The 60,868-nt window shown below is 49.9% G+C and overlaps 1 protein-coding gene across 2 annotated transcripts; it reads right to left on the bottom strand.

The window, feature by feature from the left end:
• Positions 1-13,031: 13,031 nt before the first annotated feature.
• Positions 13,032-59,885, bottom strand: CREB3L1 (cAMP responsive element binding protein 3 like 1). Of its 2 annotated transcripts, none has more exons than XM_054067836.1 (12): positions 59,601-59,885; positions 33,991-34,219; positions 29,172-29,332; positions 27,628-27,706; positions 26,519-26,679; positions 25,767-25,916; positions 24,905-24,963; positions 22,978-23,046; positions 20,419-20,518; positions 16,287-16,407; positions 15,584-15,830; positions 13,032-15,214 (listed from the first exon to the last, which is right to left on the bottom strand). In XM_054067836.1, exons 1-12 carry the CDS (start codon positions 59,706-59,708, stop codon positions 15,178-15,180), a joined length of 1,521 nt encoding a protein of 506 aa, XP_053923811.1. In that variant the 5' UTR covers positions 59,709-59,885; the 3' UTR covers positions 13,032-15,177. The 2 variants fall into 2 exon arrangements, with proteins under 2 accessions (XP_053923811.1, XP_053923812.1); XM_054067837.1 differs by having other exon boundaries at positions 26,519-26,676.
• Positions 59,886-60,868: the final 983 nt, after the last annotated feature.

The following is a 60,868-nucleotide window of genomic DNA, read 5'->3' as shown; positions in this document are numbered from 1 at the left end:
AAACGCGCCTGGCAGGAGCGATGGACAAACTTCTTTTGCATGGAAAATGAGCCGACACGGATGGCTGCTTTGCCCTGCTCCCCCAAGGGTGACAAGCCACCCTGAAACCAGGGCTGCAGAGGCCTCCCGGGCAGGGTCCCCGTCGCCAGCCCGGCAGGGTCCCCGTCGCCAGCCCGGCAGGGTCCCCGTCGCCAGCCCGGCAGGGTCCCAGTTGCCAAGCCCAGAAGGGTCCCCGTTACCAAGTCCAGCAGGGTCCCAGTCACCAGCCTGGTAGGGTCCCAGTGGCCGTCGTGGCCATTCGTGCTGACCCACAGCCCCTTCGAGGCAGTCCCACTTGTTACTCTGAGCACCAGCTGTTCCCAGGAGGGCTGGTGGGGATAGGGACACGCCTTCCAGCTCCCACCAGCTGCACAAGGAACCTGAGAGCCCAGACCAAACCCCGCCGACCCCGTGTGCTCACAGCCTCAGCGTCAAGAGCAGCCACAAGGCCCTCTGACATCCCCGCTGCAGAGGTTGTGCTGCGCAAGCCTGGCACTGGCACTGGGAGAAGAGGAAGGAATTGCTGGCAAGGCACTGGGAACGCACGGGAAGCCTTTCCCCCACCCCTTGAAGCATGGGGTGTCAGTGCCAGCCACAGCACCTTGGCCCCTAAGAGCAAGAGGAAGGCAGCTGAGCCTGGCTCGGGAAGTACCTCGTATCTATGTCCCCCGGAGGGCTCTGGGGAACATCCCAGGAGCGGTGTCGCCACATCTGCCCCAGCACGAGTATGTGCTCAGCCGGCCTGGGGTTCACTCTCACTCTTCCTCCCACAGTAGCTGCTTTCCGGAGTCATCCCGAGGGCAGGTCCCTGGCAGCGCTCCTCGGCTCGGCCGCCCACCCGGGGCCTCGGCTTTGTTTGCACCCTCCACCTGGTTCCTCTCTCTGCACTTCCTGGAAGTGTGAGGGCGGCTGTCATCACAGCCAGCCTTGCTGCACTCTTCCCCCAGCAGCCCACAGCACAGGGCCACCTCCTCTGCTCGGCCCTCAATGGAGAAGCCTCATGTGCGCCTTTGGCAGGCAAGAACATGTTCTGGCGCGCCAGGCTGCATGTTGAGAAGCATCACCTCCCTTACCAGGCAGCTCTTCAAAAGGCCCTGGGCTCGAGACAGCCCTCTCTGGCAAAGCTGTCCCACTATCACCATGCAAACAGGGCCATGGCAATCAGCTTGTCCTCCTGCAGACCACTCAGTGCATTCTCATCCGCATGGTACTGCAGCACTCGCAGTCCCCCAGCTGTATGCACCCCTCCGGTGCCGTGGGTCTCCAAACAGCCTCCAGTTATCAGCAGCTGCTCACCCTGCACCAGGATTTGCATGAAACCTACTTGGGTAAGACAGATACAGGGACTGTGGGAAGCCTAAGCATCTGGGAGGCTCCAGGCCAGCCTCTAAAGAGCAGAGAGGCAGATGCTGTTTGTCCCCTGGTTTGGGTCTGTGGGACACACCATGACCCTGCAGGCTCAGCCTGTCCCCAGTTCCAAAACCCTGAGCTCCAGAACCAGACACTGCTCGGTCTGTTCTGGCTCCAGCAGACCTTCAGATCAGTGAGGGGAGCTGTGGCTGGCTTCTGTGAAGCCAGAGAAAAGCAAGCGACCAGAACCAGCCACCACAGCCTGCATGGATGGCAGTTCTAAAGGGACACATGATTCTGCTTTAGACACCATCATCAAAAGGGAAAAAAAAAATTGGTGGACCTTGATCTCACCAGGCAAGCTCTGAAACTGAACAGAACCCACTGCAGTAATTACCATGCAGGGGGAGGAAAAGGCAGGGCCTGGATGCCTGCCTCCGTCTCAGAGATGGGAAGGGGAGAGGTTTTGTTATCACCGAAAGAGTTCATCATCCCCACCACTGGAGAGGTTTTGTTATCACCAAGAGTTAGTCATCCCTGACACTTTGCATGTCATGATGAATTGGATTGGTCACATTTGCTCCCTGCGTGTAGACATTTCCCTTTCATGTTTCTGTGCTGGCTGACTGTTGATATCCAGTCCTCTTACCTGGGAGCACTAAGACTTGGTGAGTCTGTTGGAGAAGAAATATGCCCCGCCCTGGGATCTTCGGCCTCCTCTCTGTGCTGCATCTGTGTGTCCTGTCCTTCAGGTTTGGTGCAAAACCATAGGGGATCCCACAGAAAGCCCAGTTCTGTCTGTTCTTGGTCAGGAGACCAGAGAGGGTGACCCTTCTGGCACTGGCTTCTCTGCAGGCAGCACCGAAAAGGCAGGGGAGTCACTGTGCTGGGTAGTTTTGCAATTCAGCGCTGTGCAAGTATCTGCAGTCCTCTGGTAAGGAAAGGGTTAATCTGCCCTCTTAGACCAAACCTGGCAGGTTACCTGTCTGTGGGATTCATTGTGAGCTGGGATCAGATAAGTGAGGGCATGGCCAAGGGAGGGGATGGCCACTACAGCAGTTTTGGTTCAGGGCTCCCTCTCTCCCCACCCAGGACTGCATCTGTGCTAATAGTTATCTTCTGCTGCCTCAGGGAACTGGTCTGGCCCACCTCACATGTAAAATTCAGCAGAAGGTAGGACAGGAGCAATCCTTTCTGGCAGCAGTATGATCATAAATCAGTTTAAACCAGGGAGTATGTCTGGTTTAGTGTGGGGGCTTGGGAGTGTGTTATGCCGCTCTGCCCTGGCACTGCTGCAGGTGTGCTCCTGCACAGCCAGGCTGTATCCACAGCCTCCCAGTCTCTCCAAAATTGCTTCTCGAGATGTTTCCATATCTTGTTACACATGGCCTGATCCCCAGTTTACCTTGCACCTAGGAGAACCCAGGTTGAGAGCCACGGAGCCAGCAATATACACCATCACTTCTCACTGAGCACTGCGTGATACTGACTCCAAACCCACCCCACACTTGTGTCCACCAGAGCTCATGCCTGGTGGCAGGGACGACCACCAGCAGTGGGACTGCCATGGAATCTGGGAGCTCTCACCCAGCTCTGTGCTATACCCAGCAAGCAGAGCTTGTCTCTAGCTCCGGAGAGGGTCAGGGCAGGGGATGGTGCAGCACCTGCTTGTCACCCCCTGACCAAGGTCTGTGAGGAGCCACCCACTCAGGACATAGCACTGTGAGCTTCCTTCCATCTGTGCCAGGGGGTGCCAGCCATCTCCTTTCCCAGCTGCACAGAGGGACACAGAGACAGATGTCTGTGTCAGAGCAGAGCAGTCTTGCCTTGCTGGGAATGAATAGGAATTTGATTAGGCTGCTCTGCACAGCCAGGCTAACACGATTAAAAGGCTAGCAGGCAGGGCTCAGAGGAAGGAGGCCCCTCTCTGCTCCTCTCTCCCTGCAGCTGGAGGCTCCCCTTTCCTTCCTACCCAGCCTCTGCCCTCCCTGCTGGGATGGAGAGGCTGCCCACTCTCTGCCCTAGTACTTCACAAAAGCCCAGAGCTCAAACAGATCTGAAGGAAGAGAAGATGTCAGAGAGCTGAAACCAACTCCTCTGACCTCCAGGGCTTCCACCTCTCTCTTCCCAGCAGACCCCTCTGCCTTGCCTGTGCCTATGATCAAGCTCATGTGCTATTTACATTGCAAAGCAGCCCCCTCTGATCCACTCTTCGGGTTATATTTAGCTCCCCAGCACAGAACAGCCTGTGAGATGCATTAGCTGTGTCCTATCTGCCAGCTGGGGACCACACTCAGCAGCCGAGGTGACCCACATCCTAACAGGTATGAAGGCTGGCAAGAGGGCATCCCAATTTGCTCCACAGAGCCTGATGCCAGGCTGGGAGCACAGAAAGCCACAGGGATTCCTCTTCCCACTGCCATGAGATGCCTGTGAGGAGACCTATAGTGCATGGGCTGTGCTGGGCACTGCCTCCAGAGGTGGCTGAGAGCGGAAGGGGACTGGTCTGGCGCCCTGCATGTCCCTCATCCCATAGACATAGCCTGTGGGGAGCCTGTGCAGCAAGCTTCTGTGTGCTTGTGGTTTCCTTTCTGGGTGAACACCCCTGTGGCCTGGGTTACTGGGAGCAGTGGCACTGGTAAATGCCGTTGCTGCAAGTGTCACCTTGAAAGCAACAGTGAAGGTATTGAAAATGAGAACACGCTTTGAACTGCAGAGGTCCACAGCCCTGTCAGAGATGCTGTAGGGTGTTGTTGTGGCCAGCCAAAGTGGTTAATGGAGTTTTTCCTAGAGCAAATTCCTCATTCCTCTAACTTGCCTTATTGCCACTGGAGTTGCCCCACTCAGGAAGCTAGAAATGCTCCTAGCTCAGCACAAAACCTGAGGGGAGACACCTGAAGTGAACAGGAACTGACTTTGCACTCCCCTTGGCTGAAGTGAGAGTGAGGCACAAAGCCCTGGCACTTGTTTAGGGTTTGCTGTAGTGACAGAGAGCACTGAGTCCTTCTGGCATTGTAGAGGCACCTCCCTACTGGGAAAATTGTCCCAGAATGTGCAAATCTGGTGCAGAAGCTGGCATCATTAATAAGCTTGGCATGAAACTGCTACTCAAAGCCCTAAATATAACCTGAGCAGTGAGCTCTCTTCCACCCGCCCAAGGCGCTTCCATACACTGTGGCAGCTATTTATGGAAGGAACGTTATTTCCATGGGCTTAATATCATTTCTGCTCATTTCAAAACCTTTATATAGTAGCTCGTGCTGCCTGCCCTTGGTGATGACTAAGGGGTCCCAGCAGGAACAGGCAGGTTGGCAGCAGAACTGAGACCTCCAACCTTTGCTTGACATTGAGGACACCTGTGATGCCCATAGCCCATGAAGGAGGTCCTCCAATCTCTGTACCAGGGTTCAGTAGGTGCCTCCAGAGCCAGGCAGCACAGCAAAGGGACTTCTGTCAGCTCCTTGAGGTCTCATCGTGCTGCAGGAATGGTGCCTTGTGAAAGGTTAGCCCAGCTCCAGGCAACGGCTCCATCACCACCCACCCTTCGCCTGGCAAACTCGTCCCCCAGGAGTAGCCAGACGGACCCTGCCTGGGCGTCGCAGGATGGCACAAGCAGATTTCCACCCCCAGACATTTCCTCTCCCATTTCCCCTTCCCTTTGCTCTGCTGCCCAAAACAGAATTTGGAGGAAGCAGCTCATCTCAAACATCGCCTCCTCCCTTGCTGCTGGCCCGCAGGTAGCTGTGGCATCCCCTCCAGCCCCTCCAGACTACTCTCTTCTGCAAAGCCCACCCAGGGTGGAGCAAAGCCTCTTGCAAAGAAACCCCTTGTGAGGGTTTAAGTGGATGGACATGCTTTGTGGAAGCCGGGTATGGGCTGCAGCATGCCAGCAGAGCGACCTGCCTGGGGCAGCTGAGGAAGAGCAGGACATAAACAATCTGCAGCAACCTTAGACAGTTCTGGAGCAGATTCAGGCTGATCAAATTATGTTGCAATATGGTCCTTTCCTCCCATAGGGAGGCTGGATAATTGCAGCTGGCTAATCTGTTCACAAAATGTGCCATGCACATCTGGAGAAAGACAGCTAGAAGGAGAAAATCCTGCTTTGCCCCCTCCACTAAGCATGGTAATCCCTCACCCTCAGTGGCTTCAGGGCAGACACCATCCCAGCTCTGCCTGCCTCAGTGAGCCACCCTAAGTACCATATGAGGACCAGGAGGGCTGTGTGTTGCCCCAGCTCACCAGGAGGCTCAGGGACATAAGGCTGCCTTGGGGAGGACTCTGCCACTCTGGCTCCTGCTCGCGACCCACTGCAGGAATAATAAGTGCTGGAGATGAGTCAGCTCCAGGCCCCTTCCTGCTCCGCAGGCACTAATGCAGTTTCCTATGAGTTCCCATTACTGCATTATTGGAAAGCAATTTACTCGCAGTTTGCACCACAGCCCTTGCAAGGGGGGATGAGGGCTGCTTGTAAGCACAGGAGCACAGCCAGGGGCTGATAGGCTCCTGTCTGAAATCTGCCCCCCAGCAGAGGACTGCAGTCTGGAGTGTCAGGTCAGTGGCAGAAGACCCCATCCACCATCTGTCTGCTACAGCAACAGGCATAGCACCAAGATCCTCTGACAGTTTTCCACCTACTTGTAAACTACCTGTCACTTGCTTAGCATGGCATGACATGGTGACACTGAGCCCAGGAAGACACAGACACATCCCTGGGCCAAGCCAGCTCAGGAGAAGAGTAAGGAGGTAGCTCCTGCCTTCTTCCCTTTGCTTGGTTCCAGATCCTCACAGCAGACCAGGGTCAGTCCTGCATGTGCTCAGGCAGGTGCAGTGTTGAAGAACTTCTCACCTGCACCTGAGAGCCACTCTGCAAACTCTGGGGTACTAAATGGTAGAAGGTCTTAAAAAGTGAAAGAAAGGGGAGAGTGAGACATCAGACTTTATTCGCTGCGAGAGAAAGACAGGAGGTACTGACTCAAGCACGGTTTCGGACAGTGTGGCTGGAGCCGGTAATAGAAGATCACCTAAGCTTCACCAGGAAATGGGTCCCATAAAAGCCCCGTGGGAGCTATGAAAATCACTCTATGCCTCCACTGGTTTTGCTTGGTTATCGTAGGGGTAGGTGAGTCCTAAGAAGAGCGGTACCAGAAAGAGTCACACCAGGGGCTGGGACAAGTACTCCTTTTGCCGCAAGGTGCCCCCAAAGGGCACATTTCCAGCTTAAGCCTCGGTCTCAGTCCCTTCATCTTTGGATCACTTTTCATTCTCCCCATATGGGAGCAAGGTTTCTGGGCCTAGGACTCAAGCAAAGGGATATTTGCTCTGGGGCAGAGGAGGAAGAGGAGAATTGATGTTATAAGAAGTTCCTTGTATTCAGTGCACCAAACAACAATAAGCAGATGCTGCAGAGAGAGGGAAAAGCCTAGCACCACGGCTTATGAGAGGCTGCTGGGCACAGACCACCTGGAGATGGGCCTGGGAGGCATCGTGGCTCCAGGACAGGAAAGGGGAATTGGGTAGAAGGAAAAATAAGGGGGCCTGTAGGGGTGACAAGTGGACTACTACTGCAGAGTGGGGTGTTGTATGGGTGGGGAGGAGAAGGGCTAAACAGTCCATTTGTCCCTGTGCTCAGATGGTTTCTGGTGGAAGGCACCAGTGACCACCAGGAAGAACCAGCCCTTTTTCACTGGAGGGAGATGGCCCTGGGACAGGGCACTCCACCACCCCAGCCCAGCCCCAGTGCTATGGGACCCAGGAGCTCCTACCTGTAGGAGACCTGCTTTCTGATGGCCAAGTGCAGGAACTGCTGCTCCACCTCTGCCACCACCACTGCCCCTCTCATCTCATCCCAAGGTGGATCCATGCTGTGGCGACCCGAATGATGCTCTTGCCCAGCAGTCTCTGCATCCGCTGCTCCCAGGAGGCTTGCAGAGGCTCCCCTGGCCTCCTCACTGTCACATCTGGCCAGAGTGAAGTCTCTCCAGTTCACGGGACCTTCAGCCATGCTGAGGTGAGGTCCCTCTTCAGGCGGGGATTGCTGCTCTGTGCCCACAAAGCTCTTGGGTGGCTCAGTCGACCCCTCAGTGTCCCACAGTGCTCCTCTGCTTCACCTCCCCAGGGCCGTGGGACAATCTGAGAGAGGTTTAACTACTTGGAGGAGCACAAGCACGGATAAAAAGCAGTGTCCAACTTCTTGCAGTGGTATTTATTGTCCTCTTGATAGCAGTTTAAGCAGCTCAGGCACTGCAGCTCAGCCTCCCTCTGTTTCCACTGCCCTGTCACAGCAAAGAGGATGAACAGCTGACAGGAACCCAGAGATGCTGGTGCTGCTCCTTAGAGGTGCTGGCACTGAGGGCAGCGGGGAGGGAGCAGAAAGGAGATTGGGATGGTGATGCTCCCAGCAGACGAAGGAGAGCCCAGGGTGCCTTCTCTGAGGTCTCTTAAGTGTCTGCAGCAGCAGCAGCTGGGTGGGAAAGGCAGGCAGAGGTAGGCAGCAAAGAAGGTGCCTGCGCTCCGATGCTGCAGCAGCCCTCAAAAAGACAAAGCAGAAAGACAGCGTGAGTGTGTGCGTGGGGAGGGGTGCTGCAGGGAGCTGCACCAGCGAGGCAGCCTGGTGTCACCTTAGAGACACTCCGAAACTGGCAAGTAACTCTTTGGCAGCTGGGGAGGCAGAGAACGACTCGGCTGCCCCTTGCTGCTCACAGCCCAGCTAGTGTCTGCCTGCCTGCCTGTAAGGGCTGTGAGGGGAGCTGGGTCTCAAGCACTCGTCTTAACCAGGAGCAGAGTCAGGTAAGTCAGGCTGAAAAACTGCATGACAGCAGCCTCAACAGAGCAAAGTACCTACTGCTCTGGCTGATGGTCCAACAGGGATGAAATTTGTCTGGGGATGGCATCCCCAGCTTTGGGCAGTGGTATCCAAGGAGAGCTAGAGGTAGGTGGCTGTAGCCGAGATTTCCTCCTCCCACTTATCTCCTTGCCACTTGGGGAGCCCTGCTTTTTAGAAATCCAAGGCAATTTTTTCCTAGCATCCAAAGGTAGAAAGGTCCTTCTGTCCTCTGCCCACATCTGTCAGGAACATTGCATCACCTGTTTGTCCTGGGCTGGAACTGGACTTCATGGCTGCAGTCTCAGCTCTTGCCTGCCTCAGCCTTGCCTGCCTTGGTGCTGCAGGTGCCAGCAGGGACAACAGATTCCCTGCAAAGCTCCCATATGTGCCTGTCTGCTTGTTTTAGATTTGTTCTGCCCCAGATTCACGCACTGATGCTTTACCTGCTGGGCACTGGGATATTTGAGCTTCAGATCTATGACAGCTGTCCTCTGCATCAATTGCCCATGGCAAGGTCCTACAGTCATTTATTACATGCAGAAGAAATTGCCATCACACCTGATTCCAGTGTCTTCCCATGAAAGGCTGGCACAGTGAAAGCTGGAATTTGTCCTCAGCCTGCTCTGACTGTTTAATTACCTTGGGAGTCATCAGGAGTAGCTCATCCCTCTTGCCAGTGGTCCTCATCACCTCTATGTAGCCCTGTGGCACCTCTGCTGAAGGGTAGTGTGGCAGGGCATATTCCCATGCCACTTCTGATCCCAAACTGGGAAGCAGCAAGGGCAGAATAAGGGGTATACCTTTCCCTGGGAATCACAGCCCACCGGCACCTACACTTCAAGTTACCGAACCTTTGTCTGGCCCCATGTCATGATGACATCTCCCTCCTTCCTGTGTCTGCTAGGGGAAGTGTGCCTCCCAGGGGCACAGCAGCCCCCGAGCCCACTCCTCCACACAGTCGTGACTTGCAAGGAGCTCTGCACCCTTCTTTGTGCGTGACTCATCCCCTCCGCCCCCCACAGGGTTTTTGTTCCCCTTTAAAGCAGGTATGCTGCTGGGCAAGCCCTCCTCATGGGCAGAGTTGGTTCCAGGGAAGTGCCTTCACCCTCACTTGCTGAGAATGAGACTTGCCCGGGAACTTGCCAGCCCTCCCCGCACTGATACACAGCCCTGCTCCATGTCCTTCTGCCACTCATGGGCATGGCAGAGGTTGGCAGCAAGCTATGGGAAGGGAGAAGCAGTGGGTGCCCAGCTGGTGCAGAGGGACATGTGTCACCTCATTGCTTCTCACTGCCCACTGGAAGAGGTCCCCATAGGACGCATGCTATAAGCTTATGAGTACCACCTTCCACAGTGCTGGCTGGGCTGCCAGGGCAGGGCAGAGCTGGGCTGCCCAGAGGAGCTGTGGAGGATACAGGATGCCGGCCTACTTGTGCTCATGGGAGATTTTGGCAAACATCTGTCTTGTCCCTCACGGTTGAAGGAGTCAGTGGCTGCCATGCTGGCCAGGCTGGGGCAGATATGAGTTGGAGGCTAGGGGAGCACCAGGTCTGGGCACAGGAAGGAGGGGAGAGCCCCTGAGGGGTGTCTCACTGATGGACACATTAGTGCCATAGGAAAGGAGCTTCAGAGAGGAAAGCGGAGATCCTTATTGCTAGAAAATTCCCAGGAGTCAGGCACAGCAGAGCCCCAGGGTAGCCATGCCTCTGGTTGAGGCAGACAGAAGGACAAGACAGTGGGTGCCTCCTGCCTTCCCATGGAGGCTGATGCTCCACTGCAGAAGGCCTCTCTGGAGCAGCCAGCAGAGGATTTTGCCCCTTTCTAGCCGTGTGCCAACTGTACAGCTGTTACACAGACAGTGCATCCAGATTTTGTGTGTCTGGAGAAGAGGAGACATCATGGGATATTCCTGTGTGAAGGGAGGTAAAGGATTGCTTAGGCTTTTGCATCTCTCTCTGCCTAACTGTCTGTGTTTCATGTATTTGTCACTAATGGAGTCACTCTCCCATTGGAGGATGCTGTCAGAGCTCCCTGAGGACCTGGGAAGAGCAGGTGGCTGGGGACAGGATGACTGGGCGGTGGGCTTGGGTCAGTCCTGTCTTCCTGGCACGCAAGGCACCCTTCAGCTGAGCCAGATCACCTCCTTACCTGAGGCACAGGCAGGAGAGGACCTCTCCTGTGTCTTACATAAGGATTTCTTTCTGTATGGGCATGCAGGATGGTGCGAGGGCAGCTTGGTGTTGCCATACACATCCTGTCCTCGCTTTTGCAGTCACAGACAGGGCAAGGGACTTCTAGGAAGCAGCATTTCTAGCAAGTAAAGCTCTGGGAGGATACAGTCTCCTTTCCGGGGCATGAGTAGAGGAACTTCCACCCTGCTCACCCGTAAGCCCTGTTTCAGCCACCAGGTTGGAAAATCAACATTTATTTGTTGAGGCTGAGGTGGGCTGGATCAGGGTCCAGCCAGGTGCCATCACTATTAACAAGCCTTCATCACCTAGGGAGTGTCAGGAGGTGTGACCACCCCATCATCCCCAAAAGGTGTCCAAAAGCCTGGGCTACTTACCAGATAGCAGGACCACAGCCTGCCAATTCAGTGATGGATCCATGTGAGAACTGCCAGCAAAGTCCCAAACAGTGTCAGTAAGAGGGACCACAATTGACTTGGAGAGTGGAGGTGCTCTCCTGAGAGCTCTAATAGCACATATCCTTCTGTAACAAACCCAATGTACCCACCAAGCTGCTGCCACACACCTCCAGTGGCCCAGGTGGCAGCAGCAAGCTCCAAAAGCAAATTACTTTCTTTTTTTTTTTTTTTTTTTTTTCCCCAAGTTGGCCTGGTAACAGAGAACAGTTGGGAATAATTTGTCTAAAAAACCAAGCCCGTGTTCTGTCAGTGTTCTTTTGTTCAGAGCTTGTTCATGCCAGCTGTGCACAGCCTTGTTAGAAACGTGACCCTAGATGGGGAAAAGCCCGGCTCGGTATGGCAGAGCTTGGCTGGGGACATTTGGAGCAGTCTCTGTAACTGAGCGAGGCTGAAGGTGACTTGTAAAGAAGGTGCCCTCTTGATTTGCTAATTTTCTTGTTCTGCTCTAATTAGTCAGTGTAGTCAAATTGGTAGGTGACATTGGCTGGCTGTGTATGTGTTGGGGGCATAGTGGGGATCAAAAGATCCTAATGTGCATGTTTGGAGCAGCTCAGAGTTATCCAGTAGACTGCAGAATCAGGAGAGTTTGTCAAGATGAAAGAAAATTTATTCCTAGCAGATGGGGTTTCTGGTTGCTCCAGTCATGTTGAGGCTAAAGGAGCCACAGCCTGAGAAATCATCCTTCTAGGAATTCCCCTCTTTCACCAATTTCCCTTCATGTTTTGGAACATGGATGAAGGGTACATACCAGAATCTCCTGGGAAGGCAATGTCTGAGGAGCTGGATGATGTTGCACAGGGGCAAGCAAAGCACGAGACTTTCCCTCAGGTGAAATCTGGTGGGAGTAGAGAGAAGCCTCGTTGCAGTGGGGGAAGGTGTGATCACACTGATGCAGGGGTAGGAGACTGCTTTTGGACAAAGTGCCACAGAGAAAATGTCAGACTGTTGACTTAAAACTAGTTCTGGTCCAGAACAGACACTGCAGGGCAAGGTTAGGCATTGCCTTGTATTTGTAGGGGTGTGCAGAGGAAGGACCTCTGCCGGGGTCTGTGAAACCTACGTCAGACTAACCGACCACGGATCCCACCTCAAACCCCCTTTTGAAAGTACAGACCCAGCCAAGAAAAGAGTTCTTCTCTCCCAGTCACTGTTCAAAGACCAACTCTGGCACAATAGGGTGGTAACATCTCAGTGCTTCACACCTCTCCACAAGAAATTGTAATCCACAGAAAGAGACATTTGCAAGGCCTGAGCCTCATATCCTCCTCCTCCTGTGGCAAAGACAGAGACCTGCCGCACCAGCCCAGCCAGAGGCAGGAGACAGAGCCACCTTTCAGCACATCTTAGAGAGGCTCCTCCTTGGGCTGCCTTCCAGCAGGGCCTGATTGCAAGAAGTCATTGTTTCAATGGCCAAATTCTAATTACCTGAGTTGAAGGTTTCTAGCAAATGAAGATTTGTTTCCTAGAACCCCTGTTGCCTTGTGTTTCATGGAAAATCAGGACAAAACCTATCTTTTCACAGATGTAAATGGCCTGTCAGAGGTAAAGGCTGACAGCCAGCCAGGTCCTAAGTCACTACTGATGTACGTGGAGCTGCTCTGCTTTTACAGTTAAACAAATGATTTAAGTATGTTTCCAGATGGGATGGGACCAGAGCCACAGTTCTACTAGCAATGTCTTTGTTGTACAGACCCCCCATGCAGCCCCTTCATCAGAGGAGTTCATTGCACCCAAAACTTTCTTCTATAGTCTTCCTCTTTCCAAGAGAATGATGTTAGTGGTACTTCAGAAGGAGAGAAGAAACTGAGCACATCAGATGTGCTCAGAACTGCAGAAGAAATCACCGTGCTGCAGAAAATAGAACATGCAAGTTTGCTTTTAGCCTCCAACACTGAGCATGAGGTCCAGCACCAAAACAGTTCTGCACGCGGCCAGGGAACGGGACAGTCAGGGAGCAGGAGGTAAGAATCTGTACTTGTGGGTTGGTGTGACAACCATGTCTCAATTAAAGGACCTGTCAACCCAGGGCTGATGCTGCATCTTTTTATTTTATTTTTATTTTGCTTCTAAGCAAATGCAGAGCAAGTGATAGGAGAAGGAGAAAAAGGGGCTGGGGAAAAAAAAAAAAAACAACCAAAAAAAAAACCTAAAAAAAAAACCAAACAGGAGGGAAGAGGCAGCTTCTGGAGTATAAGGGGAAAGTGAGCTGCTAACAAGAAAGAAGTCATAGATGCCAAGCCCGCACTAATTCTTAGTAAAATACAATACTGAAAATAGGATCTGAGAGTTTCCAAAATACAATATCTTAAGGGATCAGCAATAATACAAAATAAGGATCATTATGTACAAACGAGTTCTGCTTTTGGTCTCTGTACAACGGTGGAGTGGGAGGCATGGGGACATGCTCAGTGGAAGTGTTGGGGTGGAGGAAGGTGTGCTTGGACCCGGCAGTGGTTCTTTGTATTGAGGTGGAGGCAGAGAATGGGGAATGCAGTGGTTTCTGGTTACCAGCAGGTCCTATGTGAAGCTCAAGAAGAGCAGAGCTATGCTGGAGGCCTTCCTCTTCTTCACTCCATTGGCCATGCACGTATGGTGGCAGCTAGCTGTGTTCAAATTTGTCCTAAATGCATTCAGGAAGCAAAATCAGTTTCTGAAAGGGAGAAATGAGGGAGTGAGGGACCTTCCCTCATTTATTCCAGTCCTTGAGCAAGAGCCATTCCATCCTTCCTCTCCAGAGCGCCCTCTCCACTCCCAGCCTGGGAGGAGAGGAGAGGCTGGGGCAGTGTAAAGTGAGTCCAGGGTGCTTGAGGAGAAACAAGTCAAAGAGGAGCCTGCTATGAGATCTGGCAGAGAGCACAGGAACTCCCATGTACAAACACGGGGCAACATGCAACATCCCAGATCCCCGACACTCATGTCCCACATTGTCCTTCTGTCAAATGGCAGCTGAGGGAACAGAGCAAGGAGACACTTGAGCCTTTCAGCAGGGCTGGGAGGAAGAAGAGTCAGAAATGGGTGTCTGAGTGCTAAAGAGGATGGCATAGTCTTGAGATGAGGTCATTTCAGCACCAAACTTGGCAACTCTGACCTGAAGGGTCAGCTTGTAGCAACAGTTTGCTACCTTTGGTGCCAGCACTTAAAAGGAAGAGGTCTAAAACTGTCTTTGGTGACCCTGGCTGATTCCAACTTGCCACTTCTTTTCTGACAGACTTACTTGTCACCAGAGACGCCAGCATGTCCTCAGTGGCTTTCACAACACTGCTGTGCACACGGAGGATGTGAGGGGAATGATGGCTATCCAACAGCCTTCCAATGGGCTGCAGAGCTCTCCTTGTTGGTTCCTAGAAAGACTCCATTTGGCATGAAGCAGGATTGGGGATTGAGAGCTGGGCTGGGGATCAGATTATGGGAATAGGTTTCTCCCACCCAGTCTCAAACGGGGAGGCCTGCACAATGAAAAGTGAGAAGACCACTGACCTGGTTAGCACTGCACTCTAGGGGCCAAGCAGGGAACAGAAAGGGAAATACCATCCTTGGCAAAGTAAGGGTGCTGAGGGTGGGGAGAAGTGGGTTGTGGGGAAAATTGCTCACTATGTCAGAGCTCTGGTTGCCCAGAATCTGCTGGTTAATTGTTATGGTGGTTTATCTGTCTGGGATCTGTCTCCCCAACTCCCTTTGTGTGCAGATCTTTGCAGATAGTTGGTGTGGAAGTTTTGTAGGCATGTCCATCAAGAGAAAACCAGAGCAAGGAAGAACTAGGTCTTCTCTCAACGGAAGCAGAAGTATACTAACAGATGGAGGGGAAGGAACAAGCTCAAACTCTCCAGAGCCATCTCTACAGCACCAGTATCACCCACTTCTAACCCTGCCGGGCAGGACAGTAAATCCAGCACTCTCTCTCTCTCCTTCAGGTGCATCTGATGTAGCCAAGGGGTACATGCCTGGGGACAGCCCCCTTGGTCTAGAGGCTTTGAGGAGTGAGCTGAATAGTTTGGGGGCTTCCCCTGATCTCCCTCCACTCCAAGGTGAGCCCATACCCATAGGGTAGTGCTCATTTAAGCAGGAGGTAAGGCCAGAAGAAGAGGAGTCTCAGGGCTTCACCAGGCATTGATTGCTGGTTTTGGCACTCCTATGACTCCTCTCAGAGAGATCAGTACTACCGAGGTGAGGGGGGTATAGGGAAGGGGAGGAGCTGAACCCAAGGCCAGTTTAGGAGTGTCTAAATGCAGTGTCCTCTCCTGCCAAGTCCCCTCAGTTGCTCAGTGAGGAGGGAATCCTGCAGTCAGACAGATGAGGCCTTGAGGTCCAGCAGCTGCTACAAGTATTCAGCTGTCTCACTGGAGCTTGTCTCCCTAAAGAAAAGAAAAGATAAGGCATCAGGCAAGTTCATTATAGTCTCCTACGCAAATTCACCTCTCTGTGTGCCCAGCTGGTTTGCTCTGACCAGGATGGAGCCCCTCCCCACGGCAGTGAATGGCTAGCAAGCCTGGGACCTGACTCACTCAGTCCTCCTCAGCTCAATGCCAGTGGGACACTGCTTTGTGGAGTCAAAATTTTGCTTTAGAAAATAAACTTGGTCTTACACTCCCTGACCTCCTCCAGCCACTGCTCTTTAGCTAGCTCAGCTGTCGTTAGCTTGCAACAGAGGGGACATAACTGCTGCTCCCTCCCAGACACCATGCTGTGTTTTGGGGCTCAGAGGATGGCCACCACCAGCTTACCTCTCGTGGAATTGCTCTCTGAGGTGGGTAAGAGTTGGGTCAGTTTGGTTCTGGTCAGGATCCTCCAGCTGGGATTTGCTCAGATATTTGGCTGTCTCATGCGTCCTGGCCAGATGAGGCCTCCCCTCCTCAGACTGCCCTTTTTCAGCCTCCCATCCCTCAGGATGGTCCACGGTTAGGAAGGAACTATAGGTCTCTTCTAAGGAGCCAGCACCCTCATCATAGAAAAGGAGGCTCCGTGACTGAACTGGAAAAAAAGAGACAATTGGTTAGTAATGAGGAAAAAGTCTCTTGCAATGGGTGGGTCATGGTGGTGATTTCAGCACACGTTCACCCAGCTATGCCCTTGTCCATGTCCAACTGCGCAGGAAGCCTGCTCTGCAGGGTACCTGCTTCCCCCCAGCTTCAGGAGGCAAATGCCCCCTGGACACACAGCCTCTTCAGAAGACAATCAGTCCACCCTGGGACTTTTCCCTCACGTCCCTTCCTTTGACATTTGTCCTATTTTGGGACAATGGCCAGCAGAGAACAACAACAGGCACAAACAAGGTGCTGTCATCAGTTTGTACTGGAATCTCACCTTGCCAGAGCCCCAGCATGGGGTAGGCATTGAGGGGAGGATGATGCCCTTGAATGAGGAACATCTAGGGAAATGCTGCAAATAGTTTGACAGGGCAAAATGGAGGAACCACATTACACTTACTTTTACTAGTTGTGTACAAGTCTGGTGCTGGTGTTGCTTTCACTGTCTGCGATGCTGAAGAGAACTCAGGGAGACAGGGCATCAAGGATCCCAGGATAAGAACAAAGCAAAGTGCCAGCACCTAGAAAGGAGATCAGCACAGAGTTAGTGCCTCTAGCCATGCGGAAACACTGCCCCCACAGCACACAAACATGAGGCTGTGTGAGAACATGTGGTCAGGCTGGCAACTGGGTCACTGTGGTCCCTCAGGGAGGGAAAGGGTTTGCTCTGCTAATCTCTGCTGCAAATCTAAGAAGGGAAGTCAGAAGCTTCCTCGTGTTGCTTTATTTGAAGTATTTCTGGTTCAATGGTGACAACTTGTCCATCCGGTTGATGAGAGATGGTGGGAGACATAGCTAGGGAACAATTTGAGAAAGAGGCAGACTTAACAGAAAGGATGAACTCTGCCTTGACGAAAGGGAACGTGACCATTGGCTCAGTTGCAGCTGTAGTGGGCCATAAGAAAACAAGCTCACTGGTAGAAATTTGTGAGGTCGCATAGCACATAGCAAAGTGAGGCTACTGACCATGCAAGGTCAGAAATAATAGCAGAACTGCAGCTGCCTAATACTTGATAGCCAGGATGGAGAATCCAAGGAAAGGGTTAAATTTATGCTTGACATGCATATATGCAGGACCATATGTCTGTGCCTTCTGCTATCAGGCAGACCAAGTCAGAGCTACTGGGCAGGGATAAAAGGAGAGAGGCAGATGAAAGCTCCCTAGAAATCCCTCTCTGGTAGGTCTGCACCTCTGTAAATTCTGCCGTAATAGTAAACCTTCAGTGAGATGCCAGCGCTGACAGTAAATGACTGTAGAGTTTAGGGAACTAACTGTACAGAGCAAGAGGGGACATATGGGAAGTGATACAGAGCCAAATCCTTATTACTTGACTACTCATGCCATGGGTGGTATATAACTAGCTGCCACCAGCTCAGACGGAGCACATCAAAGAAGCAATGCATCTGTTAGCAATTTTTACTATCTATGAATAAACTAGCTAAGTTTGACCTGTGGGGACACCTGTGAGGTCAGCCAGCAATTGCTTGACCACTTTTCAGAATAGCCACCTATTTTGAAATAGTCACGCCTAAGTAATGCACAGAAGCTGGTACATCAAGGTAATTTTGATCACTACTGGGTTCCAAGAGATGTGGAATAATAATAGCATGGGGATACTATTATATGTAAAGAGGGAGTTTAATTGTCCAGGCTTTTTATGGCTGGTTTTAAGGTAAGAAAATTAAATGTGGACAGCATAGGTGCTGTCTAAGCACACCACATCAGGCACATAAGGCATTTAGAAACCTTATTGCACAAAAACAGGGGAAAAATATTTTCTGAATAGACGTTGCTTGGAATTATCTCAGCCAACCACAACTTCCACAAAGGGGAGCCAGCCCTGTGAAGCCTGTTCTTCTCTTCTGAAACAGAGCAGGCTTTATGGGCTGGGAAAGAGCAGCAGTATACTTAACATCTTGCTTTAACACAGCTTTCAACTGAGGCTTTGCAAACCAGCATTTTTTTCACTCTATTTTCTTACAGGTTAACTCCGAGTGATGCTGATTTGGTTCCAGTTCAAACTCTAGAACATTTCCTAACAGTAACTCTTGTTTTGACTCTGAATTAATCTTACAGCTTTTGACTATCTCAACATTTTGAGCACTTAAAAAGCAAGGGAAACTAAGCTAGAGGAAACTACTGCAAAACCAGCTAAAAAGGTGGATGCAAAATGAATCAAAAAAGACATCCTGCAAGTGCAGTTTTCAAATGGTTCACTGTCAAACTGGGAAAAAGTAGCAGATGGAGTAGCAGAGAGATCCATTATGGCTCTGGCAAGATTCAACATTTTTAAGCTTGACTTGGATGATGGACTGTATCAAATCTGCAGATGGAAGAGACTACAAGCAGACTAGCTTTTGGTCAGCATTCAAATTCAGAATAATCTTGACCATGGGGAGTAGCAGTGTGAGAGAACAGTGGGCAGATCCGTACAGACAAATGCTGAGACCCACTGAGACCTGCAAGGTGGCTGAACTGATTAACAGAGGAAACACATCAGCCAAGCAGCTGTTCTACAGAAAAGAATTTGGTAGGTAAAATGGAGCACAAGGTAGGCACAATTCAGTGTCACTTTGCAAAGGGCGAATCTCAGCCCAGGCAGTATGAACAGGCTTTCTGGCTGGCTGGCTCTGTACTGGTCTTCAGGTGGAACACTGTGTCAAGCTTTGGGCCCCATACTTCCAAAACAATGCAGGACAATCGAAGAAAGACTGAAAGAGAGCTCTGGGAACAAGCAGCGATTCAGTAACTTAGACTGAAGAAATCATGGTGATTTAGCAGAGCAAACTGAAGGGACTTGCTTAAAAACAATAGTTTTCCAATATGTAAAATGCAGCTGCATAAAGGGAGGCTAAGTTGATCTTGCTTACAGTAGGCAGAGGAAGTTGCAATAGGCTTAAGCTTGTTGGAAAGAAGATTGAGATGAGATAGAAAGAAAGCTTTATCTGGGAAAGATAACAAAGCACTGGAATTGGGTTGCCTGAGGAGGCTGAGGACAGCTCATCACTGGAGGCCTTCGAGCACTGGCTGGGTAAATATCCAGCAGCAATGACATGGGGCTTAAGAAAGGTACTCTGCTCCACTCCCATCCTGCAAGGCATGATGATTCTGCATATCTGTAGTGGCAAGGAGAGCTGTATTTGAAAATGGAAAATGGGAACTTGGAGGCCTATGAGAGGAACTGGCCAAAGACAGAAAAGCAAATTAAGAATTCCTGAAATGCTTCAAAGCTTGGAAGCCTGAAAGAGTTGGTGTGTCAGCTGGGATGCCATGGAACAAAGGAAGCAGCAAGGAGAGATAAGACATTGATGGGAAGCTAAATTAGGTATTTCATCAGCTGACAGCAGAGGGGATGTCTGGAAAGCACCTCTCCTGAACTTGCTCATTCCAGGTAGTAACGATGAAGAATTGCTAGAGTCAGGGGTGCTCTGATGAGCTGCTGCATTAAGGAGCAATGAGTCATTGGGCCCAGCTGGGTCACACCCAAAAATGTGGAAAGAACTTGCGAATTAAGCCACAGAGCAGCCAACAGAAAAGACAGTCAGTCAGTAAAATCGGGTCTGACATGGGGACAGCAAAGAGTAGCAAAAAGAGATCTTGAAATGAGAAATTGTTGGGAATTACAGAGCAAGGGCTCTGGAACAAACCACAAACAAAAACCAACACCTTAGGACACTGAGGGTGCTGAGAAAGTGGGGCAAGCACCACACCATCTGTTTATATTTCATGACTCTTACCAGTCAGAAGTGATAACTAGATAGAGATAACTAACTTTGACAAATTTGTCACAAGCAGCTACTATGACAATCCTGCAAAGACATCATGGGGCTGAAGATTATATTTTTATCATGGATCATAAATTTTCCCCCTCCTGAAAAATGAGATGAAGAATAAGCAATTGACTCTATTTACGGCCACACACGGACTGGCATGCCCCAAAGCTCCACAGCAAAACCAATATTGCTTAACGATGATCCTCCACTAAGAGAAATGAGAGGCAAACAGGGATTACCAAGACCGAAAACCAGCCCTGAAGCATTTTGGTTCATCAAACGGGCAAATGAAGAGAATTCCAGCTGGATTTTACAAAGCCTTATGTGCAGGCATAGCAAGAGTGAAAGCCATTTCTTGCAGATAAACACAAGGTAATGCCCACTGGAAGGAATATTGGAACAGCCCATCTGCCTTTCTGAGTTAAATATTAAGCATTACCAAATCAGCAAAAGAAAACTCTACTCATTACAATGGAAGCTCATTGAAGATTTTTGCTGAATGGCTGATAGGTAATGAGAAGCACACAAAGCACTGTTTTGCCCAAAGAAAAGACAGTGAAAATGCAGGAATTATTCTAATGCTGTTACATAAACAACCGACAGTACTGATGTTTGCACGACACTGGTGATCAACAAGGAAGGAGAGGGCAGGTGTGACTGGCAACAGAGCTGGGCAGCGGTGAAGAAGGTAGAGATGGGCATTGACAAAACTGTCTGGGGAAGCATGGACAATCAAGGAGATGAAATGAAGCTCATACCATTAGGCAGGTCCCGGTCTGTGTGGAAGCCATTTTGTAAGGTCTGGAGACTTTCCCAGCTACCAGAGACTGCAGCTTCTGTAACTGCTGGAGCAGAGTCCTAGCATAGCAAACAACCCAAATCAAAACTTGATAAGGAGGTAACAGCCAGTAAGTGATGCAAGAACACCACTACACCTTTCATATTTTACTTTGATTTTCCCTTCCAGTGAAAACAAATATCTCCTTCTTTCTGAATCTTGCCCAATTTCTCTGACCAAATAGGCCTCGGAAGCATGACACCAAAAAGGGTGAGTTTGAGATATAAAGTATACAGGAACTGTGGAAAGTATGGCCCCAAGGTACCATTATGCTGTGGTAACCCCCTGCAGCACCTTCCCTTAATCTCTTTACTAGTAGATCCACCACAACCTTCACTGCAACTGCCCACCATTATGAATGTCCCACTTATTTAGAGTCCTGGGTGTCTCAAAGCACAGTCATCTCCCAAATCATAGAATCAATCATAGAATCATATAAAAGCTAGGGTGAGAAGGCACCTTAGAGATCATCTAGTTCCAACACCCTGTGATGGGCAGGGACACATCCTGCTAGATCAGGAGAGGTGGGCTACCACTTAAACCAAACTCTGGGACAGAGGCTAATCCTTGCAGTCTGGTCAGACATTGAGCACAAGCCCACCTGCTCTCACTACAATCAGAGACACACGCTCTGCAGCTTGACCTGTGCCCCGACGGTGGAGAGAGAAACAAAAACCAGTTTTGATTCTCTCCAGTTTCTCTGGTCTTGGCAGACTCTGCAGAGGAATGTGGGCAAAGCCAAATATTGAGTTCAGCAATTAATTAATTCTCTGGCTGCCTCAGCTGGAACATGTACTAAGGTCTCTCTGCCCCATTTGACTGAACATGGGCATCGGCACACGTGAGCACAGAACAATGGTAGGTGTGTTAATAAGACACCAAACTCTTCACTGGTCTGGTGAAGAAATCTGTGATGAGGGAGACTTCAGAGCACACTGTTCCCAGGTGCTGGAAATTACTGAAATGCAGATTACTGAGTATTTCCTCTGGGAGCACAGACTGTTTTACACAAATATGTTTGATCTTTTATAAAATGGCAGGTCCTGGAGCCAGGAGATTGCAGGACAATCCCAGATTTATCTCTTTCCAAATCCTCTTCTGCTACTTGAACATGTGGAGAGAAGCACAGAGTGTCCCATTGGCAGCACTCAAAAACCAAACCCAATTAGTAAGAACACAATGTGTATTTTGAAAAAAGCCCTCCTGGCTTCTAGGCCAATCTCCTGATTTTTCAGGGTGGGGCTCATGCTTTTTCAGCAGCAGGGGCTGCCTGCGTCCCCAGTGATGCTGGGCGGCAGGCTGTGTCCGGTGGATGAGAACAGCTGGGCAGCTGTGCCTTCAGCAGATGGGAGGCTCTCCCCACTCCCACACCTCAGCCACACCATGCTTGACAGTCCCTGATCCTGGCACCAGGGGCTGCCCTGGAAGCTGCGGCCAAAACACTCGTGTCATGGGTGGGATGAAGGAGTGTGGCAGAGCCTCAAGAATTACTCCATGATCTGTAGTGGCAGCAGAGGGGTGGGTAGGGGTACTAAGTCTCTGGCTGAGGTTCTCTTTTTCAGTTTGAGCTGGGGGTGGTAGAAACAGGGCTATAGAAATGAGCTTCCCCTTTGCCAGCTCTGCAGCTGACCCTGCCCTTGCTCACACCTATTGCATCCAGTAAGAGGAAGAAGGGCCGAGCTCCAGCTCCTGCTGCCCAGCCCCACTGCAGGGGTAGGAGTCTTCATTATTTGCTTCCAAGGAAGCAAATTTCCCTGGTGATCAGTTGGCCAGATCTGAGTTGTAGGAGCAGAAGTGCTCACCAGATTATCGGGCGAGAGAGCCAGGGGCCTGCTTTGAGGCTGTTGGAGCAGTCCGCTTCTTTCAGATGGGCAGCAGAAGATGGGAAGGAGACCTTTCAGGCTTGCTTTCCAAGGGAAAGAGGCAGATCAAGGGCTGGGGTATGACATGCATAGGGAGTTGCCCTGGGTTTGGTGGGAGCTGGGATCTCTGCTTATATTAGATGAATGGGCTTTCCCGTATTTGCTGTCTATTCTGCTCTTTCCCAAGAGAAACCTGAAACACCCACATTATGTCCAGGGCACTGTAGTCCTCCAAGCCCAAGAGCAGGGAGTTTGAGAGGCTACTGCAAGGGGCTTCCCTCAGTGCAGCTGCCCTGGAGACAGCCAGAGGCTTGGAGGTCGATGGGGAGGGCAGCATGAGCCCTAAGGGCTCCAGGGATAAGGAGGAAAAGATGTGAGAAACTTGCCTTCCCTCCCCTCACTGCAGTGCAGCCTGGCCGTCCCAACACAAACATTCCACACTCGCTAACCAAACTCAGCTGCCTCGCTGCTGCCACGAGCTGAAAACCAGAGCCCATCCTGCCGGGAGCTGGGGGAACCTGCATTTCTTTCCTTGTTCCCCTGCCCCAGCAGTCTCCTGGATTCCCTTCCTGTCCACCCCACCCTACGCACAGAAGGTCGAGGCTAGTCCCTCTCACCTGTTTGCATTTTCTAAGGTCTCCACTTTTTTCCAGAGTTCATTGTTTTCTGTTGTGTATGTCTCAACCCTGCAGGAATAAAACCCACAGCCAGTTAGTTACAAAGACCAGACATAATGCAAATATAGTTCTTGCCTCTCTTGGGGTGTGGAGGCTCAGTGGCACCATCCATCACCTGCAGATATGGTCCTAGAGCCAGATGTCCCTTGCCTGTCTGGCTGCATCCAGCCCCAAAGGATCAGGGATGAGATTGTAGGTGGACAGTTATGTCATATTTCCCAGTTTAGGCTTTCCCAAGGGCTTGGAGAGCCGGTAGCACCTGGTTACAGGCAGGTCAAGTCAGGGAAACCCCAAAGTTATGCAGGCATTTCCATCACTTCTAACCCCTCCTAATAAGCATGGAAAAGAAACAAGGGGACAAATTCAAATCTCTCCCACCCAGAGTGAGAACTTGCCCTGGTTGCAGGCGTTGCGTATGAAAACCAAGCAGTTCCGCTCAAAAGCTGGGCCAGCTCCGACTGCAGGCACTTGGCGGCAGCAGAGAACCTGCAGGCTCCCTCCCACCGCTTCGGAAAGGGAAAGTGGTTAGGCGGCACTTGGGACGGGAGAAGGGGAACGTCTCCAGACTCGGAGGAAGGCAGGCCAGGGACACAGCCCGATCCTGCCGGAGGTTTCCAGCAAAGCCTTTGAGCCAGACGTTCCGTGTAAAAACTGGGCGTATAAGCAAAGGTGTCAAACTGAACGGTGAAGGGCTCAAGTACAGGTTTTGACAAACCATCTGTTACAGAAAAGACAAGTTGACCAAAGACTTGTTGCATTAAAAAAATTTCACTGAAAGCTGCTTTTGGTTCACATTTAAACCTGGCATTGCTTGAAAGCCATCTGTCACAGCAATGCACTAACGTAACAAACCACTGAGTATGTACAGGCACCGCAGCCACGTCTGGCAAAGAGGCCCCAGAACAGAAAGCCCTGGACCTGACACTCAAGCGACACCAGACAGATCTCCAGCCCCAGACTGAAGGATCTGGGTGACAATGCAGGACATTAGCTGGAGGTGATATGTTTTGATGCCGGGACACACATATGCACGCCGGGGTGCTGCTTATGAAAGGGCATGAGAACTTGAAGGTGCCTCGAGTCATCTGTTTTCATTAAGCATTTCTACACACTTAGAGAACATAAACAAATAGCATCAGGGAGAAGAGTTAATTAAGGTTGGGTCTGGGGGGTTGTTTTTTTCCATTTTGCTGATCTCAGGTGAGAAGATGGTACTTAACAGAAATGCAGATTTGCACCTAGACCCTAGCACTCTTCTTTGCCTAGGAATGCCCATTAAGGACTGCTAGTACAGAGGGGATCACAGGATCAGGTCCTCAGGAGTTATTTCTATCTACCCTATTAGTATCATGTGATGTCACCTTAGGTCGTTAAATGCAGGCCCTTGGGTTTGCAAGGAGAAAAACAAAGCTCATGCAGTGAACAGTGGCAGGAGTGTGGGGTATAACTGTAGCACAAGATCTTTCTTGCTATCAAATGTTTTTTTGTCCACCCTCAAGGGAAGAGAGGGTGAAAAGCTGTGGCCAGTGCCCTAAGAGGGCCTGCTGTTTATGGGACAGAGAAAATAGGGGCAACTTCTAGTGAGGAAATATGATTCTTGCCCCAAATCCTACCTCGTTCACAGCCAAAATGTCCTGTGTTCTGTAGGGGACCAGCCAAACAGTTGGAAACATAAGGTTTCTAGAGCAACCTTTATCCAGCAAGAGGATTTCTAGGAGGGAGGGGAGTAGGGGCAGGATCCCAAACCAAATTTATGTGCAGCCAGCTTCGCAAGCAATTGTACTCCTTGAGGCACTAGAAAGATGAGCTGTGATGGACAGGGCTCCTTTTTCAAAGGTAAGACTGAGAAGAAGAAGAAGAAACTTACTTTTTCTCTAGACACTCCACATATTCTTTCTTCTTCCGACGACTCTCCTGAGCAGAGATCTGGGGGGGGGGGGGGGGAGAGCCATGGGAGAAGTGTCAGCATCATAAGTCTCTAGACCTTTCTTTGTGGCTCCTTCATCTTGTCAGTTCCCTACACACATAGTACTCTAACGGTAAATGGGGAAGTTGCATTCCAGTCTAGAATTCCTACTGGTCTCCAGGCTAAAACTGGGAGGGATGGATGCTCTAAGTATGCAACCTTCTTTGGCCTGTAGGCCACAACCATTTGCTGCAGTATGCCTGACCCCTCACTGCTGAGAGCATCTTTAGGGTTGCTTTGAACTCCTCTGACTCACATGGGTACGTCCTGTGGCCATCTGGGCAGATTCTGCCCCAGACCGCTTCCAAGTCACTGGGTGACTAATTCAGGGTCTCATCATTTCTTCCATGGGATGCTTTCTAATCACAATGTAAAGTCTCACAGCTTTTTCCTGGCTAATGAACTCTATGCATCACTCATCCTGCACCATGCAGTGGCTCTTTTTTCCCTGCTCCCACAGCAAGGCCTGACATTGTCTGATCTGTGCTGCCTTAGCCTGTGGACCACATTCCAGGCCACACACTCCCAGGAGCTGGGCTGGAGGCCACACTTTACAGACACCTCTGCGTGCATGTCTTGCATGCAGAGATGCCCCATGGCACCATTTCTGTGGGCTCAGAGGCTCATGCCAGTCAACCAAAGGTAGGTTCCCACCCTTTCTGAGCTGCGCTGCAGCTGAGGAGGCAAGAGTAACTATAGCATTGGTCAGGTGAGGATGCTCTGGAATGATGGGAACTGCATGGTTGCATATTTTCAAAGTCACCTTGTTCTTGATCTTCCTCCTGACCCTCTTCAGTGCTTTCTCCTCTGCTTTGGTGAGGGGCAGCTTGGTAGGAATGGGGTAGCCCTCGGCAATCAAAGTGCGTTTCTCCTCTTCAGTCAAGAGCAGCGGGCCAGAGGTCCCTTGTAATTTCTGAAACACACAGAGAGCAGCTATCAGCATCAGCAAGGATTCCTATCTGAGTCCTCCTTAAAGCCTTGCAGAACAGCTAGGTGCTCAGTACAAATAGGTGCAGGAGAGTGCTCTTTCCTGCTCTCAAACTGATCCTGGGAGCACAGATGCCTTCCTCTTTTACTTGGGAGGGCACCTGCTCCTTCATGGTGAGGCTGGCTACACACTAGCACTGCAGGACCCCACCAAAACACTTTTGGGTGATAGTTAAAACATAGCCTAGATATGGGAATTCTCAGTTATTCCTTGCTCTTCCTTTAACCCTCTCAGAAAGTCCTCCAGTGCATAAGCCACTTCCCAAAGTATGGGATGAAAGACAGCACTTGCTAAAACAAGGTAGCTGCTGGTAGGGATTGTGCAGGACTTACTGCACCTCTCCTTGTTCCTGTGAGCACCGTCCTGCCCCACATCTCTGTGCTAGGACATTGTATTTCCTTGCCAGAATATTTCAACTTGGAGACTTTAACAAGGGCAGGATTCCTTACATGAGCCTCAGAGAGCCTCCAACCCTTTCTGAGCAGCAAGGAGCTCTGTGTCCCAGTGACACCTGGCTGCCCCCTTACATGTGGTGCTGTGAGGAGAGGCGAGGAGGAGATGGCAGCAGAAGAGCGAGCAGCAGGTCGGACTGGGCTGGAGGGAGGCAGAGACCGAGGGCTCTGAGATCCATCACTGTCACTGCCATGGCTGCTGGGTGGAGTTGGAGGCATCTGCACCAGATCATCTACTGAAAAATGAGGAGATCAAGTTAATGGCTCCCGTGTCAGTGTGCTGGTACAGGCAGAGGGCCCCAGGCAGCAACAGGAAAAGGCACTGCCATAAGACAGGACTGAAAGAAGAGAGGGTGGTGAGTCTCACAAGAGAGAGTGAGCCCAAGAACAACGCTGGACTGAGCACTGCCCAAAACGGAGATGAGGTTTATGTTAAATATGCTAAACTAGGAACTCCAGGAGTCAGAGAGCTGGCAAGGGCTTTGCCAAGACACCAAAGGTATTTACGAAGCAGTAAGGTACTCCAGTGTCAACCAAAATAGAGTACAAAGCCCATGACATTTTGCTCAATAGCCCGTTCACAAGTACAGGAATCTCTACAAGAGAAGAGTGGTTCCAAATTCACCACAGGGCTCACACATTTGCCAGCACACTTGATCCAGAGGGGCTCTGGTCACTTTGTTGGTTGCCAAGCACTTGAAAATTGTCCCCAGTTTGTACTGGAGAGGCCTGGTGGCTTTAATGGAGGTGAGAATATGCCTAAGGAATGTGTCTCTGGGGCAGTGGGAGTTCCTATAGTGCTTTCATTTGTACATCGGCAGATTTTCAGATGCTTGGGTTTCTTTCAAATTAAACTGAATCCTGAATTTGCTGACTTTCAGATGGTTGTTTTTGGATAACACTACTGTCCCTCTGAGGATTTTAAAGGCACTCTTGCATATTTCCAACTCTGAAATAGCCTGTTTTGCCTGGGAGTCCCTGTCTGAACAATGCTGTGTGTGGCTGCTGGTCCAGACGCTGATTTGAGTTGGAACAGCGCAGCACACGCTCCTCTATTGGTCTGTGCCCCAGTGCTACCTTGAATGCATGTCTCTCAAGTGTTGTCTTTCCCCCCTGTGCAGTACTGATCTCTATCTGAGTAATATAGAGGGATGTAAGCCAAGCAGAAAACTCTATCTTCTTACCTGCAGGAACGTTTAGAAACTGGTTCACTTCTTTGGGTTCAGCTTTGATCACAGGTGCTGGAGTCATTTCTATGGGGGTCTGTCAAAAAGAAGCAGAAAGAGCTCTTGGATGCTGTAACCTCCCCTGGCCAGAGGGCTCCAACCAGTTCATAGCCACTGTTCCCCTGCTCTCTGTATTGCCTCATCTCCCAGCTCTGCTCCAAAGCAGCCTCTTACCACCACAGATAACAGAAACCAAGAGTCCAAACGTAACCCCCCTGAACGCTGTGTCAATGGGCACACAGAGTGCAAACACATTTGCAGAGGAAGAGGCATGTTCTGCTCACATGATTTTCACCAGGGTCACTGGGCAGCTGTTTCAAATTGGAAGAGTCTGAAAGTTGAATAGAGTACATTTATTCCCATCTGGGCTATGCTGCCCCTCAGCTCCTTGGCTCACCAGCCCCCAGCCCATCACAGGCTGGGGGTTTTTACACTAAACAGACAAATTGCAAACATCTCCAGACTGTAAACACAGCTGAGAGAGCACCATGGTTTGGCTGCTCAGCACATACAGCAGAGCTTGGGAGGCACAGCAAATTCAAGCTCTATAAATAATGGAGGGAGTTTGTGCACAGTTCTTGCTGGAAGCACCCATCTGTTTTGGTCGTTTAAATGGGAAGATGCTCAGTATGAGTGAAAAAAGTAAGTAAACCCCTCTGCTGTTATCTACTGAGCTGCTACAAGACAGCCACGGTCTGCCCAAGACTGGTCAGACCGTCCTGTCCAATACGGCTTGATTCAAAGTCAGTTGAACTGAGGCCTCAACATGGGTGTAACACCCGCATACCAGTGGCATAAGCGAGACTCCTTCAGACAAACAGACTTCTTAAGAACTTAGATATGACTAAAACACATGACCCCTTGCTTATTAGAAATAATAATTCCTGCTGCTTCAGAGGAAAAAGCAAGCAGGACCTGGAGTGAGACCTCCATTTCCAGTAAGAAGCTGAGAAAAGTGAGAGGCTATATGATAAGCCCAAGGCCACGAAAAGGCAGTGGCAGATCAGGGGTGTATAGCCCAGAATAGTGGGGTCACTGGCATCACCTTAATTGACACTGTTCTCTGAAAAATGAAAATAAACCAAGAGTGACTATAGAAATACTGGCAGATTGGAGGGGGCAGGTCTGCAGTACGTGCAAGCTTAAAAGCCTTTGGAATTTGTGTGGAGGAAACACACTTGTATTTAATGAAGATTGTGAAGCCTCCTGTTTTGTAGAAAACTCTCCTTCCATTGTTTTCTCTGGAAGGATAATGTGTCTTGTAGCTTCACTGTAGAAATCAAGAAGGCAGTTCTAGCTAGCATCAGGTGTACTGCTGCTCTGACTGCCATTTCAAGAGGGAATGACAAATAATGCAATATTTGGCCTTTGTATCACCTTCCTCTGTCTGTCCAGCAGCTAAATCACCTAGCAGGACCCTGAAGTCACATGGCTGGGTGTGCATCAGCAGGGGCACCGCTGTGTAAGAGCCCAAGTTCCCAATGTATCTTAGATGGGCTCACCTCCTCGGGGACTGGCAGTCTCTGTAGAGGGTTGAGGTTCAGCGCTGGTATGGCGCTGGCAGCTAGCTGGGACTCAGGCAGGTCTAGAGCCAGGTTCTGTTCCTGTTTCACCATGATGGAGCAGAGCTTGTGCCCCAGCGACCACACTCCATTCTCCAGCTCTAAAACATGCACAACGTGAGAGTTAAACTCCAGCAAGAACAGGACAAAAAACATCCCGAAAACATGCAGACAACTTCCCCCCATCTGGGGAGGCTGCCTTTCCAAGTCTTGCATTGTCACCACACAGGCATGTGCAGGCCCACAAAACAGAGTACAAAAGAGAACAAACCCCCAGCATGTGGGGAGGAGACAGGACAGAGCTAGAGGGATTGTGTCTCTGCTCTGCTCTCACTGTGCAGCCCAAGTGCTAGAGGACAGCTGTGCGGTTTCTTCCCCCAGTGATGTCTCCATCTCGGTCTCATCCTTTGGAGCTTATTTATGTTTAGAGATCAGTGCAAGGATCAGTTGCTCCTTAGGCAGCATGGCCAGCATCAAAGAGCTGTTAGGTGTGTTACCAAGAATATGCTAGAGAGCTGGAGAGAGTGCAAGTACAGTGACAGTGAAAGGCTGACACACGGCTGTACATGCTGCTTGCCCTCGCGTGGATGTTCTGCCTAGTACCAGAGCTTCATTGCATGACAGGAGAGGAGGAAGGTCCATTTCTGTGGAAGAAAGTCCAGTGTGGCACCTACTTGTGACGCTGCTCCCAAGGCTGCTCCCCTCATTCTCAGCTCTGAGCTCCCTACTCCACTCTGTACTGCTCAGGGGGACTGCTGCTTACAGCTGTGTCCTGTTGCCATTGCTGGCAGCTGTGAGGGAAATAAAGTATCTGAAGAGAACTGAATGGAGCTGTGCGGGGACTCTCTCCTTGTCCCCTGCCTGTCCCATGCATGTCTGTGGCATGAGCCTGGCTTGCCAGGCTGGATGTAGAGATCCCAGGAGCTGGGATTCAGGCAGTGATGGATAAGCTGCAGCTCAGATGGGGAAACAGCCTGCTATGTAGGAGAGCTGCCTGGGCTCTGCCCTGAAATTTTGGTCCCCTCATTGTTCTCCAAATACTTCAGCCTGCCAAAAAGCTATTCCTAGCTGGCCTGAAAAATGCATCCTTCTCCCTAATCTTTACCCTTTTTACCTGACAAAAAACTAGGTAAAACATCAGCATTTGTCTGTCAGAATAGACTATTGCTATGTGTGTCACCAGACAGTGCCCCAATCGGCTCAACACAATCTCACCGTTGGGTTCACTCCCCAACTCCTCTGCACTGCTCTCTGCATACAGCACTCGCAGACCCAGGAGTGTTGCTTAGCTGTCTGCTGCTCAAAGCAGGTCTGCGGTACAGGTCTCACTCTAGAAGGTGTACTGGGAAGAGGAAAGGGGGAGAAAGGTCCTTCCTAGCGCCAGAGAAACCTGCAGAAAGGATAGTATAAGCAAGCAGCTCTTCATGTTGGGAGCTGCCATCTGAACTAATCTTAAAGGTAGTTTAACATCATCTTTGCCCAACTCAGGCTCTGTTGTCTTCAGGAGAGGACAGGGCAGAATGCTGCCTCTGACTTTTGCATGGACACAGTGGTGTTAAAGCATAGGCAAGAACTCAGTTAATGCAGTGTTGTTCTTGCCAGTGGAATATATTGTCTTCCTGTCTTTGGTGTAGCTTTTCTTATTTTGCTGCCTAGATAGGTCTCTCTAAGAGAGGCTCATTCCTTTCAGCTCCCTGTGTGACTGGACATCTTCAAGTATAGACACAAGTTGCTGTGGCTTTTCCGCGTGCTTCCCACAATGCAGCAGGAGAAATATTGTCAGGCAATGTCTCAGGCAGGGGTGCATTGCACAGCCATGACAACAGAGTGGCTGCTGAGCACACACAAATTGAAATGCACTTTCTCTGTCCTGCTAAGGACATCAAAACCCACAGCTGGTAGTTAAGTCCCAGCTACCGCTAGTATGCAAACAAGCCCTTTCTTATGGAAGGAGGCAAGGTGCAATAACAGCCACAAGAACCTACAGCCAGAAAACTTGGACTGAATTCTTCTGACTGACCACAGCCTGTCGCAGAGATGAGGGACCTTGAGAGTTCTTCCTGTCTACCTTGCTGCTTTAGGCAAGTTCAACTAAACTTATATCAGTCCTGACATATTGTTGTTTGACTCGAACTTACTCCTCTGCAAAGTGATGAAGAATCTGCGGCTTTCCACACTAAACATTTCTACAGTTTCTACAGGAAGGCTTTGCCTACTGGCTACTCTGAAGTACCCTTACTGTGTTTTTAAGCCTCATCTTCCTCATCGTCCCTTTCTGCTACAAATGCTCTGCATTCCTCTTTTTTCTCAAAGGCCTGGGTAACTCTCTGTCTGGGAAGGCTGCTCCTGAAGCAAGTTACCAGGAAGGGAGAACAGACCACCAAGGGCTCTCACTGTTGAGACTTGACTCAGTGAGAGAACAGCCCCCAGTGCTCTCAGTCTAGACAGTCCAAGGAGCAGACATCCAACTAAGTGCACACTGACTTCCCATTTCATGTCTACATTCTGACTCTGCTCTCTTTCCCACCCTCAGAGATTTATCTGGGGACTGATTGGGTTACAGAATCAGAAACACATAAGCCATCGGAGGGTCAGTGAGGAGCAGGCATTTTGTATGGACACATCTATGTTCTGCTGCCTGAGAGGATATTTCAGAGATATGGCCAGTCTGTAACCAGGGCAGATTTCGCAGTATGTTGCTGGGTGAGACATGCTAGGAAGCTCATCCTGTGCTTTTGACACTCCATACATAACAGAAAGAAGTACAGCTAAGAGATATCCATAGCTGCCCCGGGCTGAGGAGGTGAGGGAAAGAGCAGTGAGGAAGTAGGACTTGTACAGGAGTGTGAGGATTAGCCTGACGCTGGTCCAGCACCCGCTGCTCTGCACAACCCTGGCTACCTCTGCTCCTGGCATCAAATCATGCTCTGCAGAACTGAGGGCTGATAACTGAGAACCAAAACAGCCAGTCCGTATGCATCAACCATCTGGAAAGCAGACTCTGCTGATAAGCAAGGTCACAATGCACCCAGCGGCTTGCCCTAGCTGACCCATGTTAGTGGGAACCATGTGGGAAGGGGCAGGATTTGGAAGTGTTTTGGATATCTGCAGAAAAGCTGGGAGAAAGCTGATAAATAGCAAGCCTCAGCCAGCTCGAAGCTACACAGAGCCTAGGCATTCCTGAGGAGCTTTGCAGACCAAGCAGAGCTTGCTTAATGTTAAAGACAAGCCATTCCTGGCTAATTAATTTGAAATTAATGTCTAAAAGGACTGAGACTGGATGGAGCTGTGCCAAAAGGACTGCACAGTGTTGCAAATACTGGACCTGACTCAGCTCTACACTAGAATATGACTCACATCCAATTACAAGCCAAGATTGGCCTGGAAAGATGGGCTAAATTATCCCACTCACTGCAGGATTGGATGTATAGATATCCAAATAGCTGCCACGCTCATGCTAAGCCTTACTCCCTGTACAGACCTGATTTGCACTCTCAGAGAGCAAGTGCCAGGTCCTTCTCAAGCTTTCCTGGGTTATGTGCTGTGCAGCCTATGCTGGACTCTGCCCAATGATCCGTGTCACGGTCCATTCAGAAGAGCCATGGTCTTGCCTTGGAAACACTGCACCTGAAGCAGGGGCATGTGAAGTGGTGACAAGTGTCTCAGAAAGTAGTTCCCGACATAGCTTCATGCAGGCAGACTTCATTTCACTACTTTCTACAAACTTTTTGCTTCTCTCTTTCCTAAACCTCATCATTCATTTGCAGGGGCAAAATAAAGATGTGTGTGTGCTCATGCTGGTTTGTTTTATGTTAGTCACTCGGTCACCTCTTTGCAATGAGCGTCTTCCAAGACTGTAGTGCGGTTAAAGCTAATGAAAAAGAAATGTAAATGGAAAGCTTTTTTGATACTAAGGTAGAGCTTGCTTGGGCTGCCACAAGCCTCTCTCCCAGCACCTCTCTGAGTGGCTCCTAATGAACTTCGCAGGGACCAAAGAGATAGCAGAGGCCAGCTCCTCTCCTCCTGCCTTGGCATTTGTACCAGAGAGCTGGGATCATTCTTGGCCATGAGAGGAAAGCCTCTGTCCCAGGTCTCACTCAAAGGAATGGCTTTCTTCTGTGTATACTGAGCCTGTGCCACTGCTTTTTCAGGCAGCCTGGTGTCCGTCAGCTGTTGGGACACCCACACAGTCCCACAAATTACAGGACTCTCTGCAAGGACGGATCTAAAAATATCCAGCCATCATAAATTATCCTGAAATGAATTGTTTTAAAAATAAGTTTTGAAATGACTGTTCCTCTCTGTCTCCTACTAAAAGATCTGCTGGTAAAGAGGCCACTTAGCATACCACATGTACCAGCACTGGTTGCAGCCAGAGACTCATGCTTCCGATACTCAAGCCAAAACCCTGATGCCCGATGCCAAAATAGACCTGGATCTAGGGCATCCACACCCAGGTTTGCAGGGTCCTAAAAAGACATTGCCTGTTGCTTGCCAGAAGCTGGCAGCACACGGAACCACAACCAATTATCATCCTTGTAAATAACAGTTAGCCCAGCAAAGGAGTAATGTGACTGTCAGGACACAAACTGAAGGAAAAAATGTGGGCTGTATTTGACAACAGCAGATCAGATCCTTCCCTGGATTAGCCATGTGCGAGCCAAAGGAACAGCCAGTTTGTCCTTATATATGGAAGCCAGCCAGAGCCTGTGCTAGCAGATGTGCCCAAAGCTGTGCAGCGTGCATGTCTCATGCTCACCGTTAGCATTATCTTCAGTCTTGACAGGCACGAGGGGGCTCTGGGGAGCAGAGTCTCCACTGAGGGAGTAGCTGTGCTCTGCCTGGATGCCTGGAGTGGGTGGATCCAGGTCCATGTCCAGCAGCGGGTTCTTCTCAGCCAGTACTGGGTCATCGAAGAAACTGCTGAAGAGGTCATTGGAGAAATCCTCCATGTTGTCAGAGAAGTGGTCCAGGTTCTCTGAGAAATGCTGAGGGAGAAAAAAGAGAGCATTAGTGTCTGCTCCAAGAAGGATGTGAGAGCCTTTCCCTGCTGAGAGCCAAACCTCATCAACAGCCCTCTTTGAATGGGAAAAATCAGTTCCTATTCCTTGCCTGCATCAGTTTGATAGAGCAGAAAAAGAAAGAAAGATATGACAGAAAGGGCCATGGTGCTGTACAACTTCTCTGCCTGTTTATCTACGTCACAAACAGTCATGACACTCCTATATATTCTCACATTTCCCCCTTCATCTGTGGGTACCTATCTTCAGCTTTCTAGCATCATCTTCACTGTGACAATGAGCAAAATAGAGCACAAGGCAAGAAATCCCTGTGATGACAAAATACAAGCGTGGTGGAACAGTGTGGCGGAAAATCACAGTCTTCAGCACATGTCCTTGGTGACAGACACTTTCTCATGTTTTCTGCCAGCAGCAAGAGGCACTCTGATGCCCTAGAGAACATCAACCCAGCTGCTGATTTCTATCAGAAAAAAAAAGATCAGTTGGATGAACATAACAGGAAGGCCCCCTGTTGTATTTAATTTCCTCTGGGATTTCACAGTCCCTCTGTGGACCATATGAGGGTTTCTTCCAGCCAGATAATGCCTGTGAAATTCGGCTCCTCGATGAAGCTTAAGCACTACATATGGGCTGTTAACAACAAACAATCATTCCACTAATCATTCCACTAACAGTCAGTAAACGTGGCCAGTGCTGCTGCAGAGCTGGGCTCCTGATGCTACGGGGAACCCATTTCCTTTGAGGCATATCCTCCTATTCAGAAGTCAAATCACTAACTTTTCCATTTGCAACAACAAAGCATTGGTTGGGCAGGGAGAAAAACGATGGTTGCCAAACACCAGCTGAAAAATTATCCCATTTGTTGGCAGATTGAGGCTTCTGGCTTAGAGAGAGGAAAGAAAAGACAGATACACTCAAGTGACTATATTACACAGATGGAACTGTGTAGCTTAAATGAACTGGAGCAAGCTCAGCAGAGTCAGACTGGCCCTCCCCTTGCCTAGGAAAGCATCTGGGTGGGCAGAAAGGCATTGAAAGCAGCATATTGAAATATCAAGAGCAACAGGGTATGGATGAGAGAGAGTGGGAGAAAGCACGCAGATCCTAGAGGAGAGACATGAATGCCAATGAATTCCAGTGTGAGAGCTAAGCTCAGGGAAGAGCCTGTCTCCTAGAGGAGCATGGGGTGGATGCAGTCCTTTCTCTCCCCAGCGCTAGGACTGAGGGAGGAGTTGGCCAGAGGACCCCGGATGCTGGAGCCTGCAAGTTCCTGTTCCTACAGGAAGGTTTATTTATTTTATCTGAGCACAATATCACTCTGTCAACATTATGCTGCCTGTCAGAGGTTTGGGGTGAGGCTGGAGAGTGAAGTAGGCTCCAACTGAACAAACACACGCTTTCCACCAAGTTGGGGAGGGAGAGGGTGAACTGTAGCAATCTCCAACATGCCAGTATCTTCACCCTCCAACATCAAACCTCAGCCACTCAATTTAAAAGCCCAGACACCCACAGAGCATGCTGGAAGTTGGGTAGAATCCCTGCTACCTACATTCTATCTGACACAAAGTTTCTGTCCCTTTACTCCTTTCCCACTTGCCTGAAATACAACCATCTGAGGATCCCCTGGGAGGGCAGACACTGCATGTGCAGGTAGGAGAGAGAAAGCACACTTAGGCTGAATCTCAGTGTTGAGGTCCTCCCTGGGATGTCTGGGCTGAAGTTTTCTCAACTAGTTCCCATACCAAAAGCTGAGTTGGCAGGGTAGCTTGGTAAAATCTACCCAGCCATTTCCAAGTGGCCTAGAAGCATTTCTGCACTTGAATTAAGCGACAGAAAACACCTCCCATCTGTGCAGAGCATAACCATTCTTCAGAGGGAGCTGACTCAGCAGATGGAACTGAGAACTGAGTCAGATATTTACCTAAAAAGCACTGGAAAACCAAGCTTTGTCCTATTCTACAGCATGGAGGGGTAAAGAGTTTGGAGTCTTGTGCATTAACCCCAGAGAGTGCCTGTTCACGTAACAGCTGTTCTTTGTCTTGCTTTCTCTAAACAACACAAGCAAACACAGGATATGAACATGATAGCCTTATAGTAAGGGTGAGAACATAACCGCAGAAAAGTGAAGGCATTCAGAGTTCTGGCTGCCAATGCACCACGATAGCACAGCAGAGCTGGGACCCAAATAATATATACTTTTGTAATGATAAAAACTAGAAGCACCACCTAACCCTGTAAGAGAAGCAGGGCTGGATGGAGTAGGCTGCAGGGAGAGCTGTCTGCAACTTTGTTATGTACAGAAGTAGAGGAGGGAGTGAAGACAGTCAAGAAGATGCAGTCATGCAGTAGTTCTCCACACTATCTTTTAGCTGTGTCCCACCCACACTTAGAACAAGGATCTCTTGGTCAGTCAACAGTCTCCCCACTGTAGGGCAAACCTACCCAGAGGGAAGAGGTGGGGATGTGCCTCTGGTTTTATTCTGAAACCAAAAAATCTCCCCAGCAGTGGCTAAGGGATGAGATCAGTAACGAGTGTAAGGGATTGAGTATCAGAGCCTTAACATAGTCACTACCACTGGCACGAGTAATTGCAGATTTCTGTTTCTTCTTTTAGGCATTGCATAGCAGGCATGCTGGAAGATCTCCCTGCTTTGAAGTGAGGATGAAGGCAATAGTGCTCTCCCAGAGATGCAGAAGTTCAGGTCTCCAAAAGCCCATTCTCTCCCACGAGATAGAGACCTACTGCACAGTATGGGAAAAACATGGGTGATAAGCAGAGAGTGAAACTCACACTCTCCCTGGGAATCCCAAAATGCTAGGACATCCCTCCCTCTCTGGGCTCCTGGGTCTTATCCTTCAGCACAGCTAAATACTAGCAAAGCCTTCTCATCAAAGCAGCTCCCTTTCAGCTCTTACCAATCAAACGTATACAAATCTAACAGCTCCAGACACAGATGACAGAGAGAAGGGAATTAGACTATGAGACTGGGAACAACTATGGTTATTATCAAGGAGGCACCAAAGATCAGGCACCCTCAATGACGAAGAGCACTCAGAGCAGTTACAGAGCTGGTGATTGCTATTTTACTCAAAGGCAACAGCAGAGGAAAGCAGAAGTAAGGGTTAAGCAAACAAAGATAATGAAGTGGCTTTGTAGCTGGCTATATCCACAACACACTACAGGAAAAGTGGGAAGCTAAATCACCATGTCCCAGAAAGACTGCTGTGTCTGTCGGGCTGGCTCTGTTCTCTCCTGATGCCAACGGGTACTGTTATCTTCAGGACACACTTCAGATTAGTAAAGACAGCCATACATGCGACCACATGGTAACAGGAAAAATGTCCTGTCCAGATCCACCTGTGATGGGCATAGTGAGGAGCAGCCCAGAGCTTAGTTTGGATAGCTGTCACCCAAACCACTGTTTTTTAGTTTATATCAAGTCTGCTAACCCAGAACATGCAAACTGTGTCCCACCCAGCCTTATTGCGGGAGCTGTACCCATCTGGCAAAGCTCAGAGAAGGCTCCAGCCATATTCTTCCTTAATGTGTGCGAGAGACCAGTTTCCATAGGGAGCTGCAGGTCCCAGGTTGCAATGTCTGAGGCCTGCGTGGGTCATGGCAGAGAAAGGCAGAGTCAGTTCTCTGAGCTTCTGAGCAATAAAGAGAAGCAGGTGTATCACCTGATGTGATAAATGGATGGTAGCTTTATTCCAGCTGGAAGGTCACATGCCAACAGAGGTGCTGGGCAAACACAAGCCCTCACTTACCACCTAGACTGGGGCCAGCACAATTGAAGGCTTACATGTACTTCCACTAAATGAAATAATTGTGCTGGACTTTGGAGAGATTTTTGCTGATGCCATGTCAATGAAGATCTCAGCAGACAAGAGGCATATGCCAGTGGTAGGTCCAAGAAACAGTCCGCAGGACTCAGATATGAATGGAGGTGGGGTGTACAGAGATGCATAAGCAGAGCAGGCTCATCCTCTCACAGCCTCTTCAAGGCATAGACTCTCTCCTTGAGAGAACCTTGCAGCCAGGCTGAGATCAGCCAGCTCCTGCTCCTCAGGGAACTGGCCAAGTGTTTCTGCTTTTGACAATGAAGGACTGTGCAACTCTGCTGAGATTCTCCTTTAAGATATCTCAAGTAGCTTTCATGCAGAAGGGCTTGGCTGGAGCAAGGAGGACCAGTCAACTAGGAAACATGATCCTTACCATCCAGGCCCAGAGGGTGCGGGTGTGAAGCGTATTGGGGAAAACAGCTTCCAGATGAGATACAAACCTCACAGCACAGTCTCATTTTGCATTATTTGCTCCTGCTATCTCCCCCTCCCTTTCACACTCTCCTTCCTTCTCCTTCTAAACCATGCTCCAAAGCCAAGAAATAGCACGAGATATGTTTCCAAAGCTGTATTACTAGTGAGCGGTCAAGGAGGGGGCAGCCAAGGGACAGAAACGCAATGGCGAGGATGTGCTGGATTTCCTGATCCAAGCCCGATTTCTGGCTGCCTGTCCCCCCACCGCAGTTCTGGGAGGACAGGGAGGCACCGTTTGAAGGGCACGAGCCACTACGCACAGGTACAGGGGAGGCAATGGTCACTGCATCTCCAGGCCCAACAGAGAGACTTGAGCTGCGGTGGTGCCACCAGAGAATCTGCTCGGGCTGAGGCCACCTCAGCCATGGGGAGAGAGTGTGAATCTGTCAGCTGCTGGCTCCTGCTCCCTCCCACTCCTGATGACCGACATCGGCACGGACTCTTCCAAACATATTTCCACCACATGTTTTCATCCTGACCTCATGAGTAGGGTTGTCTAAATAGCACACTGTATGTGCGTGCGTGCATTTCTCATTTGAACACCCTTTCCTGTTGTACAACAGCTATCTTGGGAGCTAAAGTAAGGCAACCAGACATCCAAATGCAAGCCCTATATTTGCCCCCACCCAGAGCTGGTGTTAGACCCCTGGGGGCCCCAAGCAAAGACTGGGGCAATAAGGCTCTTCCCTTGCCCAGTAGCACATGGTATGCCTTAAAGATGCCTCTTGTAGCCCAGTGGCACCACGCATGGGTGAGGAGGGAGTGGTTTCCTCTCCCTGGATCCACTTCTCTGTGGTCACTGTGGCTGCATATGCCTCTCCTTTTCCCTTTCACGCTTCCATCCTTTGACTGTGGCTTTCTGCTTCCCAACTTCAGCTAAGTTGTTTGGAGACAACCTCCCTTCAGGATCAGCCTGGTTCTCACAGCCTCCCTGCTCCTACCACAATGGTCTCGCTCCAAAGAGAAAGCAGCAGGGGGCTGATCCAGCTGGGCAGCAGCCCAGGCCCAGGAGACGAAGGGCCTTTGCAGGTTGGAGGTTCTGCTCATGCTGGCAGGCAGTGCTGATGGGGAGGAGATTCTTTTGAGTTTTCTCTTTTCTTTTTGAAAGTATTTTTCCTCTTTGCTTGCCAAGATAAATCTCCTGTCCCAGCTGTGACATCTGCATTTCCCTTCTCTGCTTTCACTAAGGAATGAAGCCCCCTGCACTCCAGCTTCACAGCCGAGGTTTCCTTTACATTCCAGGAAAGAAGAGTCCATACACTCCAGACAGTCCTTCTGCTCTCTTTAAAATGCAGTGAATTTTAGACCTTACAAAAGCGAAGGTCTTGACAGCATTAACGAGATCCAGGCAGGATGGACAGATGCTGCACACACTTCTCACAGGCTAGTGGGTGCATCTGCACCCCCAGGGGCACAAGTGATTATCCAACCACTTCTTGGCTCTCTCAAACCCCTGTGGTACCCATCCATGCTGACCCCTATCGCTCTTGGTTTCTCCCCTCACATACTGCAGCTCCCCGCTGCTCCACGGTCTGCCCAGGGCCCTACTCTGTAGGTTGCTGCTGAACTGCTGTTCCCTTGCTGTTCCTGCTTCTCTGCCTGGCACGGCTGGAGCACCAGAGGCCAAACCACCTGCAGACCTTCTTCTTTCCCTCCAACGGAAGCACAGCACCCTGACCAGCAGCACCCCTTAGCCTTTCTCACAGACTGCCGGCAATGCCCAAGTCATGGATGGTTATTTTCAGCATCGCAGCCCTGGACTGTATGTCAAACAGGACACTTCCCTGACACCCAAGGACTTGACTGAACTTGCTCTGAAGCTGAGTCTGTAGGACAATGCAGATGGGCAGAAAGAGGAGGGGTTTGGGACAGCAGCAAGTCAGGCAGTTGCCAGCTTCCCCAGCAGGAGCCGTGCCACCAACTCCCTCCCCACAGGACTGCAGCCCCTCAGACCAGAGGTGCCAGAGCATGCTGCCCCTTGGACCAGAGGTGCGAGGGGACACTGCCCCTCGGACCAGGAGTGCCAGAGGATGCAGCCCCTCAGACCAGAGGTGCAAGGGGATGCTGCCCTTCGGATCAGGGGTGCCAGGGGATGCTGCATCTCGGAGTAGAGGTGCCAGAGGACACTGCCCCTCGGACCAAGTGTGCCAGAGGATGCTGCCCCTCAGACAAGAGGTGCCAGGGGATGCTACATCTCAGAGCAGGGATGCCAGAGGATGCTGCCCCTCAGACCGGAGGTGCCAGGGGACACTGCCTCTTGGAACAGAGGTCCCACGGGATGCTGTATCTCGGAACAGAGGTGCCAGAGGACACTGCCCCTCGGACCAGAGATGCCAGGGGTCGCTGCTCCTCGGCGGCAGCAGCCTCGCCCCTCGAGATCCCAGCAAGTCTCAGGCGGTTCTCGCCGCGCCAACCTCCTTCCACCGCGCCAGAGGACCTGGATTTACAATTTCCAGCCCCAGGCGCCACGAGACCTAGGAGGGGACAGCGGAGGCTCAAGGCGCGATCGGGGGAAGGCGCTGGATGGAGCGGAGCCGGCCGCCCCGCCCTCGGGCCCCGCTTCAGCGGCCGCAGCGCCCATTGGGCGGCGGGGCGGGGCGGCAGCCAATGGGAGGCGCTGCCAGCGGCGCGGCGCGGGGCGGGCGGGGGGAGTGCAGGGTTAGGACGGAGCGGCCCGCGGATGGAGATGGAGGGTGGGACGCAGGAAGGGTTTTTCACCCCCTCGGAGGGCTGTGAGGCACTGGTTGCCCGGAGAAGCCGTGGATGCCCCATCCCTGGAGGTGTTCAAGATGTTGGATGGGGCTTGGAGCAACCTGAACCAGTGGGAGGTGTCCCTGCCCGTGGATGATCTCCAAGGTCCCCTCCAACTCGAACCACACTGTGATTCTGATTCTTTGCCCCTTCACGGCTCTTTCTCAGCCCGGGATGTCTTAATGAGCACCTTAGAGGACGTCATAGAATCACTAGGTTGGAAAAGACCTCTTAGATCACCGAGTCCAACCATTCCTATCTGCCACTAAACCATGTCCCTGAGCACCTCGTCTACCCGTCTTTTAAATACCTCCAGGAATGGTGACTCAACCACCTCCCTGGGCAGCCTCTGCCAGTGCCCGATGACCCTTTCCGTGAAAGATTTTTTCCTGATGTCCAGCCTCAACCTCCCCTGGTGCAGCTTGAGGTCATTCCTCCTTGTCCGACCACCTGTCACTTGGGAGAAGAGGCCAACACCCACCTCTCTACAACCTCTTTTTAGGTAGTTGTAGAGAGCAATAAGGTCTTCCCTCAGCCTCCTCTTCTCAAGGCTATACAACCCCATTTCCCTCAGCCACCTCTTCTCAAGGCTATACAACCCCATTTCCCTCAGCCACTCCTCGTAACACTTGTTCTCCAGACCCCTCACCAGCTTCGCTGCTCTTCTCTGGACACGCTCCAGAGCCTCAACATCCTTCTTGTGGTGAGGGGCCCAGAACTGAACGCAGTATTCAAGGTGCGGCCTCACCAGTGCCAAGCACAGGGGCACATTGTCCCAGCCTCTCCGAGAGACGCTGCTCTAAAAAATTAGAGCAGAACTTAAACCACATGCAGAAGTGGACACAACCCTCTCAAGACGAAACATTTAGATCAGCTGCTCTTAACCTCCATGGCAGGCAGAAAGGTTTCATGTTCTCACAGCCCCAGTGGTGAAATGTCAGCTGACAGAATGGGCGATGTTGCTACAAATGCGTACACAATGCAGACCACATCAAAATGTTGTGGCTGTGACTGCAATTGTGACTTTGCGAACCTGCCATTCATTGGGGAGGAATCTTGGGAGGCACTCAGGTGTGGAGGGAGAGGGTGAGTTATGTCGTAACTCAAAAGTGTTGCCTCTGAAAGGGATAAAAAAATAAAGGAGAAAAAGGTACATGGAAAGCTGAAATCTGCCATTCTGTGACTGGGTTTCCCAGGAGCCCTGAAGGAGCCACAGAAGGCAACTTCTGCTGCTGTGGCACAGAAGTTACGGTCACTGGTATACCCGCATCTAGATGTAGCATAAATGGGATTAGCAGACAGCATGGGCAGGGGTCCTGTGGGAGGGACTGGAAATACCCTATGAGGGGAATGACTGTGGAGCAGGGCAGAGCCCTGGACGAGACCTATCAAAAGACAAGTGGCATATCATGGTGTGTCCACAATGGTGTGGCCATCCGTGTGCCCTCAAACCACCTGTGGATGCCAGAGGGTAGAGTAGGTATGTGTGTGCTAGGGAGGAGGGGGAACACGTCAGCCTCCCCTAGAGCAAACCACGCTCCACTGGTGCAAGGCGGAAAGCAGCTACAGTACTCAGTTTGCCTATTGCACAAGACTTGCTGAGTCTGCAGAGACAGGAGCACCTCTCTTCCCAGCAGCATCATCCTGGAGGACAGACAGGAATGCTTCTGCTTTCCAGCAAGCTTTTGCTGCGTGTATGCTACATATGCAACAAGCATCCCAAATTTCCTTTGGCTTACAACTCCCTTGCAGCCGACTCTGACAAAAAAAATTAGAGGAGGACTTAAACCATACATGGAAGTGGCCACAACCCTCTCAGGATGAAACATTTAGATGAGCTGCCCTTAACCCTCATTTGGCAGAAAATTTGGGGGCTATTTCTAGGAGTCCGTGAAAGGTAAATAAAGTTTTTCCTTCAAGGACTTTCTTGCTCTCAGAGAACTAAAGACACCTGCTTGCTACAAAACAAAGCCGCCTTTATTTCTGAGCAATTGTGGTGGCAGCTGGGCTGTGTTCGAACGGCGGAGATGCGTGGGAGGTGTTCTCTGTGGGAATGCAGGTACTCCTGGGCAAGCTGGCAGGGGTCTCTTCCTGTTCTTTGCTCCTTCCCAAGCCAAGGTCAGTACAGTGTCCAGGCGGAGACTTCACACAAGCAGCAGCTCTGAGAGAAAGAAGCTGCATTGTCATCACTGTCCCCAGGTCTCTGTCCTCTTGTCTGAATTGGTTCTTTACCTTTTTGTGTTAACTTGGCAGCCTCAGCTGCGTTTGCAGCACACTCCCGGTGACACCCTAACTCCACACCATAATGGAGCACCAAGAGTCTTTCAGCTGCCGTAGCGTCAGAAGGGGGGTGTTCTTGTGAACTTTATCTTCTTATGTGTAAAAATATAATCCATCATCTTTGGGAAGGCTGTATCTGCTACGGTACCCTCATTCCACCTCTACCATGGCACGCCCTTTGCGGAGCCCAAACACATGCATCCCTTCTCAACCCAGACAGAGGCACAGTAGCAAGAACACAACTGGGTTTCCATAGCCATGACTGTTGGTTTGCAGCACCCCTGCGCAACACAGTGATTCAGCTCCAGCCCAGCCCTGCAAATCTAGAGGCAAGTCTACCCTGAAAAAGCCTATATGGATTTAGTTGTGTGTGGCATGCCTGCCTGTTTAGGAAAAAATTCTGTTTGATGGAAAGGGATGCACAGTACCAGGAAAGGCAGCGGGTAGGGCAAACGAAATAAAACACTGGTCTACTCTGTGTGACTCTCTGTGAACTACACTGCCATGCTGCAGTGAAGCCAGGTCACAGTATTGCCAAAAGACATGAAATACAGCATGAATACTCAATAAAATTAAAAATAAATTAGAGAGGTGCAACTACTCAAGCCAGTCACTAGTTAGTAGAATGGGAAGGTTTATTTAATAACCAAAATAAATTGGAATAAACGCCACTTCACCATTTTTTTCATCTTTCTTGAAAGCTTCTGGCCCTGTCCAATATGAAGCTGGACTCACCAGAGCTGGGAGATCTCTGCTCTTACAAAGCTTATCACCCCTATGCCATTATGAGCATTTTTTTCTGCACCTTGCAAGAAAGGTAATCTAAACAATGAGAAAGGCACCCTGCGAGACAGAAGAAATCTGCTTTGCAAGAAAACTGGAAAAGGAGGAAAGGTCTGTATTATCTTTACAAGCAGCTTAATTTTTCCCATTGAAACTGTTTCTTTTTAGTGCTCAGAGAGCAAAATTGGAGATAATTCACATTTTGTCCCCTGGCAGGTCCCTGGAGACCTATAAAGAAAAGCAGGCCTTGGAAGAGGAAGATAGCTGTACTCTGTTCAAGTCCAAAAGCTGAGGCATGCAGCTAATACCAAACATTACTAGTGGCTTTCATTCCTTGGGCCTTTGTGAAGGGCGATAACAGAGCAACTAAGTCTGGACCAGCTGGTCTGTGACTCAAGGATGTGAGAGATTTTTCACCCAAAATCTTGAGAGAGCAAGAGCTAGGACTCTTCAGTGGCCAGGCTGGGCAAGAGCTGGGTTTTGCAACCAGCAGACTGAGTAGGGTCCTGCAGCAGGACTGTTTTCAAAGCAATTCAGCTTGGAATGCAGATTTCTGACCTGCTGCCAATATTCCAGTGGAAAATCTGTGCCCTGAGCAGCAGATAGGAAATTAAACTTCAGCTCCAATGCTGAGGGTATCATTTTCACCTCAGTGGTGGAGCTGCAGAAACCAGAGTCTCTGGGGAATGGGGAAATCCTTCCTAGCCGGCAAAGGGCAGTGATACTTCTCAGACTATTCGTCACCACTGGAGCAGCCTGGATTAACACCATCCTGGGGGAGAACACGGTATCAAAGCCCTGTGTTTCCAAAGACAAGGATGGAGATCTGACGGGTGAGAGATAATGTGGTGACTTCAATCATGGGAGGAAAATCAAGGCTGAAGGAGAAAGACACTCTAGGAAACCCGTTTCTCAATACCTGGCTCTCCGTCTATTCCCTCTCTAAGCTGGACTTTTCCACAAGAAGGCCCAGCAGCTGAGTACCTTGTAGCTGGTGAAAAGAAGTAGAAACATGAAGATGCCTGGGATCATGTGCTGAAGTAAAGTCAGAAGTTTCTGGGAAGAGGAGATGCCATGTTCCTTTGAAGACTGGAAATCCATTATGCCCTCAAAACCTGCCCTGAAAGCTCCCTTGTCTGAGACCAACCAAGCATCTGCACCCTAGCATTGGAGAAGTGTTTGCAGAAACTGGTGGATTTGGGGATCCTTTCTATGGACATTCGTGGAGCAGCACAAGATGGATGACTTTATGGAGTTTAGGGCCTAGAGGAACCAATCCAGTAATTAAACATGGTTTATTATGTAGCTGAGTGCAGGAGCTATATTCATTCCTCCTGCTTCAAATGCATCATCTGCAACTAAGCGTCACAGAAAAAAAAAATCTCATCTCAGTTTAAAGGCTTCAGATAAATCCACCCCTTCCTAAAAAAAACCAAAACTAGTTTAGAAGCTAATGACAGTCACTGAACATGAGTCATTGCAAAGAGGGACACTCTAGCTTAAGCCTCTGAAGTTTTCTCAGGCTTTTTGCTCTTAGGTGAACAAGTCCTTACTACCAGAAGTCTTCCTGAGAACAAAACCAAGTCATCTTACAATCTGTGGAGTGTGGTATCACATGGCTACTGTACCAGGTTATTTTGTAGGTGGCAGAAACAAGACTGGTCTTGTTGGAGGCAGGGAGAACTTGAGGATTTATTTAATTTTGTAGGTTGTAACCATGTAACTCCACATTAGCAGCAGATTCAAAGATTAAATTTTGTTTCTGTATAATTAATTGCTAATTTTAATATAATCAGATCTCAGGTGGAAGTGAGTGATTCCCATGGCAAAAGAAGTTACAGCCCTGCCAGGGTGGACAGTGCTGCAAAGCAATAATGAAGACTGTGCAAGCCCTGGGAAATCAAGATAACATCTACAGTGCTTGGCTTCTGGGCATCCTTTCAGACATGGCTTTAATCCATAGGTAAATAATCCAAGATCAGAAGCAACAATAACCTCTTAGTATCCATCATGATTTTACGTGCAACAAGACAGAAAAAGCATCAGTGAGATCTTCTCCTTTTATCCCTTAATCCTGATGCCAAGTGAATTTTCCCAAGTATGGAGTTCTCCATATACATGAAACCCTCCACAAGTGCCCACCATGTGTCCCAGCACAGACACATCCAGTCCCTGTTCTTGCCTGGATGCTCAAAGCACCAGACCTTCTCATGCCACCCTTTTCCCCACTGCCTCTGCCGTCTGATACTCCCCAGCTTCGCTCCTCCATTGCCTTCCTCCCATCTCCTCTCTCCGAAAGGGTGCACACATCTGGCTTGCCTTTATTGTGTGATAAATCTCACCCTGCATCTTGGGTTCATTTTCTGAAAGTTTTGAATGGTGTCTTGGAAATGCTGTTGGACAATAGGAGCTCTTTGAACCCAGGCCAGCTGGACAGGACTCCTTGCATTGCAGCTGACATGCAGGATTTGGCAGTCTTTCTCAACTCTTTCCTCTCTTCTCTTTTCTTTATAGAATTTGAATTGTCCTCAAGCTTTATTTTTGGACTGGGCAGCATGTTTCTGAATCTTTTCACCATTGTATTATTATTAATTATGATCATGACTATTTCTCTTTGTGCTGGCATTCCTGGGTGGATCTCTCCTCTCTCACTTAATGTCTTGGGTAAGACTACCTTGGCTGCAACCCACTTAAGCAGTGACTCAGAATCCCTGGCCCGCTCGCAGGAGAGATGCATGAGTTTTGCCAGTCGGTTTATAAAGAGGCCATCGTTTTCCTCAGCTAGTCTCTCACTGAGTCGGGTGGAAAAGCTCAGCCCTGTGGTTCCAGTGAGTCCATCCCTGGTGGATGGGCTGTCCCTAGGGTATTATGAAAGCAGAGCCCTGCTCCCTCCGGGTGCAACAAAGACAACTTCTCAAGCATGCAGTAGGATTCTCTGCCAAACAAAATTTTGCTCCCCGGAGGTCACTGCACTCCATTTCCCAACTCCTAAGCCCCTGGAGGAAACAAAGCTAAGTGAGGCATGTGGGTAGGATGAGGCATCATGAGGGAGGGAGTACTGTGTGCTCACGTCAAACTGTTGCCTAATGGCTCATCACACAGCTACCCACATCTCCTGAGTCAGAGCAGAGAATGGCGCACTCTGAAGGATCCTCTATCACTGGGTTTGAAGTTTGCTTGCAGCTGTACTTTGCTATACTGAAATCCCATCTACATCTTCTGGGCATATCAGACCTTTCCACCCATGTGGGAGGGTGCGAGTTGCTCTATTTCTGATGGCAGGAGGGAACCTATGGCTCCACTGTTTGCCCTTCCAAATATTGAATTTATGTAGATCACTTTGCTCTTGTGTGCCTCCTGTAACATAAAGACGTTCAAACAGTGTGCTTTTATGAAGACAGACATGCAAACCCTCTTCATTTCATGTGCTGGGAAGGACTCCAGAGAAAGAGACAGCTGGGCTTGGGGAGGCATGGCTGTCTCCTACAGACTATGGAGGGAAGGTGAGTCTGAATCCTTCCTATGAGACTGCACTGACTCCTGGAAATGGCACTGAGTGATGGAGGGAAGGAGATTGCAGGCCTTTCCCTAGCAAGGCTGAGTGCTTGGCAGCACTGGACCACAGCCACCCCAGCTCCTCTTCCCATGTGCTGTGAAGCCCACCTGCTTCACAGGGCAGCCAAAAGCCCTGCTCCTCCCTGGTGCTGGCATTAGCAAGGGAGAGGGACTGAATTCATCAGTTGCTTTTTACTCACACCTACCAAAGACAGGAATTTGCTGCAAGACCCAGCAGGGCATGGAAGCCCACAAGTGGCTGGGAAGGGGGGTTCTGCCAGCCCTCCCTGAGTTGATTTTGAAGGCTGAGCCAGCTCCTGAGCTCAGATGCAGCAGCGCAAGCTTCAGGCAAAGGTGTCACCCTCTCCCCAGCCGCAGCATGGTGCAAACCACAGCTGGTTCCTCGTGCAGGGGTGTTCCTCCCCGGCTGGCAGGCTGGCGGCAGCTGGCTTCTGTTCCGCGCCAGGCGGAGTGGCATTGCTTCTTCAGCTTAAGGAATGCAAACTGCCCAAGCTGCTCTTGAGGGTCGGCCAGGAAAAGTCCACAAATAGCAACAGGAAATCAAAATGCCCGCTTCAAACATGCACCAGATACAAGACTATCCAGTGCAAAGAGAAAAATCAAATACTGGATGATGGAGATTACATCATGGTGTGCATAAACCTGTGAGCCTCTCCAGCTGGGGCCATGCCAACAAGTCCAGATGGCTCAGGAATGCTAACTACATAGCTACCTTTCTCTTGTCTTTGCTTTTCCTTCCCTCTTTCTTTCCCTATCCTCCATCACTCCTGGCCTTCTTCCCTTTTCCCTTTCCCAGAACAAATAATCAGTCCTCTGGCAAACCTATGTAATCCAATTTCACCGAATATCAGAAAGGCATCTGAGACCGACAGACAGGGCACTAGCATGGACATGAGTGTCTAGCACTTACATGTAGATATTGAGGCTGCTGGGTGATCTCAACACACTGCATAGCTGCTGGAGTTGACATAGTAATGTGTGCCTGGAAATCCAGCCCCTGGCTGCAGGAGGAGGTTGCCAGGGCAGCTGAAGCATGCAGGAAAATTAAGAAATGAGCATTGCTCCTGCTCTGCTGCAGCTGCTTACAGCTGCCACCAACTGCTCACCACGGCCACAGTTACAGGGAGAGGGAGAAAGCAGTTTTTCTCTCACAGCCAGCAGCCTCTGGCTACCACTCTGCTACTAATTAGTGACAAAGATAGGAGTGCAGCACCCTCTGCTCTGTCCCCAGCATTGGCCTGAGCTCAGCTTTCTCCATGTGTGATAAAAACAGGGCTCAAAGACACCTAAGAAGAGAATGAAAGAAAGGTACATGCTTTGCTGGGTCTGAAAAAGGGCTGCAGGCCGTTTGCTTATTATTTAATGCTAATCCAGCTGCTGGACTGCTGCCAACTCTGACAAATCCTGAAGAGCAGGAGAGGTGTCAGAGATTGGGAAAGCAACCTCTGCATTGCTCTTCCTGGTAGATAATGGCCATTCTCAGACAGACTCCAAAGAGAAATGGAAAGCACAAACCCATGTGCTGAGTGGCAGGAGGGACTCACATGGGTCTTGAATGTTCTCCTAGGGGACTCACAAAGCCATGGCACTCTGGTACTTTCAGCTTGTTATCTCCTTCTGGTTACAAACCAGACGACACACACTTGGGGAGCCTGGAAACTCAGTACAGCCCTGATCATGCAGCAATTTCAGGCAGAAACGTAATGGGGTGCTCTCAGCAAGCTGCATCAAGCCCAAGGAGAAGTTAGGTTTTGCGACTGAGCCAGAATCTGGTTGTTCATTGGAGGATGAGGTATGAGTACAGCCCATTCACTGGATTTATAAAGCACAAATTGTTTGATTTTCAGAAAGGCCCAAAGATCAGGCCAGCAACAGCATGGGCCAAGTACTTCAGTTTAAATCCTGATGCTGACCAGCACAGTCATTCAGACTGACACAGAAAGTTTACTCTGGATTACCTTGAAGTATCTGAGGTCAGAATCAGACACATGCAGTCTCTGGGGGTAATGAACAGGAGAGGGGTGAAGGAGAGCTGGGCATCTGTAGAGGATGGTCCTGACAGACTGAAAATTTTACAAGTACCATTTATAGCGGCAAATTAATTCAAAGAGACTCTAACCGGAGAAGCAAAGTAATAGCTCCTATGGACCTTCCCTGGCAGGTGTCTACTAGCAAAACCTCACCCCAGCCTAACTTTTCATTAATCCGCTTCACCCATTGATGGTACTGCCCCGTGCCAGTAAGAATGTACACTATTTTATAGACTCAAAAAACTGCATTTCCGCAAGTGACACCCTTAAGGTCACATGCTAGTAGCTGGTAGAATTGGGACTAAAATACAGTTCTCCCATTCCTGACAACCTCATTGCACTACTGTCCAGAAGGAGGCAGGGGGGGGGAGACAATAAAAACAAACTCAACATCATTCAATTGGCAATTCAATATTTGTGGCTCAACAGCACCTCATCAGCTCTCAGAGTCTGCCACATTTGCTTGGAAAGAAGAGCTAGATTTCTAGCATTCCCTGGGCAAAGAGCTCTCAGATTGAGACACTGAAAAGGCTTTGAAAGAAACCTTCCATCAACAGTCTTCACAAATGTCAGAGCTGGTTTCCTCCTCCCTGAGCTGCCTGGCTTGCAGTCCCTCCCCTGGGGCAACAGTGAGCTCAGCCAGAAGCACCTGCCCAGCTCCTTCCTTCAAATGTCATGAATTTATGGGACTTATTTAACATCAAGCTGCCTCAACTTGCGATTATTAATGACTGAAGCTCTGGACTCTTCTTCATCCTGGTCTCCCTCTGCTACCCCTTCCTGAAAGAAAAAGCTCTCCTCTCAAGAGAGGGAGGGCTGCAAATACTGCAGAGCCAGGAGCAGGTTTGCAAGGTAGATCTCCTGAACCTCAGCCAGCAGAAACATGTTACTCTTCAGCTGCAGTGCTCCCAGCTGGACATGCCACAGCATCAGGAAGAGAAGCCAGTGTCCCCAGAACACTGTGCTAGGGAGTTCTTTGGGCATCTGTTTAAGGAAGTTCACCTGCAGGAGGGATGCTGACAATCCAGCATGACTGTCCAAAACTAATGTTGTATCCAGCTCCCTCCTGTGTAACATGCTTGGTGTCCGCCCAAGCTGTTTCTCTCCTCCAGCTTTGGCTGCCAGGTTCCTCCCAAGGGAGCCCTGACATTCTGTTGCAGGGGAGCTCCTGACACAGATGCTGAACTGAATGCGTTACATTGCATCTATTCTGGGAGAAATGTTAACTGCATTTTGAGCAGGCTTTGCTAATCGGGTCAGCCAAACTGACCTGAACGAACATTTTTCCTAATCAAGACAAAGTCACAGTATAAAGAAGCCAAAAGCAACATTGCTGAGCTAGTCAAGGGTAAGTTTCCTCTGAACAGGCTGGACAGTGATCATAATGAATGGTATCACAAAAGGCACGACCTCTGAGCCCTAAAGATGGTACTAAGTTCACCAGTACCAGTTTAAATTGCATGCTAGTTTCAGGGAGAATAGCCATGCCCGTTACAGAAATCTCTTGCACAGGCTGGAAGCAATCTTGGAAAGTGAGAAGATAAAACAGGAAGATAAAGAAAGGAGTGAAAGTGTGTGCAAATCTGCAGTTCCAACCTTCATGAGACCTTGTTATAGCAGAATGACAGCACCCATCACTTGGACGCTGACCAAAGCAGCTTCACGTGATTTGAAAGGCAGATTTAAGAAAATAGGAATAAAAGGGAAGATGCAAAGAAAGAGAAGATTGGTAAAGAAATCAGAAAGGGATGGGTGACCGAGGAAGCCTGGGGTGTTCAGGTCAGCTCAGAAGATTATAGGGGAGGAAAACCTTAAATGATATGACCCTAGACAAAAGCAGAAGCAAAAAAAAAAAAAATTTGTTTTCTTGAGCAGCTGGGAATAAGACAGATGTAAACAGTGGATGGCAGTTATGGCAGGAGGGGCAACTAGGTTGAAAGATACAACCTGTCTTTCAGCATGCTACCTGTAGTCCCCTGTCGCTCTGGTCAAACCCTCGGGGTCCTCACAGCCTTTCAGCTATTTCTGCTCTGAGGGACGACACAAAACATCCAGAAAACAATCCAAGAAAACCACTAAGATCTCACAACACAAGTTCACCTCCAAAGACAGGAAAGAACAAGAAAAGGGCTCCGTGCAAGCAGCCACCGTGTCCTATTGCCAGGCTGAAACCACAATAAATTATTTCAGCCAGAGGATACCAAAATGCATTAAGGTTGCATGCTCAGAAGTCACCAGCTGCAGCAGGACAGCCACAATACTAGCATGGTGGTCAGTTGAAAAACATGGCTTTGGATCCACCCTTGCTCTCTCTTTTCACCTCCCATATGGAGACAGGAAGTCCGAGCAGTTCAGATGTGTAACTGAGGATAAATACAGTCCTCAGCAGACAGCTGCAATCAACAGGACTCAGATTGGCCTGGAAGTGAGGACTAACACACTTGGCTTTTCCAACAGGCACCTCCCCTGAAGAATAACAATGCTGGCCACAAGACTGCCTGTGAAGCATTGGTAACTGCATTTGATCTTGTGGCACAGCCATGAAATTTCCCTGGGAAATCCTCCAGCCAAATCAGGGCAAGAGATAGCTCTTGGCCATTTCTTAGTTGAGCTGAGATGGTCCACTTCATCCCTAGTACCCTGCCTGTTCCCCTGTAACTATGCAGCAAGGCAAGTCACCAACTGGCTTTTGTGTTCCGTTCAGTTTCCTGCAGAGGACTGATAACAGCCAGACAAGGGCGCACAGGCTTTAGAAGGTTGACTCATCCCTTCCCTAAAATGCATTGGTAAAAGTCCGTCTTGAGAATCAAATCCTCATATTGAGCTATAAGAAGAGGCCCTGCCATGTGGCCATCACAGCAACAACTCCACAGTGAAGTGTTTTCCTTCACTTCCTTTAACACTGAGAGATTTTTAAGTAGCAAATAAGTAATATACTAAATGCTAATTAAAAATTGAAGTCTGAAAACCTATAGGGAAGTGCTGAAAAAAGACCAAGCCCAGGAGTAGACCATTCTCAAAGGAAACACAGGAGTATGTTGCAGAGGTGTCAGCCTAGCCACATTTAAAGTTGCAGGGCAGCATCTGTAGCTATGAAATCCCTGTTTCTAAAATTTCCCTTTAAGGAGCTGCTTCAGAAAATGCTCTTATTTCCAAATTCCCCTCTCTACCACAGACAGCTCTGTTCCAGGCTTCAGTTAGACAAGGGCAGCGCCAAATGAGACCAGCAGTGTCAGATGAGATCGTGCCATGCCAGAGGAGACCAGAGCAGCACCAGGTGGGCTTCTGGGCAGGAGAAGGCACTTTGATTGATGAACTCAATACTTGCCATAGGGTTTAGAAGGCACTAGACACTATGCTTAGGCACACATGCTGGTACCAGCAAGAGGTCCAATGGAACAGACTCAGAGACTTTCTATATCCTGGTCTGTACAGAGGAGACCTCTAGGTTTTCTCCTTTCTGAAACTGGTGAATGCATTGAATGACTGCCTTATGCTGGAGGGGATGGGGACCACCTGGCAGATATGGCCTGAGCCATACATGACTCCAGTGTCTCCCAGCTGGTGCTTCTGACCTCCTTCCTCAGTGGGAGTGGACTGAATGCACAGATATTCTTTTGCCCCTTGCAAAACCCTCCCTTTGTTTACTCTGCAAGCACTTCACCAAAGCCCTTCCTGCTGCTCCCTACCAGGACGATGGCCCTGTCTCTACTGTTTAACTCTGTTTTCAACCACGCTTTCCTGCACTCCTGCTCCAGGTTGCAACCTCTCCTCTAGCTCTAGTCTACCAGTGCAGATGAAGGGTTCTCCCACTTTGGCTGAGATGAGCGTTTAGGTCAGTGGATCCTCAGCATGTGCAGGCAGTTGTCCAACAGAGGAACATTTTTATTTAAGATGACTACCCAAATGTTTTCTTGTTGGCTAGGAGGGACACACAAATGATCCTCAGTCTCTGTAGAGAAAGCATTGACCTAGAGTCTTCCTAAGGAAGTTCAAGCTTCTCTCCCTCTTTGTTACCAAAATGGAAATACATTTCCTGGTGATGATCCCGTGGTGATGATGCTGAAGGCTCAGAAGCCCATGAAGTACTGTGTTCAGCTCTGGTCTCATCTTGCTTGCTAGCAGTTCTGCAAGTGTAAGTCCTGCTATGATAAGGAGCAGCACAGACATGAAGTGAAGGAACCATGAGATGGATCCATAGAGACTAATGAAACAGGAAATTCTAGAAACTATTATTTTAGGATTAATTTCCATCAGGCCAAGTCTGATGGTCCCACCAAGTCTTTCTGTATCTGTGCTCCAGATGCCACGAGAATCTCTGACTGACAAGTTCCAAGCAAAATTGAAAGTCTGGCCTTGCCCAGTACTTGGCTTACCAACCAGGAATGTGTCACTTACCAAATTTTACCATGCATGGGAACAGAGAGCCAAAATGCTTTCTATGCGTGTCCCTACAAGGAACTATCATCAGTTGCAGAGGCCCAGCCTGCCAGTACAGCAGGGCTCTCCTCTTTAGCAGCTGGAAGGAATGAGATTTAGAAGACCAAATCTGCCTGAGCTCTTCATCCTCACTGTGTGTGGAGATGGTGAGAGGGAGCTCACTCAAACCAAAGGTCAGTCCAAGACCTAAGCACTACTTAAGTGCTATTTATGCCCCTGTAGTAGGCATAGAGCAATTGAAATGTGTGCAGGCTTCTTGCATGGTGAATGGTGTCTATCTTCAGGGGAAGCTCCCCTTAGCAGTTGCACCAGCACCGCTCTCAGCCTACTCAATATATACAGTCCTGCTACTCTCCTCCTTTCTGCAGGCCTGGACAATATTAAAGTAAAGAGCACCCAGTAGGGACAAAACTCATTTTGTGCTCAAGGAGCAACCCACAGAGACAAGCAGATCCTCTCCCATCCTGTTGCCCCTCAGTAGGCTCCAGAAGATGCTGCTTGACACATCACCCATACATATAGGATCAGACACTGAAAGAGCACTTCACCGTGCATTCCCAGAGGGCCTCGCTTAACACCTAGACAGCCTGAATTGCCATTTTGTAACTTCTAACAGTGGAGACCTCCACTACCATGTAGACTATTTTTTTTTGCCTTGATGTCTCCCTTTTAGGGGGAGGTAAAGAATACGCTTTGAAAAGGAAAGTCAAGACAGAGCTGTGTTTACATAAACATCTAAAGTCATCTTTGAAGGTATTTTTCATACTAAAATACAGAAACATAGCAAAGAAAAGAACCCATTGGTGTACTAGGTTAAAAAGAATTACTGCCTCCTGTTTGGCTGGTTTATTCTGGCTTCATTCTGACACCAGAGTGTTACAAACACAGCGAAGCACAGTGGTGACTAACTCAAAAGATACGGCTTCTGAAGAGTTTCACAGCACTGATAAGAGTTGAGAGAGAAAGTAAGAGCTTTCTGAGTGCAGCTGTAATAGACTGTAAGTGAATAGATGGCTGCTCGTAGGAATGACCAGGAATCCTGGATTGGGCAAAAGACAGACAGGTGAAATTGATAAGCAGGCACTGCATGAAGGATTAGCTTCATTTATAGTAGGTTCTTCTGGCAGAAAAAGACGAGCAAAGTTGCCTGAGTTCAAGAGCAGTAGGTGGCCTTCTGAGCAAAAGGAGACTGATAATGCTGTTAGTACTCATCATATGTAAGTTTGGGTAGCAGAAGCTAAATAATGAACTTAAGCATTTTGAGTCCCTTGGAGATTTCCCTTCCAAGTACTGAGGAGACACTACTCTTCTTAAGATTTTTCAAAAAAAAAAAAACCCCCAAAACACCCAAACCCACCATATAATCACAGACTCAGGCAGGTTGGGCAGGAGCTCAGAAGGCCTCTAGTCTGACCCCTGCTCAGAGCACGCCAACACTAATTGCAGACAGGTTGGTCAGGGCTTTGTCCAGATAAGTCTTGGGAATCTCCAAGGAAGGAGCTTCCACAGCATCTCTGGGCAGCCTCATCCACTCTCAATTGTCCTCACAGGGAGAAGTTGCTTCCTTATACCTAGTCTAAACCTTCCCCGTTCCAATTTATGGTCACTCATCCACTTGCCATGCACTTATGGAAAGAGTCTGGCTCTATCTTCTCAGTAGCTTCCTCACCAGTGCAGGCAGGCTGCTGCTAGGTCCCCCTGGAGCCACCTCTCCTCCAGCTGACCAAGCTCAACTCACTCATTCTCTCCTCACAGGAAAAGTGCTCCAGCTCCCAGCTATCTTGATGACCATCCCTTCCACAACAATCAGATTTATCTAAATCTTTCTGATACCAGGCAGTTCAAAACCGCATGCTGTATTTCAGACATGGTTTTATGACTGTCAAGAAAAGGGGGATAACCATAGAATCACAGAATGGTTTGGGTTGGAAGGGACCTTGGAGATCATCCAGTTGCAACTCCTGGGCAGGGACACCTCCCACTGGACCAGGCTGCTCAAGGCCCCGTTAAACCTGGCCTTGAACACCTCCAGGGAGGGGGCATTCTTCTGTATATCTACAATCACCCTCCTATTGTTGCTGCTAGCCACCTTTGCTACTGTGGCATGAGCCCCTGGTGGGTCAGTCTGTCCATCATAGGGACAGGAGACAGTATTTGGCCTTGCATGAATTGCATGAGGTTTCTGGTGATCCATTCCTCCCACATGTCTGGGTCTTTCTGAATGACATGCCCACACTTGTTCAAATCACTCGTTTTTTTCGTTCGTTTTGTTTCATGCACACAGTCCTTTTTGAGGATGCATCTACACATGTGCCTTCATTGCTTCTTTGTCACAACATTAGATGAACAACACAGGGAATCATTTTTTTAAAGACCAAGATGATTATCAGGAGTGCCAAGGTTCAGGAAAGAAGCGTGGTTTAGAGATACATAATTCTTGCCCCAAAGGAGCACAGCCTCTGCAGTAAAGTTCATCAATCTTTTCTTTCGACTTCCCTTCTGAAGAAATCGTCCTCTGAAAAAGTTTTAATACTGGTATTTTATGACCAAAACTCCTGGCCTACTCTAAGAAAAATGCTCGCTGAACAATATCTGGAAAAGTTTGCCCATCTTTAAAGCAAAGGCACTGGCAACTTTGTAGCTATTGTGTACGGTGATGCTTTGCTCAGTTCTGCATAAAAAGAACTCAACACATCTCAAGATCCCAGGAGATTTGCTGTATTCAGTAAGAAAATGTAAGTGTATTCCTTCTCTCCATGCTGTCATGCAGAGTGAGAACAAAGAGTGTGATTATGTTCTGGCTCTTATATCACCAACAGATTCGGTAGGCGAGAAGTGGCTACAGAATCTCTTCTATTTATCATCTGCAGGAAGAGAAGGTATTGAAGTCTGTGGGGCTAGTATTTTGGAAAAAAATCTACCAAAGCATTCCTTTTTCTGACACTAAGCTAAGCACAACGATATCTGAGTCACCACAGCCTAGTTACTGTGAAGGCAAGGACAGGCTACTTCAAAAAGCAACTTTCCAAGCCGAAAGGCCATTTAAATGAGGCAGGATGGAGCCAGGCTGCACGCGGCCACTGTACACTTTAAACACACTGTCCTGGCAGGTGGCACCAGATGGCACTCTTACACAAAAGCTTCTTTTTCACAGCTTGCAGGCAGAAGTTGTATTTAAGCTACAAAGAGGTAAAACCTATATTGGTTAGAGGTTCCCTGACTTCTGACCGCAGCCCATGTTGCATCTAGGTAAAAGGACTGCCAATGCATACTATTTCACTTTGGTAAGGGAATAAACAGTCCTGACAAAGTACTTGGTATCAACACAGTTTTATCCACACTGGACATATATGGAGTTAGGAAAGGCACGAGACTCCTAACAACTGGTCTCGCAGTGCAAACAAGCGCTCACTCTTGGGGTGACATGCCATTGGAAGGTCTGCAATGAGCACAGCAGGACTCTACTGCCTCCCATAGAGCCCAATCAAACTTGAGGCACCATAGTATCTTGGAAATTAGGAGCTGGTGATATTGGTGAGACACAGGGCTGCTGGATAATCTCCTTCCCAGACCCGGTGTGTTTCCACACACCAAGTGTGGTGCATTTAATATATGCAAATTCTGCATCTCTACTTTCTCTTTCACAACTGAGGCAGCATAAAACCCTTTGGATACCTTCTGTGTAGCAAACCAGAAAGTGATTCATCAGATGTTTAATGGCTACAGTCCTCCCTCCCTGTCCTCCGCTTCTGTGTCGTGGTGCTGGCATCTCCCCTGCTTTCATTGCATCATCTCAGAGACCCTCACAGCACTACACTGAGAACGTAGGAGGTGCCAGTATTGTGACAGGGGAGTAACAAGCTGTGGCTAAAATCTCTCTCTCCCGAGCGGGGGGACAGTCCAGTGGCTGCAGCTGCTCACAGGCTGGCAGAGCTTTGATTGCAGGCAGTGCAGGTGCTGCCAAGCATCGGGTGATGCTTTCACCCCAAACCACTTCTGAGGTGAGGCCCTTCCCCCTTCTGCACAGGGCTGGGTTGTCTCTGAACCCATCCTGAATGCTTTCAAGATTCGCAGCACAGGCTCCCACTGAAAGCTCAGGCAGGACAGCCTGTGTGAGCTGCTCAGGGAGAGCTGCTGGACTCAATTTCTTTACCTCCAGCACTCTGTAAAAACAACTGGATCAGCCTCACTGGCTGGGTCAGACTCAGCAGAACAAAATGCGGAGGCAGAAAAATAAATAATGTACCGGTAAGAACCTTGGAGTGCTCTCTATGATTCGGAGGAAGAGGCACTCGTGCACGGCTTGGTCTCCAATAGTTGCTAATTCTCATTCAGAAGTCTGCAAGAGTGCTATGCCATGTAAAATCAGATTATTGGTGGTATTCTGGGATACGTTTAATTATCAATTATCAACATTACAAAAATGATGTTATGAAGTAATGACTTTACCTTTGGCATACAAATCCCTCATATATTAGCAGTATGATGTGTTGATTTGTAGATATAATAGATATTTGCTAAATTCTTTCCAAAGGAAGACTGACTTGCCTGACTTTTTGGAGAGACTGGACAGCTTCCCTAGAGGTGAACAATGCTCCTTTGGTTCCTTGGGACTGGCAACACATTTTCTGCCCGAGTCACTTTTCCTCCTCACCCTTCCCTCCAAAGTAAACCAGCCCAGCCTTAACGCCAAGCGGCAGATGCTTCATCTCCCAAATGTCACTCTAAGGAATAAAGTTCCAAGCAGAGGAGCGCGGAGGCGCTGAGCTCACGGCTCTCCCGGCCGTGCCTCCGGGCAGGGCGCTCCCCACCCGGCACTCGCGCTTCTCCCTCTGCCTCAAAAATGCGCATCGTGAGGAAAAAAACGCTGCGACTGCCCGGCGGGGTCTCCTAGGGCTGCCTGGCCCCGAGGGCGGGGGAGGCTGGCCGGGAGCGGTGCCCTGGTCCCCGCATCCCCGGGCTCCTCGCATCCCCGGGGGACCCTGCATCTTCGGGTGTCCTCCACATCTCCGGGGGACCCCTCATCCCCGGAGGTCCTCGCATCCCGGGAGGACCCCCCATCTTCGGGGATCGCCCGCATCCATAGGACTCCTCGCATCCCTGGGGCTCCCCGCATCCCCGGGGGACCCTGCATCCCCGGGGCGTCGGTGGCGCCGCCGGCGGTCCCTTACCACATTGCTGAGAAAGTCCGCCTCGCTGAAGTCGCCGAGGTCGAGGAAGCCGGTGCCGGCGGCGGGGAAGAGCCGCTCGGCGGGGAACGGCTCCAGGACCCCGTCCATGCCGCCCGCGGCGGGGGCTCCGCGCCCCCCGACTCCGCTCACTGCGGCCGCGTCGCCCCCCTGCGGGCCATGGGGCGCTGCTCGGGCCGGTGCCGCGCGGCCGGCAGCTGCTCGGGGCGGCTGTCAGCGCCCGCTGCCGAGGGACCGGGAGCCGCCGCCCGGCCCCGCCCGCGCACCGGGACCCGCGGGGCGGGACCTCCCGCGCCCACACCCCCTTAAGGCAGCGCGACCCCCGCGCCGCCCGGGGCGTGAGGGCCGCGGGGCAGCCCGGGGGCGGCAGAGGTGTCCCTGCCCGGGGCAGGGGGGGAGCTGCGGGATGTTCAAGGTCCCTTCCGACCCAAACCATTCCATGGTTCTATGATTCTATGACGATTCTATGAGTCTGTGACGATTCCGTGACGATTCCGTGACGATTCCGTGATTCTATGACGATTCTATGACGATTCTATGACTGCAGTTCGTGAACCGAGCAGACCCTCCCTTCCGCAGAGCCAGAGCCCTCCCTGCCGGCAGCAGCCTCTGCCCGCCCCCCGCACTCCCACCCCTTGGGATCATTGGGGTCACCGCATCCCCGAGAATTGTGCCTTGGGATTATTGGGATCACTGCACTTGGGGCACAACAACTCTATGCAGCGCTTCAGACTAGGGGAAGAGTGGCTGGAAAGCTGCCTGGAGGAGAAGGACCTGGGGGTGTTGGTTGATAGCGACTGAACATGAGCCAGCAGTGTGCCCAGGTGGCCAAGAAGGCCAATGGCATCTTGGCTTGTATCAGAAACGGTGTGACCAGCAGGTCCAGGGAGGTTATTCTGCCCTTGTACTCCGCACTGGTGAGACTGCACCTCGAATACTGTGTTCAGTTCTGGGCCCCTCACCACAAGAAGGATGTTGAGGCTCTGGAGCATGTCCAGAGAAAAGCAACGAAGCTGGTGAAGGGGCTGGAGAACAAGTCTTATGAGGAGTGGCTGAGGGAACTGGGGGTGTTTAGCCTTGAGAAGAAGAGGCTGAGGGGAGACCTTATTGCTCTCTACAACTACCTGAAATGAGGTTGTATAGAGGTGGGTGCTGGCCTCTTCTCCCAAGTGACAGGTGATACGACAAGGGGGAATGGCCTCAAGCTGTGCCAGGGGAGGTTCAGACCGGATATCAGAAAAAAAAAAAAA

This window comes from Cuculus canorus, chromosome 5 (genome assembly GCF_017976375.1).
Source record: "Cuculus canorus isolate bCucCan1 chromosome 5, bCucCan1.pri, whole genome shotgun sequence".
NCBI lineage: Eukaryota > Metazoa > Chordata > Aves > Cuculiformes > Cuculidae > Cuculus > Cuculus canorus.
Note: the sequence above shows the minus strand (reverse complement) of the source record. Positions and strands in the feature narration are given on the sequence as shown.

What these genes read in the sequence shown, in the direction of transcription:
- CREB3L1 (XM_054067836.1), bottom strand. Translation starts at nt 59,708, where the DNA reads ATGGACGGGGTCCTGGAGCCGTTCCCCGCCGAGCGGCTCTTCCCCGCC. An exon ending in CGGACTTTCTCAGCAATGTG is followed by an intron (nt 34,220 to 59,600) that starts GTAAGGGACCGC and finishes TTTCTCCCTCAG; the next exon opens with CATTTCTCAGAGAACCTGGA. An exon ending in CTTGTACACAACTAGTAAAA is followed by an intron (nt 15,831 to 16,286) that starts GTAAGTGTAATG and finishes CTTTTTTTCCAG; the next exon opens with TTCAGTCACGGAGCCTCCTT.